We start from the raw sequence: 72,089 nt of genomic DNA, 5'->3' as shown, positions 1-72,089 counted from the left end.
ATCTACTTCTAAAGAAGACATATTAGGATTTGAAGTACTCTGTAGAATAAATACCTTGAATATTGAAGGATTCATGGAAATAATTCTTTTTCTATCCTTATCATTTCATTTTAGAGAGGAAAAGTAAAGACTCAGAAATGTAAACAATAAGATTAAGAATGTCGGATTATTTCTTTTAATGATCTCTTTCAAAATTCTACATAAAAAGGAAACATTATTTTTCTAATTATGAAAATTATATATATTCATATAAGAAATCTAAGCAATAAGAAAATATACAAAAAAGAAAACAAAATTCATCCAATGTCCCACAAACTGAAAGTAGGTAGTATGTATTTTCTTGAAATAAACTTCTAAACATCTTGCGGTCTCTTTCTCTCCTCCTCTCTAATTCTTTATTTGGCAGTTTATTTCTAACTCTTAATTGTAAATACTATTATAATGAATGTCCTCTGACATAAATCATTCCACATTTATTTGATGTTTTCCTTATGAAAAAATCCCAGGAAAGAATGTGTGTTTTAAAACACTTTCTTATTTTAGTAGTTTACGCTCATTAACAAACTTCCCTACAGGAAGTACCAACTTCCTATAAGAGTGCTGATTTCCTCATGCCCTTACTTACACTGAATATTACCAATCTTTTTAATATTTGCCAATCTGAGAAGTAAAATGTGACAGATCATTGTTTTTTGTGTATTTCCTTGAACAGCAGTTATGCTGACATACTGCAATATGTCACATGTGAAAATGTGTCTCTCTTGACATGCTTTAGCAGCTAGAATTAGACACGTGACACAATGCAGCCAATTAGTAGCTGCTACCCATAAAAATAAATACAGGAGGAGTAATATGAAGGTAATGAGTTAGTTAGAGGTCTATGAAGCAGCTATCAAGCAATTGAGAGGCAGGTAGTATGGAAGAAAGCAAATATTCAAAGATGTGGAGTTGAGCAGGATACAAGTAACTGTCCAAAGGCATCAGGACCAGCAGTGTCATATGCCCAGTGACAATTATGACAATGTTGATATCCTAAGCAAACATTTCCTGCAGTAAGACTTTGGCTTTGCCGACTTCCTTAGATCCTACCTAGTCCTGGTTCTTACCCTTCATGTTGATTACGTGAGCTCCCCAAAATCTTAATCATCATAAATTAAGCAGAATCAATTTCCATCTGTGCCTCTACTTCCTGGTTCATTCCATGACTTTCTTTCCTTCTAACATTTCCAAACCTCCTGAGATTATATAACTGTTATCTTTCTGAACTAATACATAAATTAATAAAAACATCTACACTACTTCTGTCAACAATTTGTATAATAAAATTTCAGTTGTAATTTTCCGATAGATATTTGATAAATTTGCTTTAGGAAATTATTAAATAAACAAGAGATTAAGTCTGAAGTCACATATGCCTTAATAAGTTTAGATTTGCATTGAAATATTATATTCATTTCAAAGGAAAACATGATTAATTTTAAAAAGTAAATTTTTATTCACATAACTTGTTGATAAAGAAACACTGAAGCATTATTTAAAACAGGTGCCATTCACACACATGTTGAAAGCAGCAAAGGCACTGCTGTACTGGGAAGACAAGTACATAAATTTATTGAAAGGAAGTTTTCCTCTATGAAATGATCAACTACCAACTGTCAGAAATTTTGAAGAAAGAAGAAAATGAATGATTCTTCAATTAAAAACCCCACATGAAGCAAAATAATTTGCAAGTTTAATCTGACATGTATAGACATCTGGAGAAACATTTGGTAAATTTAGAGAAGTTTCACTGGATGTTTCCGACCTCCTTACTGCATACTTCTCTAATTAAAAACAAAAGCAAGTCATTATTTTAAATGACATTTTCCTCCAAATAATTAAAATTAAATTTAACTTTTAATAACACTTAACTGTTTTTTTTTATTTTTTAATAATCATTATCTTGTGGTAGGTACAAATTTCCAGAAAGTTATACCAGCTAGGCAAATGGCAAATTGACTTTACTCATTAACATCCTAATTACTGTGCCCAATTACTCTTGGGCTTAGCTGTGTGATTTTTTTTTGGCTAATGGAAGGTGAGTGGATGTAAAGTATGATGGAGGAAAAGCTTTGAGCACTTCAGTGGCTGGGCTCACTTACTAGCTCTCTTATTTATACCATGAGAACTACATGGCCTAAATAGGGACTGTTTCTTCTGCCTAAATCCTGAAATGGAAAAGACACATGGAAAAAGAGCAGCACTGTCACTGAACAGCAGTGGCCTGAACTGACATGTAATGAGAGCAACAAGTAAACTTTGTTGTTATAACAACTGAATTTGAGAGATGTTTGTTATACATCATAAGCTAATAAAAGCTGACTAATACATGTGGTACTGGCCCTCACTGTGATCCATCCTACCTCTCAGATCAGATAATTCTGTGTATTATGTATTACTTATTTAAAAAATTAATAATAATGACAGAGAGCAAGTATCTTAATCACAATCTTCCCAGCAGAATTCCTGTTCTTTATTGTAAATGGAATAGATCAATTCACATACTATTCCTGAATTAGGTGAGGCATATGCAATAAAATGCTTATTTTAAGCCTACATACTCCACTCCCGGAGTTTAGTGTAGAAGTAAGTTTTCTAAAATTTCAAGGACCTCTGAATGGAAGCTGAGGCCTACAGAAACTGAGAAGGGGTAAATAAATTATCACAAGATAGTTAACAAATATTTGTTACACTCACTATGAAACAAGATATTTTTTAGTGCCCTCTTATAAACAGTATTGAAACCTTTAAAGAAAATGCATGCATGGTTCATATTTGAAAAGGTTTAAAACGCAGACAGAAATACAATTTAGATTAATGTTCATTAAATGACTCAGGAGTCATCTATAATCTGACTATACTAATTTCAATAAGAGGAAATTTATGAATTTATGAAATTTCGTAAGGATAAGATCATTTATATCATTCAGACAATATAAATAAATTTGAGAGTTACTAGAAAAAGGAAAATGGTAATGTGTTTAAAAGATATTCTGGTGTTATCCCACTATATACTTAACCACTAAAGGATTACATAATTAGTCTGAAGACAGAAGTCACCAAAAAATATTAAACAGTGGGAAAGTTACGAAGGAAATCTAGATATTTGCACAAATATTTGCATCTGTGGTGATTTCAAATTAACTAATGGAGATAGCTAACAGAGAATATTTCATCTCTTGCATCTTCAAAACATACTGTCTTACCCCCAGATTAAATACATATACATCATGCACTATGTCTATTTCACTTTATTTATTAACCTAGATTAGCCACAACAAGAGAGTTTTTTTTCCTATTTTTAAGTTTACTAGAGATTGAGTGATATTTTTAACTACATGTAACCGTTCACATGAATACAGATAAGCATAGAATCAGAAGGAGTGGCTGACAAAACATATCACATAAACTTAAAGAACTGAGTGTGTCCCAGAAATAAATACATGATAAATCAGATGAGGTACCATTAAGGATGGAAAGGGATACAAATGTAGTTGGCAACAGTGAAAGCTGGCAGAAAAGTAGCCGCCTTAGACCCCACAAGGATTAAAAGCTCGGGATAATAACCTCAGAAGAATCTGAAAGTTACTTTTCCCTTATAATATATCACTTCAGATTTCTTCTCCTCTTTCTACGGGAGATTATGAAAATATTTCAGAAAAAAATGTAGTCAAACCAATGATGTATATAATTATTCTATGTATTTCCAAAAGCCTGTAATTGTGAAGAAATCTATAGGTAGGAAATAAGGGGGGAAAAGGTATTAACATAGCCTTTCAGGATAACGGCCTTTCCAACTTTACTACATAGCACAAAAATTAAAACATAATGATTGTGAAAATGCCTCTCCATCCTTCAAAAAATGTCCCTCAGTGAATTTATTAGCAAAAATGGGTGTGGCTGCATCATCCACTGTGAGTACACAGTTGCATCAACAATGTTTTGGGTTTTTTTTTCTGTTTCAACAAAGCAAAAGAAAAATTATTTGGCAGGAGGTGGAAAATGAGGGCAAGTAATTTTTGTATTTTTTCCCTTTTGGGATTAGGTGAACTCACAAAAATGAAAAGACAAATGTAATAGGTAATATATGCCAACTGTTATGGATACTGCCACAATGCCTTTAAGAGATTACCTTTCTATACAATTAAGCCTGCACCTCATGATTGCTTGAATTCAGCTCTCAAAACCAGAACTATATGCAGGAATCAAAATTTCTTGGCTTCTGTAGCCCCATAAGCATTGCTCCTTCTTTATCATCTTTCTCCTCTAAAGGATTTCTTTTTTAGCATCATTAAGAAAAAGATTTGTGCAAGGTTTTACCTTTGGGCAGGTGGATTCTCACTTGAGACCAGAGATGCCATGTTGTATAACTCCAAGGGCTATAATTCAAAATGTAGCAAAGCTAGGATGTAGTTTTTTGAAGTTCCTGGAGTTGTAGAGGGCACTATTCACTTAGAAAACTATGTAAATCTGCCCCTTGGATTTGAGGGATAAACCGGTAATTGTTTGGGGTATAGTATGTGAGCTCCTCAAAATCTTGGGGCCCAACGAAACACAGGGGCTTTAAGACCCTAGTTTCACCACCACCTTCCTTCTAACAGTGTAAATAATAAAGTCTGGGATAAGGACAGAAGTTACTGGTAAAATGTTATATCCTAAGTCTGATCATTCACAGCCTTCTCTGTTTTACCCTGTGGCTATTACTTTGGAAAGACAATTGATAAAAGTTATATATGAATAACAGCAACAGAAAAAAAATAGCAGGTCATTCTGCTTATGAATAATGGCAAATTGATATATTACAGTAACAGTAAAGAGATTTGACAATTACAGACTAGAAAACGACCATTTTGTTCTGTAGCTGCAATTTACATATGAGAAAACTGAAACCAAAACAGGATCAGAGACCACAGACTTAAGATTCTGGGCTGTCTAAACAGATTCAATCAGAAAAGTTCTTCATCCATTTTATTTAAAAATTCTTCCATATAAAATTCCTTCGGCATACAAGATTCTCATTGTCAAGCATGACAGTCTTCCACCCAAGCCAAGGCGCACTCTCCTCATCAAAAGAAATTCTAAAGGAGGAACTATAAGCAGAAGAACAGTGATCCCAGAAATGAAAACAAAAGCAAGTGAGAATAAATAATAGTAATATAAACAAGGATAAATGTTTTTGTGGTTAAAAATATAATTAAAATACACAAAATCAATAACATGTAAATCTGAGGATGGGGTGTTAAATACAAATTACATCGTCTATGGTTTTTATATTGTCGGAAAGGAGAATAAAGGTTGTGGAATGTATCTGGACATTAATGAATTAAGTATTATGCAAATTCCAATTTCTAGAGTAATCTGTAAAAAAATAGAAAAAGTGTATTTCCAACTAAACAAAGAGGAAGTGAATTCTTCAGATGTTTCTTCTGCTATCTGCTTTCATATTTTTAAATAATTTGTTCTATGTAAGGGCTGCTTTATCAATGTTAGATTTTATTAACTGAATTTTATGTTATCTCACCACGTTTACACCATTACCATACCACTTCCCCTTCTTTCCTCCTTATTTTCCTCCAAACATGTTATATCATAGTTCTGACATCAATCAATATTCAGTTAATATTATTATGAATACATGAATAATGATATGACTATATGAGTAATATTAGTTGCTGACAGAAGTTTACTGAAATTGCATTTCCTTTCTTGCCTAATTTTGTGTCCTTTTTTCCTGGAGTAAATAATGACTTCTTGTGGTTCTCTATTACTCATCTCTAATTCTTCAGAAAGGAAATGGAAGTAATTGGTTCTGGGGAATGAGAATCAGGGATAGACAGGAGCAAAGCTGAATTTCAAAACATTAGACAACCAATAACACATAGATACCAACATTCTCTGTACATATACAACCAGTAAGGCCATGCTACTTTATACCCACTGAACATCAACAGTGGGGAGCGAGAATCTAGAAAGAAACAATGGGCTAGGAGATGACTATTGCTTTGTTACAAGTCTTGCAGTAGTACCACCTGACCTTTTAAATGATATATATGGATTACGTCAAATAAAAATTTAATTTAAAAGATAAATACATTTGGTTGTATTTAGTCCTTTAACTCTAGCAGATCTATTTAAAGATAAAGAATTCACTATGTAACATATACACCCAAAATAAAATGCTAGCAAATGTTTGAAACAAAAGTCCATTGAGGGAAAATGGTTCCTGTTGTACAACAGGACTCCTCAACAACCAAAGTGCTTACTTTCAAATGAATAAATATTTTTTGCCTCTGTTTAGAGCCAGAGGCTGAATAATACACATCAAATTCCTCTAGGCAAAGTGAACTGAATTAGAGATGAGGCAGTTTCCCACTTGAGGAAACTGTTAAGTAATTGTGACCTACTGGGTGTTAATTTTCAACAGGTGCTACTTAAATATGGCATAGTATCATCCTTGTATTTAATAAGGTCTCTGAGTTGAGAGTCCCTATACCAAATTTTACACCAATTCATTTAAATTAGGTGGAGTTACTACACCTCACCCAAACAAAGATAAGCATGCTATTTAGTAACTGTAAGGGGTACCATACAAATTATCATTCTTAATTTCCCTCCAAAAATCATTTCTGTCAATAATTCTATTTCAACTAAGATGAGAGGGAAGCAAGAGCATTAGGTTTAAACAGCAGACTGCTGACAAACTGGTATGGGGACTACTGAAATTAGATCATAAAGTATGAAATAGAGGGAAAGTGTCTTCCTTTTTGTGGTATACAAACACATAGAAAAGATAGGCCAACAGTCTTTCTTAACATTTAATTCTTATGAGAAATATAAAGTATCTATGACTACAAGGACTTTTACAGGTAAAAGTTTAAAAAAGAGGACTTTTTTTTTAGTGGATTATCAAAGGAAATTGCTCTTCTTTCTCTTGGAGTTTAAGGGCAAAAACCTGACGGAAGACTTAGCAAGAAAAATTCAGAAATAAAAAAGTATAATTGGACAGTGGAAATAGTGGAATTTGCTATAAAAATATTAAAATTGAATATCAGGCAATAAATAGAAACAAATTAGCAATTTATGTGTGAATTACAAAGTAATACAAAACTATTAGACATGCATTCAATTCAATAGCTTTTTAAAAGAAGGACTGGTGTTAAAAAATGGCATGATTCTGCCCTTAGATAAATATAGTCTAAAAGTGAAGACAGCATAAAAGCAAATAATTTTCAAATACCCAAATATTTATGGCTCTGGTTAATTTTGCCTGAGGCTAGATCAGGGATGACTTTATTTAAGAAATAAATTTGAAATATGTATAACTGACCATTAAATAGAGACAAGAGGAAACGCAGATGGAACAGCAAGAAAGAATCAAAGTGAACAACACGTTGAAAGAAGTACAAATAGTGTGACATGGTTAGAATTTATGACAATCTTTGCCTGAAGAGAGCATATATTGAGAGAGAACAGTACCAGTCTAATACATTTGTTGCCGTTTCCTGATATTACTCAAAAAATTAGATAAACAACCTATTCTATTGGAATTAAGGCTCCAGTTGATGTTTACTTGTGCTCTACATTTTGTAAGGAGTCATCACTTACACCCCCAAATGGAAACCCTACTACCTAATTTGTATGGCAATGTTCTCTCCCTGACTATGTGGATGCACCCACGAAGAAACTCGAACACACTACCTCAAACAAAGACGCATTCTATCAGAAGCCTTTAAAAATTTACGCAGTAGCATATACAACGTTTCTTCCTGTTACTATCAGAATCAGAGGCACATGCTATCAGAAACCTTTACAAATTTTCTTCCTTTTTTACCTTGTACCTACTAATACCATATTATCAAAATGTAACATGAACCAAGCAAAACTAAGTTTGTAACTTAGTTCATTTCCATCACATCAAGCAAGAAATATTGTCCTCAGTGCATTAACATGCTATTTCAGAGATTTTTTTAAACTACAAAATTTAATCCATTAGAATAAATTGTGAGAGGATCTGGATGTTAGTACATAACTTTCATCTTCTTAGATAAAGTAGATCCTTCTTCAAGTGTATAAAAATACACAAAAAAGTTTGCATAATACCTGTATGTTCTTATGGCTCGGTCTGTTATCATGTATCTGCTCCACTTTGACACAGTACAGCCAATATTTGTAATTTCATATGATAATTCTCTCAATGTCTTGTCTATATTGCCAAAAAATCTAAATTGTCACTAAAACTTTAACTGAGTCTTCGGAGATGCATATGTTGACTGTTGTTTAGATAAAGGGAAATACAGTGACTCCAACCTTCCCAATATTTCATAGCTGAATTTTCAATCCTTACATTTGTGACCTTGTTTCCATAATTAAGACCTCCATAAGTCTCATATTTATAATTATATTGACTGTGATAATTTTAACACATATCCTGATTCTGAATTATGTGAACTGCTCCTCCTTCAGCACTAATCCTTCATTCTAAGGCTTTCAGAATCATTGTCATTTATGTTCTTTAAATGTTTTCAATACTAGTGACCCCAAATTTAAAATCCAGGTATTTGACAATCCTGGCATCTGAAAGGTCTTCCAAAATAACCAGGTGTATATTCACTGTAGCTCTGAGGGAAAAATGCCCCAATCATTACTGTCCTTATACTAGGAATTTCTAGCTACAGAAATAACAAATGGACATAGCTTGATAATCTTTAAATCAAAGCACATACATATCTACACCTTCTGAACCAATTATGAACACATATATTTTAAACAAAATTTAAGAAAGTGAGAATGTCTATAATATTTTAAATATGGAATTAGATCAACAACCTTGCATCCAGATTGTCAAACATTTGTCAAAATTTTCTAGATTATTGGAAAACTGATTTCATATAGAGGTAAGTTATGAATATGTCAACTTACATTAATTCGTGAGCTGATTTTTACCCAAATTATTCTTCACTATAAAATAACTTTTAAACCATAAGGAAAAGGACCACATTATTATTGTTTACATTAATTCATTGCCTAGATGTTTGTTTCAGCAAACCAAAGAACAAAATAGGCTTTGGAATATAAATCATCTATTCATTATTAGCTATCTATAGAAAAGTTTGTATTTTAGTTTTCAAACAATCATGTTCTCATCTGAAATCATATGATAAGTAGGAACAAAAAAACTCTTGCCAAAATCTGGTAAGAGCCCATTAGTATAGCTAATGTCAGTCATGATACTTAGCAGCTTAATACAGAAAGGATTTACCTCCCTGACCAATGAGGATCAACAAGACTGCAACTCTTACTTTCCCCCAAAGCCATGCAAAGCTAGTGTTATGAATGCTTGTCCACTCCCTCATCCACAATCAATATTAAAAAATGGTACTAAAAGAATCATTTTAGTAATGTAGTGTCACAGGCAATTTAATTGGTCTTCTGTTATAGAAAAAAATTAAACTTCACTTAAAGTTGAATTTTAACACTTTTTAAAGGGAAACAAAAACCACTTCAAAATTCTAAAATTTATTTCCAGATGCCAAGGTCCAGGAAACTGCATGGTTTTATTTTTTAAAACACATAAAATATTAATAGAGAAGGACTAAAAATTAGTAGTATCATAACTAAACTGAATGGTCAAGGAAAAGACCATAAAAGTAACTAATGTTATAAAAGGAGTCAAGGAGCCCTGAAATCCTAAACTTTATTATGAGCATAAACTAGCAATCAGAAGTGAGGTTCTGGATCATTTTATATAGTTATTTACTGGAGTTTATAATGAAAGTACCTATTATGTTCTACTGTGTTAGCACAGGGATATAATAAATAAAGCAGACAAGCTCTGTGCTCTCAAGGAAATTGCCATCCATACTTCTCATCATTTTCACATGCCATGAGCTGAGAAACTGTTAGATATCTAAGATACGTGCAACTCCAAAACTGTGACTGGCATTTTTATTTCCCAGTAACAATGGAGTTGTTTCCAATTAATAGGAAGAGAAGGAAAGGAAGAAGAGAGGAGAGAAGAGAGAAAAGAGGAGGGGAGGGGAAGAAAGGGGAGAGGAGGGAGAAAGAAGAGGGAAGGAAGAACAACTTAACCTCTAAATAAACAACAAGGCTGCCAAGTGTTATAGGAAATTCGTGAAATTTGTAAACGTTTGCTTTTACTTTTTCCTACCAAACATTTTCCAAACATGGTAAACTGCAAAAGGATTTAACAAAATAAATCTTTAAATTTGTTTTTTAAAGAGTTATCTTAAGTATAAAATATTATCAAGCTGTTCAAATAAGTATTTATGCAAAATTTAAAGTTTAAATAACTTGAAAGATCTTTTATTACACTTGAATTTTTTGTCATTAGAGGAAATAGGAAATCACCAATTTACATAACATCTTTCAACAACTTTAAGAATTTTAAGACTATATCTTTTAAAAAGATATTTTAGCAAAAATGAACTCATCTAAAGAAGCAAAATTTGAAAGGGGAATGCTACTTGAAACTCAATGGCTTTAAACTAATATTTAAATATTTTATGCTAATCTTAAAAACTTTTATAATAGTAACAAATTTTCTCCTATCTGGAAATATATTTTATTTTTCCATTGTGAATAAACTTTTTAAAAGTCATTTTACCACAGTTACAAGTTTTTTCCTATTGAGGTATAGTTTACATATAATATTATATGTTTCAGGTGTACAACATAGTCATTCACACTTTTTAAAGGTTATACTCCATTTATATTTAAAAATATAGGCTATATCCCCTGTGGTGTACTAAATATTCTTGTAAAATTATTTATTTTATACATAGTAGTTTGAATCTCTTATTCTCTTATCCCTATCTTGCCACTCCCACTCTCCTCTCTCCACTGGCTTGTTCTCTATGTCTGAATCTGTTTCTTTTTGTTATATTCACTACTTCATTTTTCTTTAAATTCCACATATATATCATACAGTATATGTCTTTCTCTGACTTAATTCACTTAGCATAGTAACATTCAACTCCACCCATGTTGCTGTAAATATTGTTTAGCCTCCACGTGTTTGGTTTTTTGCAGGTTTTTTTTTTTCTTGTAGCTAATTTCTAGTCTCATAGCATTGTGGTCAGAAAAGATGCTTAATACAATTTCAATTTTCTTAAATTTACCAAGGCTTGTTTTTTGGCCTAGCATGTGATCTTTCCTGGAGAATGTTTCATGTGCACTTAAAATAATGTGTACTCTGCTGCTTTTGGATGGAATGCTATTAATCAATTAACTCCATTTGGTCTAATGTGTTATTTAAGACCTGTATTTCCTTACTGATTTTCTGTCTGAATGATTGGTACATTCATGTAAGTAGGGTGTTACTGTCTATTTCGCCTGTTATGTCTGTTAATACTTGCCTTATATATCGAGGTACTCCTATGTTAGGTGCATATATATTTACAATTTTTATACCCTCTTCTTGGATTGATCCCTTGATCAGTATAATGTTCTTCTCTGTCTCTTTTAACAGTGTTTAAAGTCTATTTTGTCTATTTTATGTATTGCTACCCCAGCATTCTTTTGATTTCCATTTGCATGGAATACCATTTTCCATCCCCTCACTTTCAGACTGTGTGTGTCGTTATATCTGAAGTGGGTCTCCTGTAGACAGCATACATATGTGTCTTGTTTTTGTATCCATTCAGCCACTCTATGTCTTTTGATTGGAACATTCAGTCCATTTACATTTTAAGTAATTATTCACATGTATGTTCTTATGGCCATTTTGTTCATTGTTTTGGGATTATTTTTGTAGGTCTTTTTCCCTAGAAGCTCCTTTCGTCTTTTATTCTTTTCTCTTGCGATTTGATGACTATCTTTACTGCTGTTTGGATTCCTTCTTCTTTTGTGTGTGTGTATCTTTTTTTACAGATTTTTGGTTCGTGGTTACCATGAAGTTCATATATAGCAACCTATATATGTGATTTGTTTTAAGTTGATGATGTCTTAATTTAAAATTCATTTTACAACCTTACATTTATACTCTCCTTCCCTCATGATTACTGTTTTTGACATCATATTTTACATCTAATTATTTTCTGTATTCTTTAATTGCTTATTGTGAATACACAGGGTTTTACTACTTTTTTCTTTTAACCTTCCTACTAGCAGTGTGTATGGGTTATTTCCTACATTTACTACATGTTTGCTTCTATCGATGAACTTTTTCCTTTCATGATGTTCATGTTTCTTGCGTCCTTCTCTTTTTTCTTTGAAGTGTTCCTATAATATTTCTTGTAAAGCTGGTTTGGTGGTGCTGAACTCTTTTAGCTTTTGATTATCTGTGAAGCTTCTGATTCATCCATCAAATCTGAATAAGAGTTTTGCCGGGTAGTATTAATGGTTGTAGGTTTTCCCCTTTTACCACTAGTATATTGTGCCGCACCTTTCTGGCCTGCAGATTTTCTTCTGAAAAGTCAGTTGATAGTCTTGTGGAAGTTCCCAATGTAATGCATTGCTTTTCCTGTGCTGCTCTTAAATATTCTTTTCTTTTTCCTTTGTCTTTTTAATTATAATGTGCCTTGGTGTGCACCTCTTTTGAGTTCATCTTGTTTGAGAGTCTCTGTGCTTCCTGGACCTGTATGTCTGTTCCCTTTCACAGGTTAAGGAATTTTTAGCTATTATTTCTTTAAATAAGTTCTTTGCCCCTTTCTCTCTCTCTTCTTCTGGAACCTTCATAATGTAAATAATGATACACTTGATACTGTTCCAAAAATCTCAGACTTTCCTCACTTTTTTCTTTTTTTTTTTTCTGTTCAGCATCAGTGATTTCTGCTACTCTGTCTTTCAACTCATTAATCTCTTCATCTGTACATTTAGTCTACTTTTGCTTCTAGAAGCAACTGAGATTTTGCGTGCACCCTTTAAGTGTGAAGTCTCTGTTTTCCCAACCTTCTGGGATTCCTGAAAGTAAGCCTCACTGACTTCCAAAGCCAAATGCTCTGGGTGCTCATCTCCCTGGTGCAGGATCCCTGGGCTGGGAATTTAATGATCAACATTAAGTCACAGAATGATTATCATCTATAAACTGAAAATGATCCCTGAAATTGGAGTTAAATATTACGGGCAGCTACAAATTAAACAGTGATTCAGAATTTGTCAAAAGTAATCATTGATATTAAACCTAAGATATGACACGTATCAAGCTGCTGTCTTCTCATCACAGAAAGCGTACCCACCTCTTAAGTCCTCCCTCTAGTTCAGCACAATACTTAATAAACAAAAATACACACTTAATAAGCATGTAAAAAGAAAAACAAAACAACCAAAAAAAAGAAAATCTAAACTTTTTAGAGTCTAATACAATAATTTCAGGGAAAACATATACTACTTTAAGTTTTTGATTCATATTAATAGGCAGACGTAACTTGGAATTTCAAAATATGACTTGTTATTACCAAATTCATCTCATCCATAAAAATACAAATGGGCACAGAAATGGTGTTAGATATCCTGTATGTCTCCTAAAATTACTTCTACAGTGTAAAGGAGTTACAAACAAAATTTGCTTATGAAAACATTCAGTTTTGTTTTTCTGATCAAGGTTTGCTTCTAGACAAAATAAAGACAGTATGAAATGGGGTGTCTGAGATCAGGGCAGTGTTCTCGGAAGGAAAGACTTGATGCCACTTCAGATCTAGACTGAAATGTTGGGCAGCAAATGAAAAAGAAAACTAGAATCTTAGAGCCTATTGTCTCATTCCTTCTTCTCCTCAGAGTCAACAGCTTTCTTTTTAATTACTATTAGCTCACACCACTCACAACATACATTTCAATCAACCTTAAAGTTTAAAGATTCTTTTAAAACATAGTAATTAAAAATTCATTAAAATGACATATTTTTTATTCATTCTTCCTCTGATCCTCCTATTTAGTTTATTTTGTCCTCTGATTGACCCTATACTTGGCTAATAGAATTGTATAATGTTCCTCTAATACTAATCTTACACCATTATTACCCTGGCTCCTTATAATAGCCAAAATATTCTTGCCTACTTACTAGCCTTTCAGTCCAATGCAAATTTACATCCTTTTTAATAACCCCCATCAAAGTGTCTCCAGCTATTTATTAGAGTCCCCTTACTTATATTCAGGTATATTTCTGAGGTGTTTTAGTGTATTCAGGGATATTTCTTTCCTTCCAGCCTCCCAACCAGGTAGCCCTACTGCTGCCATTGCTGCTACTGACCCTTCTAAGACTGTGGCTCCATTTTTCACAGCTCTTCTCAACAGGAGACCACAACTATTACCACCGCTCTGGAATCAATGTCAAAATTAAAACTATCCTTTGAGTTACTCTATTTCAGGCCTAATATAAGACTATTCCAATTCCCTATAACTCAACAAAGACCAAATTATACATTTAAGATATGTATATGTTATAAGAAATTTGTATTTTTACAAGCTATATATGATTATGCCAAGATGAAATCCATTCCATGGCATTTTCTCCAGTGGGAGTTGGGTAAGTTTAGCAGAAAACTATCAATACAATCATAATTTATACCAAGAAAAGCGATACTTAATTTCTTAGCCCACAACATCTGTATTCAGGTAACTCCAACCCTCCCTAGGACAATATATTTTCCCATGCACAACTAAAAGGTTTATGTTGACAATTTCATTTGTAACTTTGAAAAACTTCTTTTTTTAATCTTCTATATCCATGAAAAGAAGCTAGAGAGGTGGAATGGTTAATTTCACCTGGGGAAACTTATATACCAAGGTACCCATCACAGGATATACCTTCTAAAATTAACATCCCTAAGCTAGTCTCCAAGACCATCCAAAAACTTCCTATCATGTCATTCACCAATATCTTATTATTTCTTGACATACTAGTTAAGGTAATCATGATGCTGATTGCCACATCACTCCTTCTATTTGTTATCCTACTCCATCTTCTCCACAAGTCTGTATTCTTCATTTCTTTATAATTCAAGGCCAGCCAATGTTTTTTGGTTGCCTTCTTAGTACATATCCCCCCTTTCCCTTTCTGAATAGTTTCTTGTTCCATTTGGTATGCAGATGCTTCTGAGGAATTTATTTCCCAATGCAGTGATGAAGCATATGCATTTAATCTCCCCACTCTATTCACAATTATTTGTTAAGAGATTCAAAGATGGCTGAAGAATTCCAGATCTCATCCCAAGATAACATACTCTGGAGAGGGAGATGAGTGTATAAAGTCTAAAATTCAGGCATCATTGCTTCAGGCACCAAAAGAACGGTGCCTGAATATAAAGTCAACATGCTGAGTAGGGCAGAGCTAAAAGATTGCAAGAAATAGAATCAGATTACATTATGTACCATAGGATCAATTTTTTTTGAAAGCCAAATCTACCTTTGAATTCTTGTTACAGAGGCCAATAATCCCCCTTGTTTTGAAAGCCAGCAGGACTTGACTTTATCGTTTACTTGCAATGGAAAATGTATTATCTACTATACATAATGTAAACCTCATCTTCAAGAAGCCTCTCATTCTTGATTCCACCTGACTGCTTCTCTTCTACTTATCTTTTCCTCAGCTGTTAAGCAGCAGAATATTAGGGTAATCTGCAATAATCCACACTAATAGCAATTTAAATTACAAAAAATTGGTTTTGGTACTTAGAATGTTCCTAATTAGATTACAAGCTTCTAAAGGCATAAAGAAAATCTTCTGTTGCATTCATTTTTCTTCCAAGAGCCATGTATCATGTTTCTCTCTAAAACACAAACTTATTAAATGCTGAATGCCAATAAATGTGAACAGTGAAAACAGTAGGATGCTGTTTTATACATAGTGACTTAGTAATATACATCTCATGATTAATAAACTATCTAAAACACATGAAATTGCACTTGAAAGGTATTGAACTTGCCTGGTCATTTCCTTCTTTAATTGATGTTAAAACTATAAATATTTAGTGTTTAGCAGTTTCTTCCAACTCTACAGTCATCAATTTCATCATTTTGCTTCAATATTTGTGACTACTTGCTTAAGCATGAAAGAGTAAAATGGTAAGTATAGATCTCAGATAAACACACACAAAAAAGATCAACTTATAATTTTACCACGTAAGTTCACAAATTTCAAATAACCTGGAAGGACAATTTCAGAAAAACAAATGTAGTATTCATAAGAAATTTACATACTATTGTCTAAAACTGGTATGCTAACTGTATTAACAATATACATACTATTAAATTAGCCCAATATTTCAACAATTTTATTCCCTACATGAATAAAACACAGGGGACTGAGAGTGCTAATCTACAGACCTAAAGCCAGCGGTAATACAGGGTGTTCTTCTAATATCCCTTAATATTCTTTCTTGAATTGTTACAATCATTGAATTGCTAAAGTGTGTTTCAATACAGTGCTATTTGTTTCCTGGATCAGAAATCAAATATACTGAAGTTTTGAAAAGCTAAAATTTGTTTGCTCTGCAAGCAATTAAATATCTTTAAAAGACAAAGTTTTGCTCAGCTAAGATCTTAGAAATTGCAATTAGGCTTTCAACACTACTGTTTCTAACACATAGCTTCCTGACAGGATTATACTCCACCTTTGTGTATCACTGGTTTGTTTTGTTCAAGTTTGCTGTGCTAATTCCTATCACTAAAAGCATAAAAACCTGAATAAAATACTTTGGAGTCTCCTGAGAGTTTATAAGGAATAGCAGACAGGTCTAGGATTTGATTCCAAATATCACAAGTGGATAATTTCGTTGGTGAGAAAACTATCTGTTAATACACATGGGGGTGGATAGTCAAGATGATAGAGTAGGAAGACCCTAAGTTCAGCTTCTAGCACAGGGCATACCAAAATTAGCACTATTGGCAGAGCAATTAACTAAACAACTTGAACACTAACAAGGAGGATTGTACATAACTAAAGATATAAAGAAAGAACCAACGAGATGAGGAGGAGAGATGGAGATGTGGTATAGTCAAGAAATGACAACCTCACCCCATTGTATTTTTGTGGTGTTGGTTGTAGTTTCTCATTTTTATTTTCTGATTTTGTTTATTTGGACCTGCTCTCTTTGTCTCTCTTTTTTAAAATTATGTCTGGCTAAAAGTTCGTCAGTTTTGTTTATCTTTTCAAAGGATCAGTTCTTAGTCTCATTTTTTTTTTCTTAAGTTTCTGTTTTATTTACTTCTGTCATGATGTTATTACTTCTTTCCTTTTACTAACTTTGGGCTTTGTTTTTCTTTTTCTAATTCCTTTATGTGTAAAATTAGATTGCTTGTTTGAGAATGTTTTGTTTCACGAGGTAGGCTTGTATCTCTATTACCCATTGGTCATTTAGTAGAGTATTTTTTAGTCTCTATGTGTTTGTGTGATGTTTTGTTTTGTTTCGTTTTTTCTGTGTGTGTGTGTGTGGTTTTTTTTGGTTTGTTTTTTGGGGGTTCTTTGGTGGGTTTTTTGGTAGTTGATTTCTGATCTCATAGCATTGTGGTTGGGAAAAGATGCTTGATATAATTTCAGTCTTCTTAAATTTAGTGAGACTTTTCCTGTGGCCTACCATGTGACTGTACTGGAGGATGTTTCATGTGTTGTTGAAACTGTGCTGCTAATTTTGAACAGAATGTTCTATATATATTTATTAAAACTACATGGTCTAATGTATTGTTTAAGGCCAGTGTTTACTGATTTTCTGCCTAGATGAACTGTCCATTGATGTAAGTGGGGTATTAAAGTCCCCTACTAAAAAATGATCATAAAAAAGATGCAGAAAAAGCTTTTGAAAAAAATCAACATCCATTTATGAGAAAAACTCTCAACACAGTAGGTATAGAGGAAATATACCCCAACATAATAAAGGTCATATATGACCAACCTATAGCCAATATCCTATTCAACAGTAAATATTTGAATGCATATCCTCTAAGATCAGGAGCAAAAAACGGATACTCAATCTTGCGACTTTTATTCAACATAGCTTTGGAAGTTCAAACCACGGCAATCAGAGGAGAAAAAGAAATAAAAGGAATCAAAATTGGAAAGGAATAAGTAAAATTGTCACTGTTTGCAGATGACATAATACCATACACAGAAAATCCTAAAGACACCACCTAAAAAGTATTAGAACTAAAAAATTTATTAAGTAAAGCTTCAGGATACAAAATTAATATATAGAAATCTGTTGCATTTCTACCCACTAACAACAGACATTAAGAAATTCCATTTATAATTGTATCAAAAAGAATGAAATACCTAGAAATATCTAATCAAAGAGGTAAACAAATTATAGTCAAAAAACTGTAAGACATTAATGAAAGAAACTGAAGAAAACACAAACAAATGGAAAGATTTTCTATGCTCATTTATTGGAAGAATTAATATTGTTAAAATAACTATACTCCCTCAGTCAACCTAAAGATTTCATGCAATTTCTATCAACATATCAATGACATTTTTTACAGATCTGAGAACAAATAATTTTAAAATTTCTATGGAAACACAAAACACCCTGGATAGCCAAAACTATCTTGAGAAAGAAGAAAAGAGCTGGAGGAATCACACTCCTTGGCTTCAGACTATACTACAAAGCTATAGTAATCAAAACAGTATCGTGCTGGCACAAAAAGAGATACATAGAGTAAAGGCAAAGACTAGAAAGTCCAGAAATAAACCTATGCACTTATGGTTGACTAATTATGACAAAGGAGGCAAGAACATACAATAGGGGAAAGACAGTCTTTTCAATAAGTGGTGCTATGAAAACTGGACAGCTAGCTACACATAAAACAATTAAATTACAACATTTTCTCATACCATATAAAAATAAACTCAAAATGCATTAAAGACTTAAATGTAAGGCCATAAAACATCAAGAAGAAAGCATACAATATGCTCTCTGACACTGGTCTTAACAATAATTTTTTCAGTGTCTCTTCATGCAAGGGAAACAAAAGCTAAAATAAACATATGTGACTACATCAAACTAAAAATCTTCAGCACAGGAAAGGAAACTATCAATAAAATTAAAAAGCCACCTACTGGATGGGAGAAGATATTTTCAAATCATATCCCATAAGGGGTTAATATCCAAAATATACAAGAACTCACACAACACATCAAAAAAACCCAAACACCCAATTTAAAAAAGAATGGGTAGGGTGGGGGTGATAGCTCAAATGCTAAAGCACACGCTTAGCATGTACGAGGTCCTGGGTTCAATCCCCAGTACTTCTTCTGAAAAATAAATAAGCCTGATTATCTTCCCCCCAGGAACAAAAATTTTTTTAAATGGGTAGAGAAACTGAATAGATGTTTTTCCAAAGAGGACAGAAAGATGGCCAACAGACACATGAAAAGATGCTCAACATCACTAATCATCAGGAAAATATAAGTTAAAACCACAATAAGATACCACCTCACAACTGTCAGAATGGCTGTCATCAAAAAGACAACAAATAACAAATGTTGCTGAATACTTGGAGAAAAGGCAACCCTCATACACTGTTGGTGTGATTATAAACTGGTGCAGCCAGTATGGAAAACAGTATGAGCGTTCCTTAAAAATTAAAAATAGAACTGCCATATGACCCAGTAATTTCACTTGTGGTACTTACCTAAAGAAACAAAAACACTAATTTGAAAAGATATATGCACTCTACTGTTCACTGAAGCATTATTTACAATAGCCAAGATATGGAAGCAACCTAAGTGCATCCATCAATAGGCAAATGGATATTGAAGATGTGAGATATATACACATACACACACATACACAGACACACACACACACGGAGTATTAGCCATAAGAAAATAAAATCTTGACTTTGTAACAATATGGGTGTGTCTAGAGAGTATTAAGCACAGTGAAATAACTCAGAGAAAGACAAAGACTACATGCTCTCATTAAAAAACAAATGGAACAAACGAATACAGAAACAGACTCACAGATTCAGAGAACAAATGGATGACTGTCAAAAGACGGTGGAGTGGGGAGCAAAAGAGGTAAAGGGAATTAAGGGGTACAAATTTCCAATTATATAATAAATTAATTCATAGTGATGTAATATATGGCATAAAGATTGTGCTTAATAATATAATAACTTTGTGTAGAAACAGATGGTTACTGGACTAATGGTGATCATTTCATAATGTATGCAAATGTCAAATCATTACATAGTACACTTGAACCTAACATAATATTGTACATCATTTATATCTCAATAAAAAAGTTTAAAATCTTAAAATAAAAATCAATAAACTGTCCACTAAATGTTTATGTACTAGTAAATGTTTTTTGCAAGGCATCACTTAGTCTTATTCAGTACATCAAATCCTCACTACAGAGACTGAATATAATAGGTTAAATAGTTTAAAAGTCAAAAAAGGCTCCCAAATGCTGATTTGCATTTATAATTTAGATTTACACATTTCTCTTCCCAGATTTTATACTGGATTGACTCCCATAGGCATCCTTTTCCTAATGAGTCTCAATTCAAAAATTATTAATTGAGTATCTATATTGTGCATAATCTAAGCATAGTAATAAAGGGACAATGGTAAACAACACAGCAGTTCCCTGAGCTCAGAGACCTTACTGTCCAATATGTAGATTACAATAAAAGAAAACTAATTTCAATACAATTTGAGAAATGTCTTGGATAAGAAGCTCAAGATTCTATGGAAGTACATGAAAGGAGTAATTATATTATCTAGGTTTGGCAGAATCACAAAAGACCTCCCAGGGAAACAGAGCCTAATTTAAGAACTTAAGTTTGAGTAGAATATAAGCAGATAAATTGAGATGAGCACTAGTGGTAGAAGAAGAATACTGCAGGAGAACAGCATTTGAGAGGGACTGAAACAAGAATTCTAGATAATAGTAATTTAATATTTTGCACAGTTCTGGAATAACAAAACCAAACTGAATACTCAGAAATGCAAATGCAAATTTTCCAACTTTTGAATTTTCAATATGGTACATGCCATATTCATCTCAGTAAGCTAGAAGGTTAAGGGTCAGGGTCAGAGCTACAGTTAAGCAAACTGAATGTTGGATTTAGGGCTCTCCCATTGTTTCATTGTGTAAATTATACCTGTTAGTGTGGATTCTTTGGGTTAGTAGATCTGTTAGGTTAATAACAAAAAAGGAAAAAAATTATGAGTTACTTAACTTCCATTTGTTACATATCAAGATTAAAATACATTATTTGCATGCAACAGTCTCCGATTAACCTACTGTTACTTATACTAGGCAATCAGTAGAAATGGACAGGTCGTTCAGGTTAGAGAGAGAGAGAGAAGAAAATTCATGCTTAAGTGCCTAATACATGCCAGTGTATATTATACATGCAGTCTTATTTAATCCAATGAGGAAGGTTTTATTATTCATATTACACATATGAGGATATTGAAGCTTGTGACGTTTTAATTATTTGTTTAATTAAACACATAAAATCTGTTATGTATGCTAAATTTTTAAATCACTGGAACACCAATGACAGACTAGTGCAGCTAAGTAAGCCAAATTTGTTGCGCAACCTTCAAATAAACCACGTAAATGAAGTTCTTATACAGGGTAATTAATTATGAAGTTTGTGGCTTGCACCTGTATATTTTAGATGCAGGCTTGCACATGACTTCATTGTAAAATTGTACAAGTGTGTTTGCTGCCAAAGCCCCATATCTGCCACATCATGTGCACACATGTATATTTATTTGATAAATGCTTTCTACAAAACAAACCGCCAACTGTAAAACAAGCGAACACACAGCCGGTGAGCTCATGTTAACATTAAATCATGGAAGGTGCTCTTACTGAAAATCATTTGTATTTATTTAATGTTCATGACAAAGATAAGAGGAATCAAAAGGTGCTGTTTCCCAAAGATGACCCGATACCACTTATTGTATATTCTTTTTTTATACTGCTTGAGAAGTCAACATTATTAAGAAGTTCTTTACATACAAAGTTCTATATCGTGCACTATTATTTTCACTGATATACTTGTTCTGTTTGCATATTTTTAATTACTAATTTCAGTATTCAATGTTTCCTTGGGTATTCTGTGATTATTCTTCAAAATATATATTATATTTTGTCCAGTTGTACCCACAAAAAATTGTTTCAATTTGGATTAAAATTTAAAAGAAATTTTAAGTTCTTTAACTTTGGTGAAATAAGAAATGATAAGGTAGTTGACTATTAAGTTATGACTTTGTTTATTGCAGACATTTCCTCTGCAATATATTATGATTTTCCCCTTTTCGAAAAAAACTAAAAATTATATTGTGTATGGAAATTTCAGGACATGTCATGCCTTCGTTCAAAACACATTATAAATCAAGGACAAATTTTACTAGGCAGCACAACTTAGCCAAAAAATAAAATGGTTTAAATTTTTGAACTTTGGTCCTGAAGAGGAATAAAGTAACTGAGTATATAATTAGAATCTCACTCCTCTCTGACTGATCACAATGAAAGGTAGATCCTCCTTTTTTCTGGCTGAAGAAACTTGGAGGAAGTTGGTCTTACTCTGATGAGTGAGTATCTTTTCCTAAAGCATCTCATGTTAAAGAGAGGTTTTGTCTGAACTAAGAAAGCGGACCAGGAAGAATTAGAATAGGGTTCTAGAAGTTTATTGCCACTTATGTTGCTGCATATAGTGAAGTTTTATTTACAATGTCTTTAAATACAGTTTTGTGCAATTTTTCCTTGTTTTAATAATGGAGGTCCTACAAAATTCCTCAAGAAGTTTAATTCCAATGATATCATGAATAGAATATATTTCTCAAATTTTCTAATTGTTTCTTATTGGTGTACAGAAATGATACTGATGTGAATATTGATTTTATAAAAGGCCATTTCACAGAACTCACTCATTAGGCCCAACAGATTTTGAATTGATCCTTTTGGTATTCTCAGGTAGTTAACTTATTATCAGCAAACCAATAATGATTTTGACAATATTCATCCCAAAATCTATACATTTATCTCATTTTGTAGCATTAGCTAACTCTTACAGGAAAAAAAAAGAATAGTGATTATCTATTTGCAGCACAGAATTTGCCAAGGTTATCTCAGCACAGTTTTACTTAAATAGCAAGTTAATACAACATTATTATGTAGAAAAAAATTCCATGAACAAGTAAGTCTGTAAAAAATGTTAGGTTAAATTAGGTTAAGTTTCACAATGAAAAAAAGCTTAGGACTTTTAAAATAATGCTTACTGTGAATCTGCTAGAGTCTGATATTGTGGGCTGCATATCCCCAATTATTTGACCAGTTTAGATCAATAACTCATCCTAAATTTAATTTATATTGTGAGCACAACAAAAACAGATACCAATTAATTTTATTTTCAAATAGTTAACTCTCCTCAAAGCATAATTTTCTTCAAAGACCTGAGAAACCACTTGTAGTAGAGTATTTATATTTCTTGTTCAGCATTAGAGGGTTTTTTTTTGCTATCTTTATAAAAGACATTTCTTTGTTTCTTATAGATGTTCTAGTTTTGATCTTATCTTAGTTTTTACATATTAATCTTTTATCAGGCTAGCTTACAAGAAGTCTTCAGTGCCCCTTTGATTTAGACTTAAGCTAAATAAAATGACTAATTTATTTAACATTATTATTACTAATACAGTTTTGCATTTTTATCAGACATTTGCTTACATAATATACTTATATGTTAATCACTTCATTTTTCAAATATCTCCTGCAAACATCAGTCTTTAAAGAAAATATCTGATTTAAACTGAAACTGTTTTAATGAGAAAATGTATCTAATTCAGATTTATTATTATGTTATTTTATTTCAGTTAACTTTTTCTAAATTTACTACTTTTTTTCTCCTTATATATTCTCCAGTGCCTCAGATGAAATTATTTTTAATTTTATTCATAATTACTTGTAAGATCAAATAACATTTCAAAGTGTATTACTCAGTTATGAGAATCAGGTGTTAATTGTTATCTTTTGGAAACTGCTTTTCTGACTGAATGAATAAACTCTGACTGACAATAAATTTCACACACTAAGGCCTAAAATTTTTGACTTTTCCTTTAGCTTTATTACCAGATGTGTGACTCTTGAAATTTTAACTAGTATCTGTACCCATCATGAAGTGTAATGATTACCTCATAATCTAAATATTTTAAAAAATGAATTACTGGAACATATTATTCAATTATGAAGAAAAACAAGGAGGAACTGAAAAAATAAAATATTAGAAAATAATAAAGTATATATTCTATCTTGGTTTAATTAACAATGTTATTTTAGAATTACTTTAGGTTATATTATTAATCTCAATTTCAATCTCAACTTGTAGTCTTTGTATTTTTCACTTCTTTCCTTCTTTCTTTCTCTCATCTTCCTTTTTTCCTTCTTTTTCTCCTTTCTACTCTTCTTTCTCTTCCTGACAAATCTTTTATTTCTCTACCTTTACCTCACCCTCTTCCCCCATTCTCTCACACACATCTAAGCCACTCACATTGACAGCCGTGCTGCTTTGAAACTTTCTGTTAAATAAACCTATATTCAGAGATACAGTATTTCTATGTTAGCCCTTTAATTATTAACCACAAACTTGATATTAGAGTGATTAACGCAGAGCATCTGTATATGTGGTAGCAGGGGAGTAGAAAGAAGTTGCTTCATTCAACTATCATCTCAGGAGATAGCACTGTATCATGGGGTAAAAAGTACCACGGCAGTCATCTCAGGCTCGAATGATGCTCCTGACTGCCAAAAGAGCTCCACCAGGAGGGCGACAAATAATTCCCTATTCTCACCATTTAAACTCCAAGACCTATTCCAATTCTAGCACAATTATAAAGTTAATATTTATAAAGTTTGGTCTAAATTAAAACAATGGCCAATGTCACCACCAATATTCAACATTATTTAACGGAACACTTGTTTTCTTTAAATAAATCAAGATAGATATGAAATGAATTGTTATGCTTTAAGTTATTTTATGTGTGCCATGTGATGATTCAATTCTTCTACTTTTTCCTCTCCAAAATCCTCAGCATCTTTATTCCCATGGAACAGCATGCTCTTCATGTGCTGAGGATATATTATTTACATGTTAAGTCCATCTTTGTTCTCAAGTCAGTGAAAACTGAACTAGTACAGCAGTTTTTCATGATGTCAAACCAATGCTTTCATCTGAAAAATTTAAGAAATTAAATTTTTATTCATGAAAATGCCACTTAGTTGCAAATTTATTTTACAAAAATATAAATTATGTGTTTATAACAGATAAAATAATTTTTAAACAATGTATATGTGGTTATTCTCATTTTGACTGTAAGGGACACCATCTTAGTGGCAGCTCTACTTATTTTTATCAGCACAATAATATTAAAATAGTGTCACTTTACGTGATTACCTGACATCTATGAAATCATAAGTATGGATGCAAATCTAGGAATTTAAATCATAATCCAGAAAGTGATTACATTAACTTTTAGATTATTATTAAAATAAAACATAAAATTTTACATTTTTATAGAGCATTCATGAACCGTGCAAGTATATCTTCAGACCAGTCTGAGAAACAGTGCACAACAGTATACTGAGAATTAAAGGAGTGAGGAGCATAAATAACACTGATGTGAGAACGAACTAGGTTAGACAGGTTACAGCTGAGAGGTCAATAAACCAGACACCTGCCAGAAGTCTCATTTTGCTGAAAATTTCTTCTCTCAGCTATTTGATGAAGCAATGAGGGACTATTTCTCTAGACTTAATTTTGACCAAAAAGAAAGAATCAGTTCATGAAATTCAACTGACAGGAACCTTGGGAGAAAGTCAACTTGTCATCTTAGTGCTTGAAATAGCCAAGAACGAAAACATTCAGCACAGTCTGACAAGTATCTTTAGAACTTTAGGACTTTAGAAAAGCAGATTTCAAAAATTTTAGAAAAGGAGATCTAAGTGATTCCATGACCTTAGTCTTTTAAAAGGATTAGAGGCATTGAAAAACAAATTCTGATAAGAAAATTATACATAGGTACAACAAAGCAGACACAAAAGGAAAAGCTATATAAAGGAAATTAACAGCTATATTTTCCTCCATACGCTGTAACAGAAGGAAAGGGTTATATTTTGAACATCTTTTATGTGAAAACAAGATGCTAAGCTGTTCACATAGAGGTGTTTCAATAACCACTTTACAGATTAGGAAATCAGAAACATAAAGTCCAATATAGAGTTATTTATATAACTAAAGATAATAAAAAGATCTGTCAGCTATGTTCAGAGCATTTTAAGAGAAATTGTTAATTTCAGTACCTGATGCTAATCATTTAGCACTAACCAAAAATAGTAAATAAGCATAGGTGATTAATGCTCACATTCTCTATGATGAAAATACAGTTTTATACTAGTAAGGATAAACCAGATGCTAATAAAAGACACTAAGTAGTTATTCCTATAGTAAGAGGTAAATTTAAGTGTCCATGAAAACATAAATTATATTTTATACAAGCAAAAACCTCAGTCAATATGCTTGCCCTGCTTTTGTTCCTTTCTCAGCAGTGGGCATCTAACAAAAAAACCCCAGCCAATCCACTGGCAACTCTCTCTTTAAGGATATAATCGAACAGACTCAGAAACAATAACTACTCATAAAAGTAAGTTCTAAAACCGAAGAGTCATTTTAAGTCAGGCAATGGTCAACATTTTGCAAAGTTTAAGCCACTTGCAATCTGATGTCACAGAGGAGCAAAGGCCATGAGTGGCCAAAGTACGCAGGTATTCTGAGAGCATCAAGACCATAGACATGCATATAGAGAAAAGTGTGAATGAGCGACCAGATAGCCCAGGAATGACAGGCAGTGGCCTCAGTTACTGTATTTCCAATACCAGGCTTCATGTGTCTAGGCTGTCCTCAGTTTCTCATCTTTTGATATCTAAATGAGACTCCATGTATAATGGATATAATGGGTTGACTGTAAATCACCTCTAGTTGTGGGAAATCTAACTCCTACCATTCACATGATTAACAGGATAGCCATGTTCGTACAGTATAACTCCACCTCCTGAAAAAAAACTGATTAATCCAGACATGGAAGCCTTAATCAAGTGAAACAATCTTTTCTACACAGAATACAGCATAAGAGATTTCAGCCTAAAATAGGCTACTTTCTGAAATACAGAGGATATAATTTTGAGAGTTACTGGTAGTAGCCATTACCTAATTATGAACTAAGAAACATGGAAATTATCTCTGCCAAAAAAGAAAAGAAAAAAGGTCATGTGAAGAGGAAAACCGATAACGTGTAGTGATGGAGAGAACGTATTTAGTTCTCTTCAAATGAACTAATATGTGGTACACAAATACAGGTGCATTCCTGGGCTTGAGTACCACAGGACAATCTTTATTCTGCATATAATTACATTACCAGTGTAAGAAATAACTTTGTAAGTGTGGTGACTGGGAAGAGTTGTAGAAAATGATATACAGGTAAATGTTTTTCCGATTTCTATGTAAAATTTAATATACATAGTGAAATTACACATCATGAAATATTCCATCAATTCTAAGCAAAATTCCAAGATGTATAGTTAGACAGATGGCTCATGAACACCTAGAAAAGGAAGGAGCAATCACCAAGAACGACTTTTTAAGTTCACTAAGAATACATTATATCAAATTAATTAAATTATATAGACATAGTGAATCTGCATTTCAATGAGGCATTTAATGCAGTGCTTTGTTGATGTCTTTTTGGACAAGATAGATATGGAGAAGATATTTGTAAATTATGTGGATATGTATTAGCTGAACGATTATTCTCAAACCATGAAGATTATATGGCTTATTTTTTAACCTGTTATGAGTCTTATCCACAATTCTGAGTTAAAAAAAGGATGTATACACAGAAAAGATGTGCATTAATTTGGAGAAATAGCCAGATATTGAATAAGAGAATTAAGATTGAAAAACCAATTTATTTTTTCATTTTAAGGCTTGGAACAATGGATTAAACTGAGCAAGAAGGAATTCTAGAGGATAAATATAAAATCTAATACCTTAGTTTAAAAAGTAAACTTCACGATTACAGGATAGCAAAAGATGGTGAATAGGAGAGAAATATCCATGTCCTTTGAGGAATGGAACTATACCTTTTAGTTCAATATTTACAGTTCCTAAGACAATTCCTAGAATAAAACAAATGTTAAAGTTAGACAATTTTTAATTAGTGAGAGATTAATATGAGCCAACAAATATACTGCACACTTAGGTTGTATTTACATAAATGTATTTAGCAAGGAAGTCAAAAATATCCCTGGACCTTACATCATAAGAACATAAGTGGAGCACTGTATCTGCTTGGCAGCCATACATTTAATTAAGTGGAACACTCATAAACAGTAGTGGTTCTGGAAGAAAGTAAACAGTATAGTTAAAAATAAAAAAGACTCCTGTGTTAGTCAAATGTCTCCAGAGAAACAGAATGAATAGGATGCATGTAATTATATCTATATCTATACCTATATCTATATCATCTATATGTATATCTATATCTATATCATATGCATAGAGAGAGAGAGAAAGAGATTTTAAGAAACTGGCTCATGGAATCACACAGTTATGGAGACTGCCCAAATCTGCTGAGTAGGCTACCAGACTGGAGACCCAGGGCACAGCTGATGTTGCAGTTCAAGTCTAAAGGAAGTCTGCTGGCAAAATTCCCTCTTCCTTAGTGGAGGTCAGTCTTTTTCTTAAGGACTTCAACTGATTAGATGAGGCCCACCTGCATTATGAAGGTTCAATTTCTTTTACTCAAGTCTACTGATTTAAATGTTAATATCATCTAAAAATAATCTTCAAGCAACATCTAGATTAATGTTTGGTCAAATATTTAGGTACCATGACCTAGCAAAGATGACACAAAAATAACCAATGACAACTCCATTATCATGTGATAAATGGTTAAAAGGAAAAATATTTACGAGGAAAGAGAAAATTTAGGAAGCTATGTTGCAACTGTTTTAAAATATTTCAGGTGGCGATTGAACTCAGCCATTGTAACTCTAAAGTGTTATCTTAAGATGCAGAGTAAAAATTACAAACAAATCTAGCGAAGAATATTTTAACAGCTAGACTATCTAATTTAGGTGAGAAGTAGAACACACATAAATAAGAAATCTGTCACAAGTTCTCAAACCTCAAGGGAATTTACAGTTTAATTGTCAAGAAAAAAATGCAGATATTAATAACATTAATTCATTGAACAAATGTTAATTACATATTCCAGGTACCTTTCTATGCATTAGCAATACAACAGCAAATAAGAAAATTCCCCTGCCCTCATGAAGCTTATATTGTAAAGTATACAGAAAATAATTAAAATATATAGTTGTAACATACAGCACATTAAAAGTGATAACTTCTAGGCAGACCAAGGAGTCTGGCTCCTGGTTAAAAATCTATGTGCCATTTTTCAGGCCAGACCACAGGCAATTATAAAGGCTTTACCTTGTAGGCCTCATGGAGGAAATATGCCCTCCCCAACTGAGACTAGGTGCAAAAACCAATGCACTGCAGTCAGAAAAGCATTGCAATCGAGGTCTCAGCCCGCTTTGCCCAGCGATGCTCTTATGCATATCCCCATTCCTAGCCCAAGTACCTTCATTCCAAGGCTTCTTTATCAAGAGCCTGCAGCTGAGGTTTCCTCCAGGCACCTCTGGGAAATGGAGGTAAGAGACTTCAAAGACACTTTTCTCCACTTTGAATCAGTCAATATTCAGTATTTTTCCAGTCTTAGTCTTTTTCTCCCTCTCCCCTCTACTCCTTAGGTCCATAAAACTTTAGGAACCTTTTGTTCAGAGATTCCTCAGCAGTAAAACAACCCCCACATCCGTGCTGATCTACCTGACCACAGACCAGTGCATTTTCCATGGGGAAAATGTAACAGGAGGGAGTCCATACTTTCTCCTGTTTAGCTTCCTGCTTATGCTACAGCATTAAGTGATTAAAGCATTAACTGTTACTTCCACTTTGGCTTGCAGTCTTAGTCGGCTACTCTGAGACCTGACATCTCAGCTCTCTCCAGATCAGCTGAGCTCCAGAGAGATTATCCAGCCTCTGTAACAGAATACCATAAACTAGATGGCTTCAACAACAAATGTTCAATTTCCATTTTTCTAGAGGCTGAAAGTCTGAGATGAGGGGGCCAGAATGGTCTGGTTCTCTGTAAAGGCCTTCTTTCTCATTTACAAATGGTCATCTTCTTATTATATCCTCAACGGCAGAAAGAGAAATCATCTTTCCCGTGTCTCTTCCTTTAAGGGCACTAATACCATTCATGAGGTCTCCACCCTTGTGACCTAATTAACTCCCAAAAGCCCCATATTCTAATACTCATCACATTAGAGGTTAAGATTTAAGCATATGAATTCTGGAGGGAATACAACATTCAGTCCACAAAAGAGACAAAATCAAAAAATAAAGGAAGATAGGCAGAGACAAGGAAGAGGGTACCATAATGTGGTCAAAGATTTAAGAAGGTAATACTTAAGTAAATACTCAAGGAGATAAAGGAGAGAGCTTGGAGGATATCTGGGGGAAGAGCACTGTAAGCAGGGGAAACAGCAAATGCAAAAGCCCTGAGAAGTATACAAGCTCTGCTAGACACTGGCCAGATGTAAAATATTCCGGTGTAATGGGTTAGAAGAGGTCTTGCTTCCATAGTTATCCTAGTCTAGTTAGAAAAAAGGAAAAAGGATAGTTAGTTAGAAGCTCAAACAAGAACATGCTGGTGTTGAGGAACCAAAAATATTCAACAGAACTAGAGTGGAGAGCGACTCAGGGAGTAAAATGGTGAAATCAAGAGATAAGCAGAGATTAGTAAAAAAAATTTTTTTAAGTCACAAAAATAATTTAAACAAGAAATTTACAAGAAAAAACTTCTGACTGTCATGATGTGGTAAGTGATTGTGTGGCAGCAGAGAAAACAAGTTACAAGACTACTGTGAGATATATTTTCTTGTCTTGGACTAAGGTCTTAGAGATGAAAAAAAAAGCAAATTCAGAGAAAGCAAAAGGAGTTGGGAGTTGATGAAATGTGGATGAGAGTGAAAAAAGTTGAAGGATGATTGCCATGTTTTCATTTAGACACTTGAGACAATGGTGACATTTCTGACACAGGGAACAAAAAAGGACAACTAGACACAGTACACAAGATGATCTCCTTAATTTGGACTTCATGCATTTAAAGTGCCTGCCCGAGATCCAAGTAGAAAAATTAGTAGGATGAAGTATTAATAGATACACCAAAAAAAAGGTTCCTTGGTCAGATATATCTGGGAAATACTATATATTCTATCCTGCTCTTGAAGATCCATTCAGTTATTTATTCATTTAACCTATATTTTGTAGTTCCTACTTTATGCCATAAACTATGTTCACTCTGCAATACAGAAAAGAAGAAGATGAAAAAGGTACCTGCCTTCAAGGAGCTACAACCTATGTGGGACATATGAGTTAAACAAATAATTATTTAAATTATAATTGGGATAGTTCTACAAATGAGTAGTATAAAGTTTCGGCAGTATGTAAAACTGGGGGTCTGAGAATCCTCCATGTTACTGCTACATTAACGTATTTAAATCCTGCTATAGTGAAACCTCTCAAAATTACTTAAATAAGAATTTCCAAGGGTTGTTAGATTTTTTAAAGCATGGAAGTTGTTTCATTTCCACTGCAAAAAGTATCTATTCCAGGTAAAGAGCAAACCCTGAAATGTAGTTTGGAAAACTTTCAGCAAGGGACCAAGGAAAAATTTAACGAATAATTGAGTCTGCATTGACAGAAAACAAATCATTTTCTGCAAAGAAAGAACATGACCAAAATCTGGAATGAGGACATACAAGGCAGTTTGAAACACAGGAAGTAGAACAGCTTGATTAGATAAGCAGCAGGCCCAGCTAAAGGAATTCTGATCATTTGGGACTAAAAGAGAAAGTAAGAGTTACTTGGACTTGCCCACCCAAATTGTCTCCATTTCCTATTAATACACTAAAAATGATAATATTCATTTTTATCTTTTCCTCTCATTCTAGGGACACAGCAAGGCTGTCACAGCTGTGTTTAATGAATGAAAGAATGAATGAACTCTGATCTCTTTGGTATGTGTAATGAATAAAATATTATTGGTATTAATAATGAAATATAGTTATTTAACATTTAACTGGCATAGATTGAGATTTCATTTCTGATGTCTGGAACTGTGCTTTGAGTCATCAAAGGACTTTAAATCAGTTGAATGTTCAGGCTGAATATATTTATATTATATTTTTTTCTTTTTTTTCGTGTTAATGTAAGTCAGGGATATTAGAGCTAGAAATATGCCCAGGGAGGATGTGGGATTTAGTGTCTTCTCTCAAATCCTTTCCCTCTCCCTGTTGCTCTTGTCCTCCCAAATACACTCTACTAAATTCTTGGCCAAAAATCTTAAAAGACAATTTACTTAGGATCAATTCTAACTACTGTCCATTCACAGATTCACTAGATAGAGTAAATCACTGTAATTAGATAATCTACAATGATTAAAAATAATACTGCATTTAATGGTTGTAGGAAGATGTTTAAAATGCGTTATACATAAAAATGTATAAAAAAGTAAATTCAGTGTAAGCTCCCATTTTTTGTTTAAAAAATCCATATGTGCAGATATATAATTACTTTCTTATAATTAAAGTTTTCACTTTTTATTTACCCATATCAAATTTTTCTATTTATAGTTTTAATAAAACATCTGAAAATTAAACTACAAATATGAAACGCTTTTTAAACATATTTTGAGATGATATACACATTTTAATCAATAATAGGTGTGCTGGACTTAAAAGAATGTTTGAGTTTTATTCACTTTAAGCTTTATGTTTACAAAAGTTTTTCTGACATTTGATAAACATTCTGTTCGATAATCTTTCCATTACCTTTCCAAACACCCTATTCCCACTACTTTTACTATTTACTAGCAAAGAATAAGCAGAACAGGCCACCATTTGCTAAGTTTTAGTGATTCAGGTAGTCAAGTTCATCAAGAATTATCAGATGCAGACTACATATGCTGAAAGAAATGGTCTTGAGGAAGGAGCTAGGTGAAGAGCCCTGGGCAATGAAAGCCAGTTTATATATGAGTATTAAGCACTTTATACAAGCTCTTGAAAAGGGAGCTGATGAACAGAGCCTTTTTTAATGACTAACTCTGCCTTTTTTGCCAAAGTATACTTTTTTCTACGTAAAATAATTCCAGTATAAAAAAGCGATACATTAAAGTGCCAGTCTTATTATTAATCCATGAAGTCTCATAACTTCACAGTAAGATTCCAGAAAGTTTAATGAACACTGTCTATGTACTAATAAGAGAGAGAGAAAGAGTTTGTGTGTTAGGTATGTGGTAAGAAATGAAGTGAAGGATACAACTGGGAATAAAACTATCTCTGCTTTAGAAGTGTTTACAAAACAAAAATGGATGCAGACAACCAATCATAACACAATGCAGAATAAACTAATCCTCTGAGGATTAATGAGTTTTCAGTGACAGGGTAGAAAGTAGGGAAAAGGTATTTCAAGTTCATCAGGACCAAAAGCATGAAGGCATGAAAGTACATGGTACACTCAGAAAAATGGCTACAAGTTAAGCTTAATGAAAGAATGCTTTCGGAGGCTGTCTGAACAAGCAGACTGAGATCAGCTGTAGCAGCCTATGAATGTCATTTTAGGAAATCTGACTGTATTCTATAGGCAACAGACAATCATCTAAGTTTTTAATTTAAAAAGTGTTATGCACTCCAACTTACATTTTAAGAAGCTAATTCTAGAATAAGCATAAAAGGTGGAATACTATGTTAAAAGGCCAGAGATACCAATTGGAAAGCCACTGGAGCATTCTAGGTGTGAAATGATGTCACTGCCTGCAGGATAAGACGAACGATGAAATTAAATGACAAACTGATAAAGCACCACTGTGCAGGTAGAACAAATAGAATTTAGTAATTTAGCAGTGGTAGGGGTGAGGACAATGAAAGACACAAAGATAACTAAAGTTCCCTTTATGGGTAACAGAGAAGATAAAGTAACAGCTCTACTGGGTTGAGTTTACTTTGGCTTTGAGATATCATGAAAATTCTTGGGAATTACAATTAGAATTTCAGGGAAAAACATGTAAAGTTAATAGTTATTGCCCAGAAGCCAGGACAGGACATTTCCCAGGAAAAATACTGTATTAAACAATAAAAAGACTGAGACCAGAAATATAGGGAAAGATTACATATTATAGGATTAATCAGAGGAAGCAGAAAGTGATATATACATATAAGGCTTGAGAAGAAAGATACGAAGCTGAAAAAGATGGGCTTTAAAATCAAGATTAAGAAAACAGAATGATGTCATCAAGAAAGCAACAGAGGTTGTTCCTGACTTTACTCCCTTTCAAAACAGCTAACAAATATTCAAGAACAAGACACAACTGAAAGAATCTTAGAACAGGAGAGTGAGGCTGAAGCACCCCTCACACACTGCACAGAAACTGAGAAAGACTACATTACAGAGTAAGAGAAGTAGATGCACCCCAACCCTGCCAAGCCAATGAAGCACCATGAAAAGAGGTCTCCTCTGAGCCGTCACCTCCTCCGGTAGGAAAAGAGAACCCACGAGGGACAACCAGCAACCCCAGCATTGTGGGTTGCTTGGAGGGAGCCTCTACTCAAATCTCACACTACAGGGACTGCAGGGGAATCTGTGGGGCACAATCACTGGGACTCTGACTGTAACAGAGAAGAGGTGAGGGGCTTGCAACAACAAGCACATAGATCTAGGCAGACTGAGTTTATACCTGCAGTATTCAAGTAGTAATCTCAACCAAAGGTTTTGCTCCTCTACAGAACCAAGTGGGGAAACACACTCTGACCAGTCAACTCAGTGGTGTGCACATCTGCTGATTCAGATCCTCAAACAAGGAGTTTTGCTGACCCTAGAGCCTGGTTTGCCCACTCCCAGGCAAGGAGCTGAATCACAGCCCCACTCACTATGGAGAGTGTCTTTAGCCCTTTTGATCAGAAGGGATAGTAACAACTCTGGGAAGCAATGCAGTCCAGTGTTGCCCCAGCTGAGAGGTGAGTAAACAAAGTTAACTGCCCCAAGAGCAAAGCTAGTGCTAGGTGTGGAGGCTTCCCCCGCTATATACAGGCAAAGGGATTTAATTTATACCAAAGCTGAGGGTAGCTCCCAGCCCCTCCCAACTGGGGAGCCTACTCAGAAAATTTAGAATAGTCTGAAGGGGTCCCTCCCCCTCCCACTCAGGCAAGAAAGTTGAGATATAGCCCCACCACTGTGGAAAGTGTCTTCCAGCCCCACAGGACCAGAAAAGCTAGAGACAATTCCTGGAAGCAGTGCAGCCCAGTGGTACTAGATTCAAAATATGGGCAAAGTCAACAGTTTGCAGAGGAAAGCCAGTGGCCCTGTTTGGTCAGGGGCCTTGGTGCATGGGTCGTCTTGAGTTAAGACAATAAAAAGCCTTACTGGCTTTAGAATACGTTCTCACTGTGCTTGGGCAGGGAATCTAATTCACAGCCCTGCTCATTGCTGAATACAGCCTTCAGTCCATCCAACCAGGAAACTAACCAGAGAATATAGGAAGCTATATAGTCTAATTGACAGATATGTAAAGTGGCACCAGAACAGAGCAGTCTATGGTTTCTCCTGTCTCCAAGCAAAACTGATGGCCTCACCTGACCAGGGAATTCAATGTACACTCTGGACTAATCTGAGTCCTCCAACAATAACCTGTGTAGGCTCTGGGTCCTGTCCTGATGCCCTGTCAGGGCGGAAAAGCTAATTCCTAGCCCCATCTGTTAGTGAACAGAGTACCCAGTCCCATCCATATAATAAGCCTGACCAGAAAATGAAGGCAACTGTGGAGCCTGCCCTACAGCCTCATCTGAGAAGGGAACCAAGCCAGGGATCCCATCCAGCTATTCTCAATCCACCCATCCCAGTCCTCAAAGATTAAAGAATTGACTAATACAAAAATAGACCATATAGCAGGTCCCTGTTGCTCAAGGACATCATCAGCAGATGAAGCCAGAAACTCAAACTGAGCTTACTGGTGAAAAACTATCTCAGCCAAAGCAAACCTGTGAAGTCTGGAAGAGGAGCCCCATTACTCAAATGTACAGACACAAATGTAAGGAACCAAGGATCACAAAAAAATAAGGTAAATATGATACCACCATGGAAATGAATAAAGCTCCAATAACTCATGCCAAAGAAATGGAGATCTATGAACCATCAGACATAGAATTGAGAATAACCCTCTTAAAAAAGTTTGGTGAATTGTAAGAAAACATGAACAACTAAACAAAATTAGGAAAACAATGCATAAACAAAACAAGAAGTCCAACAAAGAAACAACAAGTATCAAAAAAAAGAATCCTTGAGTGTAAAAAATACAATAATTGAACTGAAGGATTCAATAAACAGTTTCAAAAGTAGACACAATCATGCAAAAGAAAGCATCACCGATCTGGATGACAGGATGCTGGAAATAGCCCAAAGGAGTAAAAAAGAAAAAAAGAATGAAGAAAGCCTACAGAAATTAAAGAACATGATTAAAAAAAAATTAACATTATAGAAATTCCAGAAAAAAAAAGAAAGAAAAAGTGACAGAAAATATATTTAAAGCAATAATGGCTGAAAATTTTCCCAATCTGGGGAAAGAAAGAGATAGCAGATTCATGAGACCCAAAAACTCCAAAACATGTTGAACCTTAATAGGGTTACACCAAGACACATTATAATTAGACAAAAGTCAAAGACAAATAAAGAATTTTAAGAGTAGCAAAAGAAAAGAAAGAAGTTATATACAAGAGAACCCCCACAAGACTACTGGAAGATTCCTCAACAGAAATTTTTCATTCCAGGAGAGAATGAGGTGACATACTCAAAATACTGAAGAAAAATAACTGTCAAATAAGAATTTTATACACAGTGAACTGTCCTTCAGAAACGAAGATAGGATAAAAACTTTCCTCAACAGATAAAAGCTGAGTGTTCATTACCACCACACCTGCCTTACAAGGAATGCTGAAGGAAGTTCTCTGACTGGAAATAAAAGACTCCTAATTAACATCATAAAAACAAAAAGGTAGTGTTAATCCCTTTGGTAATGGTAAATATATAGTCATAGTTAGATTCTGCAATATGGTAATAGTAGTGCATAACTCACTTAAAACTCTAGTTTAATTTATTTTAAACTAGTAGAAATAACCACAACTACAATAATCCATTAACTACACAATACAAAAACACATAAATTATAACAGCAATCATCTAATATGTGTTGGGGGGAAGAGTAGTCAAAGTGTAAAGTTTATTAATTCCACTGAAATTAACTTGCTATAAGTTTAAAATAGGGTGTTATAAGATCAAGATATTTTATGTAAACCTCATGATAACCACAAGAGAAAAACCTGTAGTAATTACACAAAAGAATACAATAAAGAAGTCATAGTAGGAGTTCCAGTCAAGACGGCAGAGTGGTAAGACCAAGAGCTTACCTCTCCTTGCAACTACAATGAAACCACAACTGAATGCTAAACAACCATCAAAAAAAGACTGGAACCTAGCAAAAAAGACCTTCCGCAACTGGAAACATACAGAGGGAACCACAGCAGGTTGGTAGGAGGAGTGTGCTCTCCATATAATTGGGCCCACAAGCTGAAGATTTGTTAAGTTGCAGAGGTCCTCCCACAGGAGTGAGAGCTCTAAGCCCCACATCAGGCTCCCCAGCTCAGGTCCTGGTATTGGGAAGAGAAGGAGACCTCAGGATATCTGGTTTTGAATGTCAGGGAGCTTGGTGCCAGGAGCCTCATGGGGCTGAGGGAAATGGAGACTCCATTCGCTTGAGAAGCATACAAGGAAACTCATATGCACCAGATCCAAGGGCAGAGGCAGTGATTTCATAGGAACCTGGCCCTGCTGGATTTGGAGGGTCTCAATGGGACATGGGGGATGGCTGTGGCTCAGGGGACATAAAAGCTCCTGGCGGATATTCCAGGAGTGTTAATCTACATTAGCTCTCCTGGAGGCTGACATCTTGATTGGATCATTAGCATCAAGACCTAGCCCCACACAACAGCCTGTAGGGAAGCCTCAGGCCAAACAACATACAGGGTGGGAACACAGCCCCACCCATCAGCTGACTTCCTAAGCCACAAAGGCCTCTAGACACAGCCCTACCCACCAGAGGTCCAGGACCAAGCTTCACACTGCAGTAGGCAGGCATGGGCTCCTCCTGCCAGGAAACCTGCGTAAGTCTCTAGTTCAGCTTCATCCACCAGGGGCAAATACAAGAAACAAGAAAATAATAACCCCAAAGCCTGTGGAAGGAATCCACAAACACATAGAAAGACAGACACTATGAAGTGGCAAAGGAATATCTCCCAGGCCAAGGCACAAGACAAAATCCCAGAAGAAGAAATAAATGATAAGGATATAAGTAATTTATCTGAGAAAGAGTTTAAAGTAATGATGGCCAAGATGTTCAGAGAACTCAAGAGGAGTATAGATGCACAGAGTAAAGTTTTTAGCAAACAGCTGGAAAATACAAAGAATACCCAAATAGAGTTGAAGAATAAAATCACTGAAATGAACAATACACTAGAAGGAACCAAAAATAGACTAAATGAGGCAGAAGAACAGATCAGTGAGCTAGAAAACAGATTAGTGGAAATCATTACTTCAGAGCAGAAAACAGAAGAAAAAAAAAAAAACAAACAGGAATGAGGGTAGTTTAAGAGAACTCTGGAACAACATGAAATGCTCTAATATTCACATTATAGGAGTCCCAGAAAGAGAAGAAAGAAAGAAAGGACCTGAGAGAATTTTTGGAGAGATAATAACCAAAAGCTTTCCCAACTTGGGAAAGGAAACAGTTACCCAAGTCCAGGAAGTGCAGAGAGTACCACACATAATCAACCCAAAGAGGAACACACTAAGGCACATAGTCATCAAATTGACAACAATTAGGGATAAGGAGAAAATATTAAAATTAGCAAGAAAAAAGCAATGAATAACATACAAGGGAACTCCCATAAGGTTATCAGCTGATTTTTTAGCAGAAATTCTACAGGCCAGAAGGGAGTGGCACGATATATTTCAAGTGATGCAAGGGGGAAACTTACAAACAAGAATACTCTACCCAGCAAGGCTCTCATTCAGACTTGATGGAGAAATCAAAAGCTTCACAGATAAACAAAAGCTAAAAGATTTCAGCACCACCAAACCAGTTTTACAACAAATGTTAAAGGACCTTCTCTAGTCATCAAACCATAAGAAAAAAGAACAAAAAGAAGAAAGATTAAAAAAAAAAAAAAGACCTACAAAAGATTGCTTTGGTTGTTCAGGGTCTTCTGTGGTTCCTTATAAATTTTGGAATTGTTTGTTCTAGTTCTGTGGGGAATACCATCAGTATTTTGATGGGGATTGCGTTGGATCTGTGGATTGCTTTGGGTAACGTGGCCATTTTGATACTGTTGATTCTTCCAATCCAAGAGCAGAAGAAATCCTTCCATTTCTTTGTGTCATTCTGGTTTTCAGAGTATAGGTAACCTCCTTGGTTAAGTTTATTTCTAGGTATTTTGTTGTTTTTGATGTAATGGAAATGTCTCTGCCATTTATAAAATTCTGGTTTTTGAAGTGAAAAAAAAGTGAACAAAGGGCTGCAAATGGCAAAATATCCTTCTTTTTTATAGGTGAGTTGTGTTCCATTACATATATATATATATATATATACTGCATCTCCATTATCTATTCAACTATTGATGTGCACTTAGGATGCTACCATGTCTTGGCAATTATAACTAATGTTGCTGTTAATAGCAGAGTGTATGTGTCTTTTTGAGTTACTTCTTATTTTGTGGTTGGCTTTATTCCTTTCATAACTTTGTAAGTTTAAAAAGCTAAAGCTCTAAACATTCTTAGAAACAATGAACACTACATATATGTAAGTTAAAAAACATATGTGCAATAAAAAAAAATGATCTATCAAGCCAGGAAAGACATAGAAAAACTTAAAAGACATATTACTAAATGAAAGAGGCCCGTCTGAAAAGGCTATAAGCTGTATGATTCCAACCAAATAACATTCTGGAAAAGGCACAGCTACAGAAACAACAAAAAGATCATGGTTTCCAGGGGTTTGGGGAGACGGAGGGAGGGAAGAATGAACAGATGGAGCACAAGGGATTTTTAGGGCAATGAAATTATTCTCTATGATACTATAGTGGCTACATGTCATTATGAATTTGTCCAAACCCACAGAATATACAATATCAAGAGTAAACCCTAATGTAAACTATGGACTTTGGTTGATAATAATGTGCCCATGTTGGTTCATCAATTGTACCAAATACGCCACACTGATGAGGGATGTTGAGGGTAGGGGAGTATATATGTGTGGGTGAGGAGGGCTATGCAGGAAATCTGTGTTTTCTGCTCAATTCTGTTGTGAACCTGAAACTGCTCTAAAAGAATAAAGTCTATTAAAAAAAGGGGAAAAAAAGAAGTCATAGTATACTGATAACAAAAGATATCAAAACATACACAGAAAAGATAGCAAGATAAGAAAAAAGGAACAATGGACCTACAAAACAATTTTAAAAATTAACAAAATGGAAATAATAAGTCCTTATCTATTAATAATTACTTTAAATGTAAATTATACAATTGTTTAATTATCCAATGGTAAAATAGACAAAAAAGTCACTCTACAATGATAAAAGGGTCAATACATCAAGAAGGTACAAAAATAGTAAATATATAAAGCAGAAACTAATAGAAAAGGAGAAATAAACAGTAATACAATAATAGTTGGGGTCTCTAATACCTTACTCTCAATAATGGAGAGCTCATCCAGACTGAAAATCAATAAACAGTGAATCCGAACAATGCTATAGACCAAATGGACCTTAAAGACACATACAGAACATCTTATCCAACAACAGAATACACATCCTTCTCAAGCACACTTGGAACATCTTCTAACATAGAACCATGTTAGGCCATAAAATAAGTCTTATAAATTCAAGAGACTGAAATTAAACCATGTACCTCCTCCTATAACAATGGCATGAAACTAGAAATCAATACAAGAGGAAAACTGGAAAATTCACAAGCACATGGAAATTAAACAAAACTCTTCTGAACAACCAACAGATCAAACAAAAAGTAAAGGAGAAATTAAATTTTTCTTGAGAAAAATGAAAATGGAAACATAACATACTCGTGGGATGTAGCAAAAACTGTTCTTGTGGAGTGTAGCGAAAGCAGTTCTAAGAGGAAAGTTCAGAGCAATAAATACTCACATTAAAAAGTAAGGAAGATCTCATGCCTTAAAGAGCTAGAAAAAAGAGCAAAATGAACACAAATCTGGCAGAAAAAATAGTAAAAATTAGAGCAGAGAGAACAGAAAAGCAATAGATAAGATTAATCAAACTAAAAGTTGATTTTTTGAAAAGATAAACAGAATTGACAGACCCTTAGCTAGACTAGCCAAGAAAAAAAGAGGACCCAAATCAACAAAATTATAAATGAAAAAGAAGACACTACAAAGGAAACCACAGAAGTTCAAAGAATCATAAGAAGCTACTATGAACAACTGTATTCCAATAAACTGGACAACCCAGAAGAAATGGAAAAATTCTTAGAGCACACAACTTACCAAGACTGAATCAGGAAAAAAATCAGAAAATCTGACTAGACCAGTTACTAGCAAGGAGAGAATCAATAATCAAAAATCTCCCAAGAATAAAAGCCTAGGACCAGATGACTACACTGGTAAATTTTACCGAACATTTAAAGAAGAATTAACACCAATCCTTAAGCTCTTACTAAAAATCAAGGAAAAGGAAACACTCCCATACTCATTTTATAAGGCCAACATTATCCTGATACCAAAAGCATAAAATAATATTACTAGAAAAGAAAACAACAGGCCAGTATCTCTGATAAATATAAAGCAAAACTTCTCAGTAAAACACTGGCACACCAATTCAGCAGCAAATTAAAAGGATCATTCACCATTATCAAGTCAGATTTATCCATGGGATGCAAGTATGATTCAACATATGCCAGTCAGTCAATGTGATACAACACATTAAAAGAATGAAATAAAACAAGCATTATCGTATCAACAGATGCAAAAAAAAAGCATTTAACAAAATCCAACATCCATTCAGGATAAAAACTTAACAAATTAGGCACAGAAGGAACATATTTCAGCATAATAAAGGCCATATAAGACATGTCCATTGCTAACATACTCAATCGGGAAAGTTTGAAAGCTTTTCCTATTAGATCAGGAAAAAGACAAGGGTGTCCACTCTCACCATTTCTACTCAACATCGAACTAAAAACCTAGCTAGAGTAATAGAGCAAGAAAAAGAAATTAAAAGTATCAGAATTGGTAAGGAAGTAGACTCTATTTGAAGATGACATGATTTCATAAATAGAAAATCCTAAAGCTGCAACCAAAAAACTCTTACATTTAATCAATGCATTCAGCAAAGAAAACCAACATTCAAAAATCAGTAGCATTTCTGTTCACTAACAACAAATTTTCTGAAAAAGAAAAATTGATTCCATTTACAAAAGCATCAAAAACAATAACATACTCACTAGTAAATTTAAGAAGGTGAAAAATCTCTACTCTGAAAACTACGAGACACTGATGAAAGAGGTCAAAGAAGACACAAATAAATGCAAAGGTATCCTGTGTTCATGAACTGGAAGATTTAATACTGTTAAAACGTCAGTACTACCGAAAAGCCAACTACAGACTCAGTGCAATCTCTATCAATATTCCAATGGCATATTTTCCAAAACTAGAAAAAAAACCACTCTTAAAATTTATATGGAACCACAAAAGAACTTAAATAACAACAACAACAACAACAACGACAACAACAACAACAAAAAATCCTGAAAAGAACAAAACAAGTGGCATCATATTTCCTGATTTCAAAACCTACAGTCATTGATATGGGTCTTGGTAATGATCTTTTCAATATGATGCCTTTTAAAGCATAAGCAATAAGTTAAAAAATAAGTGAGATTACCAGAGGTGGTGGGTTGGGGAGGGGAAATTGGGGGAGGGTGGCCAAAGGGTATAAGTTAAAAGTTATATTAAGTATCCAGTTATAAGATATATTAAGTACCAGGGATGTAATACACAGCATGATGACTATAGCTAACACTGCTGTATGATATATTGGAAAGATTTAAGAGACGAACTCCTAAGAGTTCTCATCACAAGATGAAAATATTTTTCCTTTTCTTTACCTTTCCTTTTCACTGTACTTAGACAAGAAGATGAATATTAGCTGAAACTATTTTGGTAATCGTTTCACTGTAAATCAAGCCATCATATTATACACCTTAAACTTACACAGAGATATGTCAATTATTTCTCAATAAAACTGGAAAAGAAATTTAAAAAACATCTTTTTTACAACTTTGATCAGAATATAATAAACATAATAAAACTAAGTAAGAAACAATGTCAGGAAATCAGTGGAGCAGAAAGGTTAAAGAATGAAGGATACTGGTCAAATAGGGAAGAAAAGTTGGGGAAGTTGAATACTAAGAAGAATGAATAAAAATGGCAAACAATACATTACTAATGACCTCTGAAAACAGCAGTTTCAGTCAAGTGTGAAAGGTGAAAACTATAAAGAAACATTTTGATGGGTGGTAAAGTAATGGAGAAAGCAATTTAAAAGTCTTTCAAAAAATTAATAAAGTTAAGAAAAAGATATGAAGCGGCAATTTGGCAGAGAAACAAGGCCTAGGAAAGAGTCTTTGTTTTATTTCATTTACATTTGAAATATGGGAGACTTAATAGTGTTTGTTGACTGAAGAAAACCTAGTGAAGATAAAGGAATTAGATATAAATTGAGTGATAAGTTATGGGACAAGAATTATGGAACTAAACAATGAATTCAATCAATAACAAGAATGAATTCAATCAAGGATAAAAGGATTAGACTTGGAAAATAAGAGCATTTTTTCTTTAAAGAAAGGACAAATACTGTGGAAGTCCAGAAACAAATCAGTTTATTGGAAGGGAAGGAAGTTGAGGGCAGTATGTTGGCCTGTTTCTTTATTACCAAAGCATAGAGAGATCTTATGGCTTAAGATAATACATGGATTTAATGATTTTATATCCTATTGGTGGTTCACACAACAATTTTAAAACCTCAGAAAGCTCTGGGTGGAATAACATCTGACATAACTGGGCAGGCAGGACATAGCTTACAGACCCAGAAGATAAACAGATCCCCCAGAAGAACAATTACTGCCACTGCAACTAGGTTTCCTTAGGAAACACTTTTTCATTAAGAAAATAAAGTGAATCTAGTGCCTGAAAAATCCAGATGCTACACATGGCTCAGTGAACTGCACAACATTATACCACTACATTTTTTGTAAAGCTACTTCCACAAACACCAACTGCCTTAGAAAAATTGAGATGAGCAGCTAGGAAAAATGCCAGTCTTTCTGCTCAGAATGGGGCACAACTGGCTAGACTACAGTCGTACTGCCTGGATTGAAAATCCAACTCTGCCACCTTCAGTGTGACCACAAGCACAAGCACATTACATATCCTTCTGTGCCTCTTTTTCCTTCAATGAGACTGATCTGATAGATTTGCTGTGACAATGGAGGAATAGTGCATGATAAGATCCCTAAAAACTAGAGCCATTTTCCTCCTCTTCTCACTGTTCTACTCCTTCAGCTCACCCTTCTCCACTTTCTCCTCTGCTTCTTCCTCCTTTTTCTCATCCTTCTTCTTTATTCTGCTTCACCATAATTATTATTTAATTCCTTCAACAAATGTTCACTGAATACTCACTATGTGCCAGAATACTCTACTATGGCCTGGAATTACATCGATGAACAAAATACTGGCATATCTCATTTTATTTTGCTTCACTTTGCAGTGCTTTTCAGATACTGCTTTTTTTTACAAACTGAAGGTCTGTGACAACCCTACGTCAAGCAAGTCTATTGGCACCATTTTTCAACAGTATCTGTATATCTCATGTCTGTGTCACATTTTGTTAACTGTTGTAATATTTCAAACTTTTTTCATTATTATTACATTTGTTATGGTTATCTGTGATCAGTGACTTTTGAGGTTACTACTGCAAAAAAGATTAGGACTTGCTGAAGGCTCAGATGATGATTAGCATTTTTTAATTAATTTTTAATTAAGGTATATACATTGTTTTGATAGACACAATGCTATTATTGCACACTTAACAAACTACAGAATAGTGTAAACATAACTTTTATATGCACTGAGAAGCCAAAATAATTAATGTGACTCACTTTATTCTGATATTCACTTTATTGAAGTGGTCTGGAATCAAACTACTGCAATTACCTCCAAGATACTCCTGTATACATAATTCCTGAGCTCTTTGAGCTTACAAGAGCACAAAGTTTGCAAAGCTCTAGTTCAGAAGGAAAATGTTGAACAAATAAAAATATAAATATCTAAAAAGAGACTGTGGTAATTTCATTAAAAGAATACAGCAAGGAGCAAGAAAACAGAATGATGAGGATAATTATTCCAATGTGGAAGTAGGGGAAGGACTCCCAGAAGAACCGACAGCCAAGTGGAGCTATAAAAATTCCAAAATTTTGAAAGCATAAATATTATTTAATTTTCCAAAAACTGTCATCCAAAATTTACTTATTCCCAGTCAATTCAAACATCACTATTTCAAGTGCTTTACCACATATCATATACTTATCAGAATTTCTGTGCTGAAAAACAGAAAAATCTTTGCTTGGAGTATAAGATTGTTTCTATTGAAAAACAAGTTAACCAACTGAAAAGTGGTAAATTCCATTTAAAAAGTCAACAAAAAATTAAAACAGACCTTTAAATTAGTGTTACATGTTTTAGCTAAAATTACTGAACTAGTCTGTGAAGAAGACATAGCCTAAAGCTAAATTAACCAAATCTATAATCTTAAGGAAAAAAGACTTTAAATGAGAATCAAAAGGACAACTAATTATAGTTAATATTTATAACATCTGTCATGTAGATATTGCTAAAATGTTGTCTCAAGTGTCAGGGAAAGGTTCTTAGCAATTCCTGCTAATATACTATGGTAAGGTTAATTATAATTAGGCTATAAGACGGATAAAAACACCAGTTGGAAAGAGAGGAGTTGGAAAACTATAATGAGATTATACAAGTTTTGGAATGTGAGGTGAAACAGAAACAGTAAAAGAAAACAAGTTTGGATAAAACCAGTGGTCAAAATCAATAAAACAAAAAGAGAGATATGAGGTCTGATAGTTAAGTTAAGAGAACTGATTTCCTTTTAAGTCATCAGGTTGCCAAAATGCAGCATTTGGGAGAAGTGAGCCATGGTTCAGACTCACAACTTAGGGCAAGAAAAAATGAGAAATTTTAGGACCTGACTCTACTTGGTGGATGTCTTCACTGCCATGTTAACTGAAATATGCAAGAAAATGCCAAAATCACTGGCCTCACCTAAACGCCTTGACGTTCATGATTACTGGCATGTCAAGTACATAAGAGTGCAGCTAACATCATTTCATACAAAAACTTAAAATAGTAAAATTTTGATGGGTATGTTACAGGTAGCAGCTGAACCGAGGCCACTATCCACAGGGAAGAAAAATATAAATAGGTAATTATGCATCAGGTGTGATTATGTCACTTCTGTATTAGTAGCAGATGTAGTTTAAGCAAGACACATATTAGCTGCAAGAAGAGTACATAAAAATTTGCAAGATATTTTTTTCCCTACCATAAAAAGAAAAACATATGCAATTTAAATATACATGGGGAAACAAATATAAAGATAAGCACCAGTTGTTCTAATGAAGGTAGACATTAGCTTCAAAGTAAAAATGATTAGCTCAAACAACAAATGTGTGAAGTAGATGTACAGAATTCTTCTTGATATTTCCTAGGATACAAAGTCAATAAATGAATTTTTATATTTATATTCTGAATAGTTGCCCGAGTCTACAAGAAAGTTAGTTTTTCATTCTGTTATGAAGAAGTGTTGACCAATTTATATCTATATTCTGTGAGTGTTTCCTAAAAAATATCCAAATGAAGTATCTCTCATATTGCTGCTCTTAACATTTGACTCATTTTAATAACTCATTTGAATATTATTCCAGTTCAGTGCTATTTCTCATATTTAGTATCTTTTCCATTTACTAGACTTCTTTTTCTATGTCACCACTATATTCAGGCTTTTTTGACATGAGGCCAGTACATATGGCCACTTAAGAAAGACCGGAAAAGAATAAAATTAGTTATTGGATGAAATGTTCTACACTGGTTGTTTGGCAGTTATTAAAATAAGCATACAGATGTTTGCATGAACTGTTTTTTAACTTAAGTGAATAAAGGTTCCAGAATTCTATACATAAACATAAGATTCCTTTCTGCATTAGAGATACTGCATTGTACTATCACCTGGGTTTTAAGGCTTTAGTCTAATCCAAAAGAGCTGACAGTAGCACTAGGTATATGCCTGAGTTTTTTTAAACAGGCATCAAGCCATCTGCTTAAAAGTAAATTCAGAGTCCTGATGATGACAGCCTGAATTTCTAAACCAGGTATTCATTACTATCCATGGCAAGTCAGTACAGATAGTTAACCTAATGTGTGTTTTGAATAATGTCCCAAAATACTGTTATCCTCTTGTTTTCACCCTGAGTCTTGATTCCAAGGAAGGCAATAAGGTACAGTTCTTTCTATCTCAACCGTATTTGCTAAGATAGTAAAAACTGTAAGCATATCAAAACATTTAAAGATGCTTGCTTTAAGTCTACTTCAGAATGTTAAATATCATATAAAGATAGTCAAACATGAAAATTAGTACAGTAAAGAACTGATGTGCAATAGCAATTATATTACTTCAAAGAACTTCAGATCGTCTTTGCTTTTAATTTTTTGCAAATATACATATAGACAAACATACATACACATACATTTACAGACATACATTTTATTCATATATGTATATATACATTTAAATATACAGTTAATAAAAAGATGAAAGTTTGGGAGCCAATGTAATAAATTATTATACATATTATTATACATAATTATTTCATAATGAGTATAAGAATGAGAAGAACTTATGTTAAGCATTTACTGAATTAGCACATGGAAAGCCCTTAGAAAAGTGACTGATATCATCAATGAATGCTTGTTTGTTATTAGTGGTACTATTATGTATATCAGCCACCATGTTAATCAATTTACATGTGCCATTTCACTTTATTCTCTCAAAACCCTAAGAGGTAAATGCTATTATTATCTTCATTTTACAGGTGAGGATGGTGGGGCTCAGACAGGTGAATTCAACTAGTAAGTGTAAGAGCTATGTTCAAAACAAGGTCTTTCCAACTTCAGAATTCAAACTTCTAACAACCATAATATCATTCCTCTCCCATATTTCATCACTAGTGGTGACAGTCTCAGTAAACATTCCCCTATCTGATTTCAAATCATTTCTGCTTTCAGTCATGCTTCTTCCCTCCATTTAGTTATGTGACCATCTTTAATCCAAAAGGTCCGAGGCTTCCAAAATATATTAAATAGTGCCAGCATAAACAAAATAGATCCTGCACCTACTTCTCTTTTCCCTTCTATTCTTTTTTGGTTTAAATTTAATAAGGATTGTGTATTTCAAGAAGATTATGATTATATCTGCAAACTGAACCAACAAAGATGCTTCCTCTTATGAAAATGGTATAATACCAATTAAAAGGAAAGAGAAGGATCAAATAGTGAAAAAAACAACTATCACAGAACTGCACCTCTGGAAGAAACAACACAGATGAGTGATGACTTACACTATCTTCCTAGCTCCCAATGCAATATTCTTTCCACAAGAGCAAGGTGCTTAGTGAACCATAATAACTAACTGTACAGATGAAATTTCTCAAATTTCTGAAAATTATTTGCAAAGATGCTTAATTATTTTTTGTAAAACCAATATGCTGTCCTGGGTTCTGATTTCTGATTACCATTTTTCAATTTTTGTTCCTCTTTTTTTCTGTCCACTTATACTGCCTGTTTTACTTCAGTATGCGTGAATATTTCTGAACCCCAAATTTAAAGAGCATATAAAAGATTCCCTGGACCTTCCTTGGAAAGACATTAATGAAAAATAGGATCCTGTTTAATATAATTTGTCACTATTCAGCCCAAATCCTCCCTGATGGATTCCCATGAGGAAGTTGTCATGCACATTTACACATTTTTTTGTTTAATCTGCTCACCTAACCTTTAGAGAACTTAATTAAGTACTTCTAAAAGTAATAGCATATACTTCACAGAAATAGAATTTTCCATTAAAAGTTACCAAAACAAATGGATAAGAACTTGCATAGCTGTAACGAAAGACAAAGTGAAGATGCCAGCTAAAGGGAGATAAAGATGAAAAGAAAATTACTGTGTCATCAAAAAGATAATGAAGTTTAAAAGAAATAAAAAAGTTGAGACATTTTGTAGGATGTATAAAACAGTTTGACTAGAGCCAATAAAAAAGAAAGAAACTTTGGTGAGGAAAATGTCACTAATTAGATATTGTTAAAGCTGAAATGAACATTTTATTTTATGCTTTTATAGGCTAACATAATAAAAAAAAAAGATACTTAAACAAACAATATCTATTTTTTCCACAGATCAGGGTACAGATTGTACGACATTATCTCTACAGGAATACAACCTAATCATGTGGCGCTATGACACCATGAGGCAATGTGAAGATACATTTTAGAAAAGACCTTGAACTTGTATGCCGCATACAGAAGGAAGTAAATGCATTTTTGAATCCCTGGAAAGGATGAAAAGGAAAACTGCTAATATATATGCCCTTGAAAGTATTCTACAAAGAAACAAAAAACAATTCTATCCGACACTAACCTAAGATTAGTCTTATTACAGGCTAAAGTTGAAACTATTAATTGTCATAATATATCACCTTATATTTTCAAAATAGAATCTTATACCTCAAACAAGTAATGGTGAGATACCATTCATCATAATCAGACTGACAAAGGCAAAACTACTGCTAACACCTAGAGTAGGAAAGGGTATGGAGAACTCTAAGGCAGAGTTGGTGGTAAGAGAAAAAATGAACATCTTTGTGAAGAACAACATGACAACATGAGTGAAAAGTTAAGTGTAAATATTCTTTGACCCAACAACCTTACTCCTAGGAGCTCATTCTAAGTAGAGATTATATTAGGTTATAAAAACATATTCACAATGGTGGTGTTTGTAATAGAAAAAAAAATCCTGTATGTTTCATTGGTGAAATAAATCTCATAAAATGGAATAGTCAGTATCCTTTAATGATGTAAGCGCCATATTCATTAACACATCCTTAGGAGGTATTTTTAAGAAAAATAAAACTATATAGATAACGTGTCTGATATATGTATGTGTTTGTAAGTGTGCATGTGTGTGTGTGAAATTTTGTTTTATTTTTTCTTTCTTCCTTTATTATACCTTTTGCTATTATGTGCATTTTCTACTATGAGCATATATTTACCTTTCTAAACATATAAGTAAAAAATAAAAAGAAACCAGATATTGTATTGGATATATGGAATCAAGAAGCAGAGAGATGAAATGACCTGCTCCAAGTCTCACAGTTAGTTAACAACAGAACTAGTACTAAAGCTCATGTCACCACACTGCCTCTACCAGTATCCAAAGAATGATAGAAACGCTTGTGTTTGTTCCTCATTAACATGCATTAATATGCAGAATTACACTGGGCTATAATACTCTTCCATTTGAAAAACATCTAAGAAAAAAAAGTTGAAAAAGCGTAAAATAACCATAACATAAATTCTAGAGATCTCTACTAATTCAACTTTATATTTCACTCTTCGTGCCTATTATTTTAGCAAAACTTCATATATGCACATATGTCATGTAAGTTTTCAATAAAAAGTAAAACACAGAACACTAGAACGTATTTGTTTCTGAAAGAGACCTTAGTTTCATTTTCCAAACTCTTTTTAAAAATGAAGAAACTGAGGTGGGAAGGGACAGACTGGGATTTCAAAATGCAGAACAGCTAAACAAGATTATACTGTATAGCACAGGGAAATATATACAAGATCCTGTGGTAGCTCACAGTGGAAAAAATATGTGACAATGAATATACGTATGTTCATGTGTAACTGAAAAATTGTGCTCTACACTGGAATTTGATACAACATTGTAAAATGACTATAACTCAATAAAAAATGTTTAAAAAAATGAAGAAACTGAGAATCAAGTCTGATTTGCTTAAGCTCACAATAAAATAGAGTACCTTGTAAAACTGTAACTGTAATTGAAACAGCATTCAAAAGAGTATAGAAAGCATTGCATCTACCACTTGTGCATCTCATTCAAAAACAAATATTTATTAAGAACTTGAAGGAGAAGTTTAGCCTGCTAATGTTTATTGATGTCACACTTTCCTTTTGTAGACAGTCCCTTCTTATCTTTAAAATTTCTCGGCCTCCATATCAGCATCACAGAACACATGATCTGTCCACCTACAGAAAAATCACTCTAAGTTCCAGATGCAGATACTGAATTTTAAAAGAAAATAGTATATTACTGTAACATTTCAGCTAAGATTTTTTATCTGTGAGAATTTAGCCGATCGTGGCATACAAGCAAAATAATATGACAATTACCTACATTAATCAAGTTGAAATTTATAATTAAATTAAACAAAATTAAATTAAACAAAACCTAAATAAATTACTAGTAATACTACCTGATATTTAGTCAAAATCAGATCAAGAGGAGTGCTAAAAGCAAATTTCTGTCTTCTCAATTTTGCCCTGCTGATGGCCTAGTTACTCTAATATTGCCCAAATGTCAAAAAATTTAACTCTGATGTAGGAGGCTCAATGAAAACAGCATCAATACAAGAGGTTTCTCTGCCAGCACTGCACCTCAGTTGGACATTTTAGCCCAGGAAATCAGAAAGTCAGGTCAATGCTCACCTAATTAGTCATAAGACAACTCAGGAAAACAAACAAAAAAACAGGTTGAGAAATTAAACGTAGTATTTGTGGTTCACCAGGTAGAGTAAAGGACACTGAAAAGTTCTTCAAAAGTTTCCTAGGTACATACATCAGGGAACATAGGTGAATCCGTCCTCTGATTTCTCTAGAAGGGAGCACTACACATTCTTTAAGATGAATAAACTTCCTGGATCATGTTTCAGTCAGCTCAAGCTGCTATAACAAAATGTCATAGAATGGGTGCCTTAAACAACAGATATTTATTTTTCATCCTTCTGGAGACTGGGAAGTCCAAGATCAAGGTGCCAGTAGATCCATTTTCTGATGAGAGACCTCTTCCTAGTTTGTAGACAGCCATCTTTTCACTGTGTCCTCTCGTGACAGAGAGTGAGCAAGGTCTGGTCTCTTCCTCTTTTTATAAGGACACTAATGCCACCATGGTGCCCTCACATTCAGGACCTCATCATGATCTATTACCTCCCAAAAGCAACACCTCCAAATACCATCACATTGAGGGACAGGGCTTCAACATGTGAATTTAGGGGGCAGGGAAGAAACAAACATTCTTTTGGAATGCACTCTAAATCAGATATTGTATACTGATCACAGTGGTTTCCAGAGGCACAAAATATTTTTGGCTTGGGGAGAAGCTGGAAGGGAATGCAGAGGTTGCTCACTCCTAGGAGAATTAGCAAGGCAACAAGTGCTCACTTTCAAAGCAAACATCACCTACAGATGATACAATCACAGAGTATAATTCAAAGGACAACAGGAAGGCTTCTCAACTACAATTTCTTCCCACAATAATTCAAATAAGCATTAGGCTGAAAGTAAACATTCCAGGAAAGGATATGGGGGCAGTATGTGGAGTGATTACCAAATGTTTCAATTTAGCTGAATTATGATTACTCAAATGTCTTCCTCATAGTTAGCTAAATTTCACTTAGAAATTTTTGATGAAAGAATTGCGGAAAGAAAAGGAAATTTTAGATTGGGGGCACTACAGAGAAAGGAGGGCATGCACATAGAGCACTGGGTAGCCACAGGCAATAAGAACGCACGTATGTGAAGACAGAATCACAGATGACCATAGGAAATAGAAAAGGAAAACAGAAAGGTAGAAGGCCATGAACTTTCAGATTCTACTGATACTAGCCCAGCCACTTTCCTGCATTAAATGAAGAATAGCACTCACTGAACACTTGTCAAGAATCCAGCGCCCAGTACCCCTGAGATGCATGGTGGTGGAACAAAACCAGTAAGAGAGAGACAAAGGGGAGAGTATATTGGGAATCAGGAAATCTCAAAAGTAATCTGGTAATTTTAGTAGGTCATGCTTCTTCTCTGGGGCTTCATTTCCAAATTGTACTATCTCAAGCAAGGTTTCTCAACCTTGGCATTATTTACATTTTGAGCAAGATATTTCTGTGCTATAGGGACTGTCCTGTGCATTGTGGAATGTTTAGAAGCCTCTCTGGGCTGTATCCACCAGGTAAGACAGTTATGACAACCAAAAATGTCTCAAAACATTGTGAAAATACTCAAGAGAACAGAATCTCCCCAGTTGAGAACGACTGTCCTGCTACTTGTACCTATTTTCATTCAATAATTTTATGTTTAATATGGCAATATAACATAGAGTGAAGCAGTAAAGAGCACAGTGTCTGGAGTCAGAGTACCTGGATGAAATCTCTCTTTACCACTCAAAATTTACTTTTGACACCTTATTTAACTTATTTGTAAAAATGAGAATGGTAATACCTACCTCAAAGTGTTCAAGAGGAGATTCGTATACATGAAGTACCAAGAACAGCAACTTGCTTATTGCATGCAATTTTGTAAGTGTAGCTATTTGAATTATGATAGCCCTAATCCTTCACCTGGGACATTGGGCTGGTTCTCTGTTGACACATAGATGACTCTTCTGATTTGCTTCCCTGGGTTAACTGTACATGTCAAATCTGAGTATACACATATAATATGAATAGCTATTCTTTGGAGGAAATGGTGACTAGATTGTAAGCACCATGAGAATAGGAACCAATTGTATGCATTCATCTCTATACCTCTAAAACCCCAGCATAAGACCTGGTAGACCTGGTATATGGTAGGCATTCAAGAAACAGGTGCTGATGGGTAGATCAACTAATAGAGGAATGATGTAGCACACTGGTGTATTGCAGGTGTATTGCCTGAAATTCCAAAAAAGCCTAAAATAGTTGAAGATTAATTTATTATACCTATAATAGTATCTTTTATACCAAGAGATAAAGAAATTATATATAAAAAAATCATATCCATGCTTGAGAGTTGTATAGAACAGCATTACTCTGATATCAGAAGTAGTTATAAAAACAAACCCTTTAACCATATTTCTTGCAACACTGAGGAATCAATAAAAAGAATAAAAAATTAATTCATCTGTATCTGCAGCCTGCATCCAACTCTCCACTGATGCCATTAGATGCTTAAACTCCAGTGGAGCTACTCAAATATTCCCTGTGTGTGTGTGTGCATGTGTGTGTGCGTGTGTATGTGCGCATGTGTGTCCTTGCCAAACAGTTTTACAAAGGAAAATGGAAAAACTGAGAGAAGAAACTTGTGAAATATAATTCTCCCAGCAATAAGGGTTTTTATTGTCAATCTAAAAACAGCTGACACTGCCTGAAAGTAAAACCATAAAATTAAAATACAGCACACATCCTCCATTTGCCTGCACTTGAAGGAAATGAGAAGTTCTCACAATTGTTATGGCAGTTAATGTTACTAGATTTGGTACTTTTCAACAAAGGGAAAAGGGGGGAAAAGAATCTCCTGAGCTTTAGGATGCTATTTTGCTTTTCGAATTAAAATAGTTTAAGAAGCTATCCATTGAAAATACATCTTCATGATAAAAATGTAGTTCATCTTCTTCATAGTTCTTATTTGACAATCATTTTCTGCTAATTATAGGACAAGAGAAGCAATTATTGCACTAAAATTGTTGGAGTCATTTCCTTTTCTACTTTCAAAACTAAAATTCTTCAGAGTCAAAACTTTTGATTCCGTCTCCTATTGGTCTCTTCAAATATTCCATACCTTCACCACTTTTCTTAGACTTTGACTCTTCCTACCCCTGGAGAAACCTTTCTTCAGACTTCCCTGAAAAATACAGTCAACTAGGCATTAACTGCCTCAATGTCCTGCTTAAAATGTTATCTGTATTAAAGATCTTCCCAGATTAGCTACATCTTGTCTCATCCCCTTCTCAGGGACAGTGATCCATGAAATCTCCTTCCTACTCAAACCAATACCCTCTTCTTCTCAATGGACTCTTTTCTTCAAAACATAAATCTGCTCAAATTATTATAATCATAAAAAACATTTACTCTACAGGAACCTCTAGCTTCCTGGTGGCTATTGCCTATTTGTGCATCCCTCTGGAGTTATCTTAAAAGAGTAACTTGTGCTGTTTTTTGCTGGCTCAGCTCCAACATGGCTCTACCCATTCTAATGTAGCCTCTGATTTCATTCACTAAAGCCATTCTTGGGAAGATCAGCCCACATTTACATATACTATACATATAAATAATACCACATTTGCAAAATCTATATTCCTCATATAAAGATCCAAAACAATTAATCTGTATTTATTATCAGGTCTTCCTTCTCCCCAAACAAAGCTTTTTGGTTCCACCCCCTTGTTTCTCTTATCTTTCCTCTAAAGAGGGTTCTCTCTTCCAAATGGGTTTATTTGGGAATTTATGATGGAGGGTCAGGAAGAAAGAGGCAAGTGTGTATGATAAAAAGCAAAGGGCTAAATATGGTGGAGGAAATTAGGGAGAACATTTTTTAAGGGTGTCAAAAGAGCAGTTATACTGAGGGAAGCAAATGAGACAGAAAGTGAGAAAGTTAAGAAATGTAAATATGGTTATAAATTCCCCCATAATATTAGAAAAAAGGGGAAAACTAAGCTGTTTTGAGATTACTTTTAATTTTCCTTAAATAATATGTTTTTACTATAACAACAGTTCTCAGAGAATGGACAATTGTTGCACTTTGTTTACCTGACTTCTCATCATTTTACAAAGCTAATTAAACCATCCTTCTTGATGGTCTCTATTTTCTTGACTCCTATAGCTTTCTTGGACCTCATTTTACATCTCCAGCATCCTTATTAGTATCACACATGAACTTCTCTTCTTTCCTATACAAGGAAGTCCACTATTAGAGACTGACCTCAGTTCTTTCCCCTCTCTACCAAAGCCATCCCCACATTGCACTGAGAGGATACTTACTATGAGCTAAATTGTGTCCCCACAAAGTTCATATGTTAAGGTCTTAACTCCCAGTACCCTCAGACTGTGATTGTATTTGGAGATAAGGTCTTTAAAGAGATGATTAAGTTAAAATGACATCTTCAAGGTGGGCCTTATTTCAGTATTACTGGTGTCCTAAGAAGAAGAAATTCAGACACACAGAGAGCACAAAGGAAAGACCATGTGAGGACACAGCAAGCCAAAGAGAGAACGAAACCAAACCTGCTGACACCCTGATCTTGAACTAGCTAGCCTTTAAACTGTGAGAAAAAAAAAATTCATTGTTTAAGCCACTCAGTCCGTGGTATTTTGTTACAGCAGCCCTAGTAATACAATACTTACATGCTTTGGCATTAGCTCAAATAAAGATTAAGTCCTACTTAAGTCTGGTTCTGATTCTATATTCTAAAACAGAATTGCAACATATTAAAGCTGAAAATGGCTTAGATATCATTTAGTTGAGTTTTTCATTTTTCTGGGGGTCACTAGATTCCTTTTTAAAATTTATGAAAGCCAGAGTCTCTTCCTCAACATAGTGAACATGAAAACATATACATAACTTTTGCAATATTTTATTTTATTTCACTAGGAACTGATTTTCTCCATATAGGCAGAATACATATTTTGGAAAAAAAACACTTTGTGAATATATAACTCTCACCCACTTTTCAGGAAAAAAAAAGTAAAAGTCACTTCCTGAAATAAAACAAAAATGAATTGCATCATGCAAATAAAAAGAAAAACAAATAGAAAACTAATCTAGCTCAATAGTAAATTTTAATGAGAAACCTAATTTTAAAATTTTAACTTACTTTAACATGGCACTATCTTGGATATTCAATACATTTATGACTGTTGTAGTTTGGTGGCAAGAGGTAGTGAAAAAAACTAGCTTGATGCCATCTTATACAAAATTAGAATAACCATTACTCTCTTTGCCAGTCGAGGATAGGATTGTGTGAAGAAACAAACAGTCTCCCAAACTCTGGAGAAATTCTAGTCACATCATTTCCTCCAGTCAATAAGGTCACCTTTGGCAAGTACTGCATCACTGATCCTGTCTATTTCAGCAAGAAAAATAAAATAAATCCATATTTCGATGTTAAGGTCACTAGCACAAGGGTAACTTTCAAAAAAGTTTTTCTCTACTTTGATATATCCAAAGATTTCTGCCAATGGATAAAATGACAAGACTGTCACTCTCAACTCCAGGCTTCAGAAGCACTTTGCCAGGAATTGGAAAGTGTGTATATTTGTCAGCTCCTGTTCTCTTCTTGCAGAATGAAAACTTGGCCACAAGAGTTCCTTCTTTTCAACAGCATTCACAGGCAAAATAAGGGCCTTAAATCAGAAGATCTGCCTTATTCATTGGAGTAAAATATCTGCCAAGTGAGCCAATCCATAAATGCATTTCTGAAGCTTTTCTGTGACTGGGCTTTCCTAGCCTCTCAAAAGAAGTAAAACTTCTACTTTAAAGTTTAGTCAACACTTGAAAAGGCAGCAAACTGCTTGGTAATCAAAAACTTTGTTATACTTGAATTTGTGACAAAATTTCTTGAAAAGACAATGATTTTAAAGCCTGACTATAAGGAAACTGATACCTTTCACAACAGTAACCAAGATTATTTTCAAGACTGCTGGCTTGGGTCTCTGACACCAGTGAATCCTTGTGTCAGTGAGAAGTCATAATAATGTGACTTCTCCAAAGCAGGAAATCCAGATGGATAACCAAGCCTGTTTATGCTTCATTGGGGCACAATAAACCAAGTTGTTGGGTTTTTTTCCCCTAGCCAAAGGCTTTCTCAGTGAAGAAAATTCTCACCATTTTGGAAGTATCTATGGCCACTGACACTTCTAAAAGTGACTCAGGTATTAAAACATTGTATTTGATAGCTTTAGTGTGCACATACATCAAGAAAACCAAGGTTTGGCAACTCAGAAAAATAATAGTAGTGTCATCTAGTTGTATACTGGAAGGAAAATGACACAGTTGTGAATGCCTCCTACTTCAGGGTATTAGAAGAAATGTCAGCAAGTCTGATGTGTGTGATGTCATTTGTTAAAGACATTGTTTCAATCTTCTTCTGTGGCTTCAATCACAAACTAGCTCAAAAATAGCCAAAGAATAAGAGGGTGCCAAGTGTCTCAAAGTTTATGTGACTTCTTGTGCTTAGCAGTATAATAAGCAAAATTTTATCTATAGAAGAAAACTATGTAAAGCCACAAACTCATTTCCATGTCAAAGAATCACCAGGAAACGACCATCAGGAAAGAGACGGCATGTGCTCATTAACAATCTCTTCTCAACCATCGTGTAGTATTGGCCACTTTTCCCTCTCTGGCTCAGAGTCCTGCAATGATTAGTGGTAATGGTGTGACAGTGTTGTTTATACCTAGCGAAGTCACTCTGCCATTTACCTACAATGTTTGTTGTATCTGCCAGTATGTGCCAAGATGTTTCCTTCCAATCTCAAGGGAAATGATACTTGCATCAATTGGGTTTTTCTGCTGTTGCTGCCACCATACCCTCTGGAGCTACTCCCCACCTCACTGCAGTATCTATTGGCACAGCGAGCAAGCACCAAAAGCAATCCAGGGCAGGGCTGTGCTCTCTGCTGAGGTGAATGAATCTCTTTATACCTGTTCTCTAAGTTACACATATGTTCTCAATACTTGCTAAAGTGTTAAGTGTATACAGCCTATCAGCTTTACCTGAATCTCTAGAAATGAGACATAAATACTTGGAGGTTGAGGTTAGAAAACTATCTTCAGTAATACATTATGACATATACAAAATTTGGCCACATATATGTGCCTCACTCTCCACACATCTGTTCCTCTCCAAATAATCTGTCTATATGCCTGTCTAGTCCTATGAGCAGTACAGTTTAGACTCAAGTAAGATGTCATGTTATGTTGTTAACTTGGTTTGGGGTCTATTTCCTAGTTGACTCCTTCCAGTCACTGCTTACAGCTTCTGGTTTAACATGATCAGGAAAATATTCTTTAAGAAGCTAGACATTACTGAGCTTTAGAAAAATGCTTCCATTATCTCCATAAACTGATACTAAATAACAGGAAATTAGTTCAGTGTCTGCTATTCACATATGCACACACACACATACATACAGAATCACAGAGTTATGTATTCTCACAATACCTGAAATTGAACTATTCTATAATTTTTAATCACCTTAACCACAGTCATTAAGGAGAACTGCTCTACCTCTTAAGGCACCATATCATTTCAAGGAATGACGCCACCATCTACTCAGGAAATTAAAATCCTAGAGCCACTTGAACACTATTAGTGGCAGTTTGCATATAATTTTTTTGAACAGTGTAGGTTTCAGCACACAGAGAGACTAAAGTCAACTTGGGAACACTTAAGGCTCCTGGACACATAGCTTCCATCTACTAGCCAGCAAAAAGGAGATCATTCCTTAGTGATTCTGATCAAATTACAATGCTTCCCCACATCCTACAAAGTCCCTAACCACACACATACACACCACTCCAGCCACCACCATTGTCTCCCCCTGTCATGTGGCACAAGGAGATCTAGAAAGGAGAAAGCTATAATGGCAGAGCACTACAGGGTGCCATGTATCTCATAGGTAACTTTAGGAAAATACTCTAGACAAGCCCCAATAAACTAAAGTGGCCCTTGGAGCAGCAGCAAGTAGTTCCTGCCAGTGACTTGAGTCAAGTTTTGGGACACCTCCCAAGGGCTTAGAAACCTCTAAGAAAAACTTCCTTGGCATTTGCCAGCTTTGCTTACAGTGCGTCAACATGCAGCTGGCTATCAATCCACTGTGAATTTGGAGGATACATGTTCATTTTCAACCTTGCTGGTCACTAAATATGCTTTCATTCTGGTTACAAGTTTATATGGCTTCCAAGTTCTAGCCCTGAGTAAGTTATTGGTTTTATTAACCTCTTATTTACAGCAAACATTTATATCTGTATGTATCAGTCAGGGTTCTCACACCTGTACAACACTGATATATTTCTAAGACTTAAGGATTAAAATTCATGCTCATCCAGAATAAATGCAAACAGTGCATTATGCTATTTTATAACATGATGGCATAAGGCAAGAAGAAAATTTGACAGCTAGCATAATTTATTACACTGTTTTGCATTCAATCTAGTACTATCAAAAAAGGTATGGTTTCATTTCTTCAAAAAATATCAACTTCCCTGTCTTTATTTTACTTTTTTTAACTTAAAAAAAATTAAATTTACAGAAGAGTTGCAAGGACTGCCATATGTCCTTCACCCAGAAGCCCCACTCAAGTTTCATCAACTGTTCCAATAATATCCTCTGTGAAATGGTCCAGTACAAAATCACACATTGCACCTAGCTATTATGTCTCTTCAATCTCCTTCAGTATGGAATGCTTCCCTAGTCAGTCGCCTTTCTCATGCTGTATTATGCCCTTCAATCACCCTCTTCCTCTGGATGAAGACCTCACATGGGGGCTACTTCTTTGTTCAAGCCCTGATTCCTCCTGGTTCCACAGCTATTTTCCTCACTCCAAACTGCCTCATGAGTTTGGACTGAATTCTTTGCATTATATTGTGTTCTTTTAAAGAGTACTGAGTTCTGATCTGGCTGTCAGTTAACTACTTGGCAGGGCTTGTTTTATGCTTTGTTAAAGAGGGTCTATTCTGTTATTTTCCTGGTCCTGGAACATGGCCCTTACTTTATTTTCAAGCACTTATTCTTAAACATGGACTCCCTGATGTACCAGCTAAATGGCTGAGGTGTTCATCAAGGTCTCCCTGCCCTGCCTGACTCTGAACCCAAACATCTCCAGCACTGCATGACCTCTGATATCCACCTTTAGCTATCAGCCCTGCATGCAGCCTCTCTGCTAGGCCTCACAGTCCTGCCCTGCACAGAGGTAGCAGTGTCCCCACAGAGATCCCTATGCAGATTTCTGTAGATTCCCTCCATAAAGCTCCTCTTCTCCTAACAAATTCCAGCCACTCGAGCCATCCAACTCTGAACTCTACCTACTCAGCTCAGTGACACTGGCTCTGCTAGGGGTCACTGTCACTGGTCTGCAATAGTGAAAGTGCTCCAGGCAGAAAGACACAGTGAAACTGGGGTACCCTTCTTTCAAAGATCTACACTGCCTACAGTCCAATCCCAGAAAACAGGTGCATTATCTATTTTGTTTAGTTTTGTGGTTGTTTACAGCAGAAGAATAATTTTGCCACTAGTTATTCTGCTATGGCTAGAAAAAGGATCAAGTCTGTTTTTAAAGGTAAAATTAACTTTATGCGTGAAAATACGGTAAGATATACTGAACATAAATTAAACTAAAGTGCACACATCTGTGATTTTTTTAAGGGTCTTAGCAAAATGGATGAGAAAAGGCATTTTTAAATATTAAGTAAATTTGAATGACCACAGCAATACTTTATTTAACACAGCTATGTAATTATGATTCTTCATAGCACTGATCAGTCAGTATGGCAGAATTTGCTCTCATGTAAATAAATATTTAGCCCTTTCACTGCACTTTCTGCCATTTTCATGGCAGTTTCTAATCTCTTTATTTTGTTTAGCTCACAAAGATCTCTTTCAGTGCTATACATCCTATTATCTGAAGACACTTTGAGTATTTTACAAAGAATAAGCAATCATGGGTTACAGTATGGGTTGCATTAAAATGCCAGTTTCACTGAGTCTAGCAAGTGAATTCTCATATTGAGGTAAATCACATGCCAACCACTGCAAAATCTACCATTACAACAATTCTAAAAGATATAAAAACATAGAGTCATCAACCAATAAACTCCGTACTGCATGTTGACTGATTTGAATAAATGATGTTACAAATGCAATTCCACAGGGACCATGTTAAGTTGACTGTGATAGTGCTGATTAATTTAACACTGCCATTTCCTGGAACACATTCACAGTGCTAAGCTTGGTACAATTGGCTTATTAATAATGCATATTTTACTCTAAAAAAATACCATCTTTAAAGTCTGTTAGATTTTTACTTCAAAGTGTGCCTAAGAAAGGTCTTTCAACTTACGGAGGTTGATCACAAAATTTAATTCTTATATACCTTATAATTCATAATAGATGCATAATTAGTGGATTTTTAAATATCAATTTAATCATATGCCAGAACTGAAATGAATATTCTTGGGACCTACTATAGATAAGAGTGCCAAGAACTGGAAAAGTGATGGTTGGGTGGTGGTCCTAATTTAAAAAAGGGTAAACATATATGTACCCGGCATACATATCCTCTGAGATTTTTCCCAATACAAGAAGAAATTCTCCATCTGCAGTTCTGATTATCCTCACACTACAGAAAATAGAAAGCATTATGGCAGGAAGGTATTGCAGGTTTTCTCCTGCAGCCACTTAGGACTCTCAGCTAATTCCAAGTGTTCAGTAAGATGAAAGAAATCAAAACCACTGTTCTTTCAAGAGACACAGATGTTACTACAGAGCTTTCACTGAGACCTAGGCTGGCACAGAAATCTTTGTCATTCAGCAATGTATAATGTAAGCAACATGCAAAGAAGCCTCCTCAGAGACTATGGAGGACATCTCAGTTGGGAATTACATTCGGCAGTATCTAATGAAAATCTGACTAGGGTTACTTAAAATATGGAATGATTTTTCTTATGTATTTGAGGTATGTAAAAAGGAAATAAAGGGTTGATTCAGCTGCTCAAGAAAGTGTTCATGACTTGTAATAACAATGTTTATAAGAGAACTTCTGTGTCCTATAGACAGTGGTTTTTAAGTGAAGGAATATGTTTGTCATTCTGCAATGCGTTTAGAGAAGTGTTTAAAAACATATGTATTAATAATGGGTATATGAGTGTCTTTTGCAAGAATACTTTGACAACAGTGTTATTTCAGGAAATGGATGTAATAGCTCTTCTGCAATGTATTTAGAGTAATATTTTAAAACACATGTAATAAAGATGATTTTAAGAGTTGTATGCTCAGGATATTTGAGAAGTATGTTATTTCAGGAATGAATTGGATAGCTCTTCTGCAATGCATTTAGAGAAGTGTTTAAAATACACATAATAAAAATGTTTAAAAGAGTTTTCTACAAAGAGAAAAGTGTTTTTTAACATAAGTGATGTATTTGTGATTTTGTAATGCATTTAAAGAAGTGTTTAAAAACACATTAAAAATTTTTAAAAGAAAGTATTTCCTTATCTTAAGGCTTTTTCTCATTCCTGATCCTAGGCTACTCCACCTCCCAAAATATCTGTTTTCTAAGCAAGAAGAAACAGGAAGAACAAAGGGCAAAAGACAAAAAGGACCAAAAAAGCAAGGAGACATCCCTTTTAAAGCACTTCCTCAGAAACCCCTTCTGCTAAACACAGAAACTTCTGAATTGTGTCAGACCATCACCCCTAACGGCAAGGAAGGTTGAAAGATAAGTATTTAATTACACTGGATTCTGTTATTAAGCAATGGGAGAATAGTTACCAGATAGAAAACAAGCAATGTCTGTCCAAGGGTCTTTTAAACATTTTTGCATTCCATCTTCTGTGTCTGATTTAATCTTATTTATCTCTGCAAGAGCAATTGAAAACTTGAATTTTATTGACTCACTATCTACTTCAAGTGAAATCTTGCATTTTACTGACTTCCTATCTTCCAAACTGGATATTATTTTGCCTCCTTAATAGGATATCAGAAAATAAAGATCAATTAAAAGCTGTATGTGACCCAAATTTTTATATTTAAATATCTCTGACAATTATTAATAATAGTAAAAATGGGAGACTACTATTAATGACCAAACGATTATTAAAAAGCACTATGGCTTTTAGAACTATAGACTTTGTAGATTAGCTATAAAACCATCTAAGCAAGATAAGCCCTTAAAGAGAGATTCAAAATGTGTCCATACTCATATTGAACAAAGTAGAATCATAGTATTCATTCCAATGTTATAATACTGTGTCTGTGAGCACTACCATAGGAATTAAAAACTCTATGACATAAAAGAGCAATGAGCTTGTTCTGAGAAGAGCATGCCCAAGACTTTAACTAGAGAAGAAACAACTAATGTTGGCTTGGTCCTCTGTATTTCAGCAAATTACTTTTGGAAAGGATACTGCAGGTGAAATAGGTGCGAAATGCTGGTTTCCGTGTTTATGGAAGCCTGTAACTCTCCATTTATGTTGATCAATAGCTGCAGATACTACATTATACATCATAGACACTGAATTGTTTGCTTACTCTTTTCTCTTACTGTAGTGATTTTTAAACTGCTTGTCTAAGTCCTTTTTTTCTGGTGAAATTTAGGTAGTAAGTGATCAGGCAGTAAATTTTAAGCAATTAAAAATAAAAGACTTCCCATATGATCCAGCAATCCCACTTCAGGGCTTATATCCAGAGGAAACTCTAATTTGAAAAGATACACGCACCCCAATGTTTACAGCAGCACTATTTACAATAGCCAAGACATGGAAGCAACCTAAATGTCCACTGACAGATGACTGGATAAAGATGATGTGGTATACATATACAATGGGATACTACTCAGCCATAAAAAAGAATAAAACAATGCCATTTGCAACAACATAGATGGACCTGGAGACTGTCACACTAAGTGAAGTAAGCCAGAAAGAGAAAAAAAATATATAACATCACTTATATATGGAATCTTAAAAAATGAGACAAATGAATTTATTTACAAAACAGAAACAGACTTACAGACAGAAAACAAACATAGTTACCATAGGGGACAGGGAGTGGAAACAGATAAATTGGGAGTTCAACATTTGCAAATACTAGTATATATAAATTAGATAAACAACAGTTCATACTGTATAGCACAGGGAACTATATTCAATATCTTATAGTAACTTACAGTGAAAAACTCTGAAAATGAATATATGTATGTTATCATATGACTGAACCATTATGCTGTAACCAGAAATTGACACACTGTAAACTGACAATACTTCAATAAAAATATATACAGAAAAAAAAGCAAAAGTTAAAAAAAGAAATCTAATCAAACTTAAAAACTTTTGCACAGCAATAGAAATAATCGATAAAATGAAAAGACAACATACTGAATGGGAGAAAATATTTGCAAATGATATGACCAGTAAGCTATAAATATCTAACATATATAAACAGCTCATATATCTCAACATCAAAACAAACAAACAAATAACCCAATTTAAAAAATGGGCAGAAGAACAGAATAGACATTTCTCCAAAGAGGAAATGCAGACAGCCAACAAGCACGTGAAAAGATGCTCAACATCACTAATCATTAGAGAAATGCAAATCTAAAGCACAATGAGATATCACCTCACACCTGTCAGAATGGCCATCATCAAAAACAAATAACAAATGTTGGTGAGGATGTGGAGAAAAGGGAACCCTTGTACACTGTTGGTGTGAATGTAAATTGGTATATAGACACTGTGGAAAAAAGTATGGAGGTTTCTCAAAAACTAAAAACAGAACTACCATATGACTCAGCAGTTCCACTCCTGGATATATTTGAAAATAAATGAAAACACTAATTGGAAAAGATATATGCACCCCAATGTTCATAGCAGCACTATCTAAAATAGCCAAGTTATGGAAACAGCCTAAGTGTCTATGAACAGATGAATGGATAAAGATGCATATGTATATATGTACATATATATACACACATACATATATACACACATAAAGATACACACACACACACTTTTACTACTTAGTCGTAAAAAAAGAACAAAACTTTGCCATCTGCAGCAAAATGAATGGACTTGAAGGGCATTATGCTAAGCAGAATAAGTCAGAGAAAGATAAATACTACACGCTATCACTTATATGTGGAATCTAAAAGAAATACAACAAATTAATGAATATAACAAAAAAGAAGCAGACACAGATAAAGAGGACAAACTACTGGTTACCATTAGGAGGGGTAGAGGAACATAATAGGGATGATGGAGAGGGATGTACAAACTATGAGTGTAAAATGGACTCAAAGATGTATTGAACAACATAGGGAATATAGCCAATATCTTGTAGTAACTATAAATGGAAAATAACCTTTAAAATTGTATTAAAATTTAAATGCAAAAAAATTTTTAACTTAAAAAATAAAAAGAAACTATATGATACTATAATAGCAAATACTACTATTTTTCATTTGCTAAATCCATAGAATGTACAAATCCATAGAATGAACCCTAATGTTAACTACAGACTTTCGGTGATAGTGATGTTTCAGTTTAGGTTCATCAATTCTAACAAATGTACCACTCTGGGGCAGGATTTTGATAGTGAGGGAGTCTGGGTATACATGGGGGCAGTGGGTATATGAGAAATCTCTGTAGCTTCTGCTCAATTTTGCTGTGAACCTAAAAATGTTCTAAAAATACATTTTTAAAAGTACCTAATTTCCAAATATATATGTATATATATATGATCTCATTCGCCAGAAACAGAAGCACATTTGAATAATAAAAATTTAAATTGAGCTGCAACATAGGGTAAATGAGGTTTTGTCAGGGTTAGAAAGGTTTTTTTTTTAATAACACTATATTTAGAATTCTAAATATATTTGATTTTTAACTTACTCTTTGCAAAGTTCATTATTACAACAAATCCTTGAATGAATTTTGGAGCCCACAGAAACCATCCTGAAAGGAGGTAATTGGTTTCATGTATTTAGATTAATTCAATTGAAAATATTTCACAATAATGACACTAAAGGAGTTAAATTTGGGATCCTATTAATACCACTATTTGTTCAAACTAATTTCTGAAATGCGCAGATATTAAAGTTAAGCCAACTACTTCACTTAAGAGTTTTTAAATTAAACACCAAAAACTTGTAAAGTTGGTAAAACCTAGGCACACTTCAGATGAGGGGAAAATCTATTTGAAAAGTGTATTAGTTGCGACACTTCAAACTTCAAATGACAGAATCCCAACTGAAACTAATTTAAAGTAAATAAAAGGAATTGGGAAATTTATACTGTTTTCTGGGAAGAACAGGGGTAGGTCCAGATACAGATTATGTCTCCCTCTTTCTCCTTTTCTTACCCTTAATGCCTTCTTTCTCCCTCTCTCTCTCCCCAACACATTCTTTTGCTCTCCCCCAATCTCTGTTCATCTGTATATTTTTTCCCTCACTTTTTCTTAGTGAGGATTCAAGTCTTCCAAGTAGCGGGAGACAGTCATGCCTGCAATTGATTCTAGGCTCACAAATCCTGGGTTAGCCACACAGAGGAAGAAGATCTATTTCCCAGAGCCTCTAAATAAAATCCCAATGAAGTAATCTGATTGACGCAGCCTGTATCATATGCCTATCTCTAAGCCAGATTCTGTGATAGCTCCAGCATAACCTCATTTAGCATAGAAAGCAAAGTGTCCCCAAATAAGGAGAGTAGAGAAAGAAAAAAAGAAGAGGGGAAGGAAATTGAGAAGATAACAGTTTGATTAATATACTTAATTTGGTTAATTTTGATTAATATACTTAACAGAAAAAAAATGCTATTTTTAAAAACAAAAGTCCCAAGACTAAAATTATATTTTAATTGGTAAATCCAAAAAGAAGTTATTTATAAGGATAATCTAGAATCTTAGAAAATGTAGAGTAGGTTAGCCAATCAGATGACACTAAGTACGTGGAGTATTAGTTTCTTGAAAGCTAAATGTGGCTGACATTGCCCTTTATTATTAACTATACTCACTCCTGTCAAGATGAGGTTCAGTCTGCACTGGCCTGTTTGGATATTTTTAATGTGTGGTTTTTCTTTTTCCATTTTGAGGCTATAATCATTCTGTAGAGTTTTGATTGACTGGTTTATATGACAATGGACTATGGGTTAGATTGCAAAGTCTTAAAATTATATTTAAAATGTTCTTCACATAAATATCATAAAATAAAATGGTTTTATCTTATTTCTGAGATGAAACCTTAAGTGAAACATTAAATAGTTACCATCCAATCCATGGATAATTCAGGTTTTTTAAATCTTTTTTTCCACAATTGGATATGTTGGAGGTGTGGACGCTGGCCCAAATTAACTGACATTACTTGCCTTATGTGACAATTCAAAACTCAACATTATAGTAAATATTTAGACTGTAACAAAATCATCATTGTCTTTAGAGTAGTCATTTTCATATTGACTTCCCTGCAGTTTTTCTTTCAAAAAAATGTTGATTATAACAGGCTCCTTCTTCTAATAGTGTCTACTCTATTCAATTAGATCCCAGTGAACATAACAAGAGGAGTTATAGAGTAAAATTAACCTTAAATTCAGTTCAAAGATTTGAAGAACAATGCTCCTCATAAACATATCCAAAATCCTAATTCATAATTCAGGAAAACAAACTTGTAGACCTTGGACCCAGTTCCATGTCCATATTCTACCTAAATAAAAGGTAAACTTAGGTGGCTCAGTGGCATCTCAGTTCCAACTGTACCACCTCTAGCCTACCCCAGAAATATCCACCAATATCTTTCTCTCCTGATTCTCCTGCAGTGCATTAACTATTCACACACTTATACTGTAAGCAGCTTGGTGTTGGGAGGAAATGGGAGATTCTGGAAAGCTAGTGCTCTTCACTGTGTAGTCTTTTTACAGTGCTTTTAGTCACAATGGAATAAGAGAGAATACCAACTGCAATCAACTATGAAGCACACACTGAGCGACTTGACATATCTTAGCCACTGATAAACTGAATTGAATTCAACAGTTCTTGGGTCTGGAATTGTAAATATCACTTGAAGCAGGATTTTTCTAATATGAAAGAATATTTTTCTGTAAGTCCTTGACCTTGCCCTTGTTCTCCTAGGTCCCCAGAGGTTTGACTCATTTCCAGACACCTGACTGCCACTGCTAAATGCATTCTGTTCTCATCTGGGGCTGTTCAACTTCTTTGGTTATGTGGGTGCAACTCCTAGATTTTAGCATGTGCCTGCATTTCTGTATTTTGACTTATTCCCCTTTTAAACCTGATTTCAACCTAAAGATTGTCCTTGTATCTACATTTCTCTACTTGTTTTAAATGCATTTGGGATTCTAGCTTCTACTCCCAGACATACACCTGCTTTGGTGGCCTCTAGACTGAAATATAACTAATATTAAAATGTGTTTGCCTTTTTTTTTCTGTTTTTGTTTTCGTTTGGGTGGGTTAATTAGGTTTAGTTATTTATTTATTTTTAACAGAGTTACTGGGGATTGAACCTAGCATCTCATGTGTGCTAAGCATGCACTCTACCACTGAGCTATACCCTCTCCACCTGTGTCTGCCTTTCCTGAATATACAAAAACTAATGGCAGCAGGAAGAACACAGGAAAAAATTAAACATTCTTGGTAGAGGGTCTACAGTGATACAAACAAACACAGCTAGATAATCAAAAGTTGTTACATAGAGAGGTTGATTAATTATATCTAACTATTTAGTTTTTGATTATCTAAAATATTTCATTTATTTGTTTTTTCTACCATCTACCTTACCATGTCACTAAATCAAAATGTCAGTATTTAAGTCTAAAATGAGATTTAGAATTAGTGAACTTCAGTGATTTGTACACCACTGTCAAATCAAGAGACAACACTCTCTGAAGAAAAATTTTATATATAGATAGTTTCAAAATATTTAAATATTTTGGCATTACAAAATGGAGGTTTCAAGGGTGGAAGGAGGAGAAAATGTACTGTCAGCTTTTTCTGAAGAGTACTGTGGGATCAATTTGTTGATACCAGTAGCTAAAATATTTCTTTAAACTAGTGTGATTTCCTTTTGGGTAATTTGTACATTATCCACTCACTCAACTTTATCCATTACATGTATTATTGTTTCTGGATGTTTTTACATGAAATAATCTGCTTCAGTGACTATTTTAAATTCAGTAGAATAATAATCAAAAACAATTCCCTCCGTCAACATTTCAGCATTTTACTACACTGACAAGAATACACAGCATTGAAAAAAATGAGAATATCAGTTATGTTTTAATCTTACATCTTAAATCTATTCTTGTATCTTGAATCAGTTCTTTCTTATAGTTTAAGCTATTTGAGTATGGCTGCTTTGTTAGGCAGGATTTTTTCCAAGCTTCCACTTTCAGTTGCTTTCCAAAGGTGCAAAAATAATCCTGTCACAACAGAGAAGAAGAGCTTATAAAGATGCTTTAAAAACCTTATCACCAGGAAACAGTGCACGCTGTATTGTATAATATAGCATCTTAAAATACTTCTGCTTACCTCCTCATTGATGCTGCTACAATATTTACATAACACTGCTAACTAATTCTTCATTATGTAGGTTATTTATCCTTCCTCTTAGAGACTGTCTTCCCAGTACATTTAATATTATCAAATTGAGGCATTGTTTTTATTTCTACCTACTGTTAAGCTGCAGTGTATCTCTTCTCAGTTCTGGGGCTGCATTGGTGGGTCAGGATTCATGTTTACTGCTCCTTGGGGTGAGAAATGAAAGAGTAGGAGGAGATCTGTGGCAGGACAGAGTCTTGGCTAGCCATCAAGGCAAGTTGTTTATGTCTTCACAATGGGTTATTTCAGAACCAGAAAAAAAATGAATAAAAAAGGAAAAAATAAAATAAAGGAGCTGTTTTGGTTCAGAGGAATAGTTGTCCTGGGAGCAAAAAGTAAAAGTGGAAACTAATATTTTAGAAAATGCTTCAGCAGAAAGACATTTTTAGTGCAAGATATCTCAGAAGCTAGGGAAAATTATTTGAGGCATTAAATATTTTCAAAACTTTCTGTGTTGAATACACTTTTAAACCTTAGGCTAGATGTTTTTGTTAGCATTTCATGTTGAAGAGTTCGAATCAGAAAAAAAAAAAAAAGTACTTCTGTGTGATCAAGGAGCACTCTCAGGCAAACAGCATGTAGTGCACTTGGCTCTCCCTACTCTCAACCTGAAGGTCAGTCCAGATGGACAAGGTCTTTTGAGTTTCCTCTTGAACACTTCGACACTTTGTTAAGCCTGGTTTCCCATGAATATTCTTGCACATGTCTACCATTATAGCAGTTTCTCAGACTGAGATCACCCAGCCTCCAACACAGCTGCTGGTCCCACTCCACAAATAAGTCACCTCGTCAAGCAGCAACCAACAATGTCTTGGCTCATACCCACATCCTAATCTCTTGGAGCTTAAATACCCTGCTTCCCAAATGCATTCCTCTTCCAACAGCTAGGGAAATGAAACTGGAGGTTACATCAAGCTAGATTTTTTCATGTGATTTCTACCAATTCCCCAAGCCACCCAAAGGTAGATATTTACAGTTGTAGAGTTGCTGAACTGCGTCAGATTTGCTAGAAAGAAAAGAAAATCCAAGTTAACATTTTTTTCTCAGCCAAAACAATAAACATCTAAAATTTTAGAGGTTCTATAAGCCTGTAGATTTATTCTTTATGTACTAAATCTGGCCGTGTATGTATAAGGTAGCCATATACGTTTCTTCTCACCAAATAAAACAATAAAATCAGGATCATTCTGTCAAATAAATGCAGCAGTCCATCCAAAACTAAACTCATACTGTCATTTAATGAGAAAATTAGACCTCATAACGTTAAACTGCTAAGTATTAAAGTTATGTGACAATTACAGCTTTGAATACATCTTATTAGAGGATAAAGC

At 34.2% G+C, this 72,089-nt stretch overlaps 1 long non-coding RNA gene across 1 annotated transcript; it reads right to left on the bottom strand.

The window, feature by feature from the left end:
• Positions 1 to 24,891: 24,891 nt before the first annotated feature.
• LOC140696873 (uncharacterized) lies at positions 24,892 to 56,826 on the bottom strand. Its single transcript, XR_012073469.1, has 3 exons — positions 56,784 to 56,826; positions 28,053 to 28,181; positions 24,892 to 25,181 (listed from the first exon to the last, which is right to left on the bottom strand). It is a non-coding gene; the product is annotated as an uncharacterized lncRNA (long non-coding RNA).
• Between the last annotated feature and the right edge of the window lie 15,263 nt (positions 56,827 to 72,089).

This window comes from Vicugna pacos, chromosome 6, assembly GCF_048564905.1.
Source record: "Vicugna pacos chromosome 6, VicPac4, whole genome shotgun sequence".
NCBI lineage: Eukaryota > Metazoa > Chordata > Mammalia > Artiodactyla > Camelidae > Vicugna > Vicugna pacos.
The sequence above is the reverse complement of the archived record's forward strand: the minus strand, read 5'-3'. Positions and strand labels throughout refer to the sequence as shown.